This window comes from Lissotriton vulgaris, chromosome 2_1, assembly GCF_964263255.1.
Source record: "Lissotriton vulgaris chromosome 2_1, aLisVul1.2, whole genome shotgun sequence".
NCBI classification, from domain to species: domain Eukaryota; kingdom Metazoa; phylum Chordata; class Amphibia; order Caudata; family Salamandridae; genus Lissotriton; species Lissotriton vulgaris.
Window position 1 is genome coordinate 1,375,057,502 of NC_141687.1, and position 72,089 is coordinate 1,375,129,590.

The window sequence follows — 72,089 nt, forward strand, 5'->3', positions numbered from 1 at the left end:
GATGACTCCCGGCAAGGCCGGGCCTATTACCTTCTTAGGATGACCAGGTTGCTCAGGGCAGCCAGCTGTTTTTTGACCTCCGCCAAACCTCTACCGATCGATTGGACTTGTCCGAGTTTTCGGTCCATGCAAGCCATCCGGTTCGACAATAGGCGTAACACCTTATCCGTCTCGGAACCCTTTCCCGCTTTCTTGCCAGCCATGGTTTCGAGTATTCTGCTCCTAGTCGATCAACGAGGTCCTGGACTCTTCGAACTCCAAATAACTGGAAGAGAAACAACAAGATTACAAGTTCTCAAAATTGCTGCTTGTGCCGTCGAGGGCTCACGAGCAACGAGTGGGTGCAGCCTTCAGAGCACAGGAACAAGAGGACGCTTCTTCGGATTCCCGCTCCATTTATTCTTCTGTGGGAGGGCGTGTACCCTCCTCCGGTACGCCTACTGGGCGTGGTCTTCGGTGTAGGTGTCTAGGACAACCCCTCTTGGGTGGGAAAAGGCGCGCCCCGGCTACGCCGCTTCGGGCATACCAGCCGAGCCACGCCCCCCACCCAAAATGGTTTCCCGGGGGGATCGGGGCACCCAACCATACGTTCGGGGGGACCGAGTGGTCGCCCCTTTCCAATTGCTCTACCCAGTTCTAATCTAGCTGCCCTACACTGTTTATTAAACCACCCAGCCGGTTTGGGTGGGACTTTCCTATTTGCCTTGGACGATCTCATGAAGTGTGGTTTTAAAAGGGAAAAAAAACTGTCATGTATGGCTGTGGTTATACTAGACCCAGGAATTACGGGGCTTGCTATCTCCATGGCGGCGATTGCAGCAGCCACCTCGGAACTTATATAGTCCATAGATGCTACATTCGCCAGCACATTTGGCCATTTGACTCTACGCATGTCATTGGCCATAACAGGTAATACTCCACCACGAGGTTGCGAACTGCCTGGCATGGCCGTCCACCAAGTGTGGGTGACACAAAGGGGATTGTGATCGCTTTCCAATCTTCCCTTTATTTCCATATCGCATATCCCCTGCCATAAAGTGAGGCTACAAATGACATAGTCTATTCTACTTTTGTTGTGGCCATTGTCGAATGTACAAACACCTCCCTGGTCACTCTTTGTCCTTCCATTAAGGGCCCTCAACCCGTATTTCAGGCACATTGCATTTAATAGCAATATATCCTTCGTCCACCGTTTGACCGAAGTTAGGTTTAGAGTCGGGACACCCCATTGGGCATCTTCCTCTTGCCCTAGTGGATTTTCCGTGTTATCCAACGGTTCGAAGGTAATATTAAGATAACCAGCCACTACCACTCTGTTTCCCAGGGACTGTGATTCGAGAAAAGTGGACAGGGCCTCTAGGGTGGGGGAGCTCCTGGTATAAGTACCCCTAGCATAAATGTTGTATATGTCTATCGCACCCCACTTTTCCGATGCCATTCTTAGCAATTGGATATCCTTGCAACCCAGGTCCAGCACTTTCACTTTAATTTGTAAACCTTGCTTAACCCAAACTGTTAAACCTCCCATAGGTCGACCCCTGGCACCTCTAATCGCTGGAATGGAAAAATTTAAATAGCCTGGGAGGAAGATGGGATCGCAAGCCCATGTCTCCTGAAATAGACACACTTCGAACCCACTGACAAAATCTATCCAATTTTGGGACAATAGTCTACTACCTAGCCCCGCAATATTCCATGAGAAAAACTTCCCCGGGCTAGGGCCATCTCTGATTCCCACCTCAATAGCTAGCGTGGATGGAAGGTTGGTCAGACTCTCAGAGTTCCCTTCCTGGTCTAAAAACAATATCCGCAGAATTAGCATCAGTTTCCTGGGTAACAACAGTGCTTGTTATGGACGATTTGTCACCCCCCAAACTTTGCCTACACGCCCCACTGTCTCCCCTCCAATTCACAATCTTCCCACCACCGGTCACTTCTTTTGGATACACTATTGTGTCCAAGGTGGACCCCACAGAATTCCCACATACGTCCCCCCTTACCACACTACCCCCGATATTCAGGAAATCACCAGACTTTCGTCAACAACCCCACCCCGAATTTTTCATCCCATCATAGGAATTGTAGGTTTGACCATTGTAAAAGTTTGGTTGTAACAAAGGCACAGTAAAGGGGGTGATCCCTGACAGTGATAGATAGCTAGAACTGCCTAGATCACTATTCCCACCAAATTGGGTACCAGTTGGTCTTGGGTAGAAAAAGGTGAGATCCACAATACCAATCCCACCACTGCTAGTGCCCCAGCCCGGCCTCGTGATCCAACCTACCACCCTTGGATCTTGAAAATTAATTATAATACATTCTCCTCCAAATTTTTTTGGAGTACAACCTATCCAATTAACCCTTCTCACCCCGATAATCAAACCATCAACTTCACCGGGCAATGGAATGGTCTATTAGCCCTTAACCAGTGCATGACCTTGTTTTTTAACATCTGGAAGGTTTCTCTTTGGCCTACCAATAAAGGTGGAACATTGGTAAGGACAGCTACATAGGGTAAGAATCCGGGGTAAGATTTATGGGGGGTATCCTAGGGGGAGGCTTTGTCACAAGGAGTGTGGGGCGACTTGTATCTGGAACAGCAGGGTGGGGTATTGGGACATTTTGTGAAATCAGGGAAGCCTGAGAGTTATTTGGTACAGCATTACTTTTTCTAAAGCTGTCATTACCACCAGTTACAAGACCAACATTTTTTGGAGCCTGGGGAGCCTGGGACTTATTCAGTACAGCATTGTTTTTTCTAGGATTGCTGTTACCACCAGCTACAGGACCTTGACAGGGTATCAGGGTGCTTGGTAGGTGTTGGATACCATTACTTAGAGGGGTGACATTTTTAGAACACTCTTTACTACCTTTAACCACAATATCGGGGAGCTTAGTTTTCTCCCTATTGTTATTGCTTAAGATAACTGGCAGTTCAGTGGTAGTCTTACGGCTTTGTCCCTTTCCCTGTGTCCCAGTTACAGTGCTAACTAGGGGAGAATGGAATTCCACCGTGGGAACACTTTCATCCCACCCAGCAGGTTGCTGGGAGTTCCTACTCTCACCCGTCCTGAAATAGGACTTAATTAATGATTTTGTGGAGAAAAAATTACCCAGACTGGCCTGCTCCAAATGATCTAATTGGTCTGCTAGCTTTTTAACTCGTTCCTCAATGGGGATCAGAAGAGACCGCATTAGTCTCTCCAACTCCAGGAACAATGGCGGAACGGGCGATACTATCACTATGGGGTCTGGACCTGGTGAAACAACTTCCCCCTCGCCCATTGGTGGCCCACTAGGACTACTCCCAGTAAGATCCTGGGGTCGTGTACATGTTCCTAGTTTTCTAATTTTTTTCGGGGGTTTTGGAACATAACATTTCTTTGGAACTACACTCCTCTTCCTTTTAGAACAGGGTTTAGATTTTACTACATGTGTTAAGACACAAGGTTGAGCCGTGGATAGCTGATCAATAGATGGATCCATAGAGGTACTAGAAGAAATTACAGGCAAAATAGAGGTTTCAGATTCCAAAGGCAAGACTACCGGTGGCTCTGTATTTGGAGGAAAGAGGTAGGGAGTTTCCGATGCAACCAGCAGTGTAATAGATGATAAAGGGGTAACCAGTGCCGGAAAGCTTTGAGGGGGACGTTTATCAACAGAGGTTTTTAAAAGTTCAATAGATAACCTACGTTCTGCACGTCTTTCCGCCAGGGCAATTTCTCTATCAATATCTTGAGGTACTCGTTTAAAATAGGTGTCCAGGGGACCCATAATGGCTGACCCTGTCTCATTTACAGGAGGCAACAAAGTAGGAGTGCTTGAGGAGGAAGCCATACTATGAAACCTCCTACACTTCCTACGCCTTCAAGAAAGATGGGGCAATTTAGATCACAAAAACGACATACAAATCACACTGTTACTTCAGCAGAGTACCAGTCCGGTAGATGTCAGTGGGGGGGCCCAGCCCGGCCTCCTTCGGCCCCGGACGGCCACAGACGGTCCTGCCCTTGTCCTGGGCTTCTCCCGGGCGCGCTCCCGCGCGCTTCCGCGCAGCGGCCTATAGACCTCCTTTTGATGGATTGAGGAAAGATTATGGGCGGGTGGGCGGGGCCAGCAGGGAGAGCAGCCCAGGTGTGGCAAATGAGGCTCACAGGGACTCCTGGTAGCTTGAGTCCCTGCCTCCAATCTCGCAGTCCTGCCGGCAGTTCCACGCGCCCCGAGGTCTTCAGAGCACACAGCTCCTCTCTCAGCACAGCTTCGGGTAAATGTGGGGCGCTGCGGGACCCGCGAAGCGGGTCCGGCGAGGTGTTGATCCCCCACGAAGTCCAAAAGGTCGGTGGCAGCAACAAATCAAGGTGGCCAGCAAACAACAGCAAGTCCGCTTTAGGAGGGTCCCACTAGAACAAGCTCCCAACCCACTTTTCACTCCGTGGGCGGGGGAGCGGGGCCAGCAGGGAGAGCAGCCCAGGTGTGGCAAATGAGGCTCGCAGGGACTCCTGGTAGCTTGAGTCCCTGCCTCCAATCTCGCAGCCCTGCCGGCAGTTCCACGTGCCCCGAGGTCTTCAGAGCACACAGCTCCTCTCCCAGCACAGCTCCGGGTAAATGTGGGGCGCTGCGGGACCCGCGAAGCCGGTCCTGCGAGGTGTTGATCCCCTACGAAGTCCAAAAGGTCGGTGGCAGCAACAAATCAAGGTGGCCAGCAAACAACAGCAAGTCCGCTTTAGGAGGAGATATGACCTACTCTTGTTGCCTACCCTGGGGTACTACCTCAACACAAGTAGTCTCCAGCTGTACTACAGCAAAAAAAGCAGAAAGATCAGCGGTCCTATCAAAGCTTCTATACACAATGTTTGGTGTAGGTTGTCAGCACCGTTCAGGCAGATGGTGCTGATGGGTGCCTTTGTTTACTGCACTGTCTCTGTTGCATGGGACTGGTATTCAAAGTCTGGTGGCAATACGCTGCGAAAGCACTGCTATATCTGCATGGCAGTAGCTCCAAAAGAATTATGCAGTCATAGAACGAGCACAATGTTATTCTTTACTGAAAAGTAAGTGGCACTAGTGATTTAGCCTGTGGGTCAGGGATCCTAGTACAAGCAATAAATCTAGCCCACCCAGTCAGAATCAAAATACTGCTATAAATAAGATGCATTCTGTTCAGCACACCCCTAGACTCCGGTGTCACTGCATCTGCTACACTAATGTAATATACAGGTCTGTAAGTACCAAATTCTACTCGCCTTTCTATCGCTACACTGTTTATCTTTTATCGATTTATTGCTCTCCTCGGTATCCAAGCCCTCAATCTATCTCTTCCCTCTCTTCTGTCCCTAACTCATCCTCCTCTCCTTCCACCCTTCTAATTTCTGGTTTCATTCTCTTCCTATTCCCTTGCCCACTTTGCTCATCCTCATTTAATGTCTGGCTCAATCACATTTCCTTCTCATATTCTGTTACCTTTTCCTGCACGTCCCCTCATTCTTTCACCTAGACCTGGGTGGATAACTACCCTCCGTTCACGGAGGTTGCTGCACTCCGCACTCTGCAGAGGTCAGGGAGTGCCGAAAACTCCACTCTGCGTAGCGCTGAGGCTTTTTTCCCCGCTCGCGCTCGTCAACGGTAAGTTGGCGAGCGTGAGCTGCAGCTTGGGTAGAATTTATTGTTCACTTATAGGGGCTTTATTGTTCACTTATACTCTATTCTCTCTGTACCCATCTCCTGACAAGTAAACACAGCCAAGCCCCTGGCATGCCCTATGTCTAAAACATATCAGAACAGGCGGCCTTGTAAACAATATCCTCTTGTTCAAGTCAGACGGTGGCCCCTCCCATATCTGGGCCCCAGTGCATTGCAATAGCAGCATCAATGGTAGCAATGTTCTTGAGTGGCACATACTGCATAAAGGGAAAGGCGTATGCAGTTGGGCTGGACCTTTGCACTGTAAAATGTTACACACATTTGCTTAATCTAACCAAAATCTAATCATTTTTTCTTTAATGCTTACTGACTTTCTGGTAGGGGCCAAAATGGCTAGGTAGGAACTGCAATGATTAGAAGAGAGTATCATGAATATTCAACAAAAATTAGTCAATGAAAATTTGGATCGATCTGTAAGATCACAGCTGTTATGCGATCTTCAGGGTGTACAGGTGTGAGGAGAAGCAGGCTTCTGTATTGAATTCCAACATGGCCAATGAATTGAGTCAAAACGGTGTATGACTTTCCACACACCACTGCTTTTAGAGGCAGAGCCAAAAGAATCACTCCTCCTCCATATTGTTCAAAACGAGGACCGCAAGGCTTATGTGGAAGAGGAGAAAAATTGTGATGAGAGGAAAGTGGATAGAGCAGTTTGCGGAGGATGGAGGAGAAAGTGAGGACACAACAAGAAGCTCTGCAGAAGCAGTTGGCTTCATGGGAGGTAAAGAAGACTCTGGATAGGAGCCCAAGGATGTGAGTCAGAGGGTGAGGGAGGCAGCCGGCTTTGCTGAAAGTGGGTCAGATGCTGAAGGGAGCAGAGGAATGAGGGAGGCCATCAGCTTCATCATTGAGGGACAGGCAGCATAGAAACCAGGAGTCAGAGAGCTCCGATACACTGCTCACATTCCTGGCAATGTAGGAAGTGGAGAGGACACCCTGGATCACACCACCACAACCCAGGAAACGGACCGGGCCAGAGGTAAGTGCCTCTCATTTCGCACACTCATTTTGGTGGGGTGGGGGTCCGGTTGAAACACACCATAGGGATATGAGATATCTCCTGCCTGCCCCACTGGGAGAGAGAGCACCAGAGCACAATTGGTGAATTGTGAAAATACACACTTTCGGTGGTGGTAGCACCTATTGTTTGTTCAAAGCAACCCAAGTAACGAGCTCACTTTGTCTTACCTTTTGAGGATATTCTGCAGCTGGCTGGCTGCACAGAGACTGGGAGAAGTTTCTGCCTGACAGTTAAGCCCTGGAAGTAAAGAGAGACCAAAAGCACCACCTACAACCCTTATGAGATGGGCTTAGACCTTATTATTCCTTTAACTATCCCCAAGATAGCTGTGCTAGTGTTAATAAAACAGCACCTGAGATATCATCTTTACTGGTCCCTGATTCTTACTCTATAATAACAGGATAATAAAGGAGCTCATGGAAAATGCTGTAAGGAAGATATGAGAGGCTAGCAAGCTTTCCCACTATGAATATGGCGTGAACTGTGGTAAGCTGCTGGCCTGGAAGACAAGGGTAGACCAGAACAGGAACCATATAAAAAGGATTGTAGACACAGTACACAGGTAGCAGTTAGTATTTCCTGTGGGATAGGGAAGTCCTTCTTCACTTTTGGAGATTTATATAGAGAACATACTATGTTAGATATCCCTGAGGTCATGGTTGAATGGGAGGCATCTACCAAAACTGAATCTCGAACAACAAAGAGAATTGGGAGGAGAGATTAGTGAAGCAGAGATCTATGGTATGCTAAATAGTGTAAACATGGAAAATCCCCAGGGCCGGATGGCATCCCAAATGAGGTATATGTAAAACTAGTAGATAGGATAGTATCAGTGATGAAGATGCTGTTTATTAAGATCCTGGAGGGGACTTCCCAGCTACGGGGTTCTTGACAGGAGGCAGTTTTTTCTCTGATTTGAAAACGAAACAAATCTCCATGTAGATGTGAATCTTATAGGCCAATATCATTGCTGTGTTGTGACTTTAAAAATTGTATTGACATTTTGGCAAAGAGGTTATTCCAGCAGAAAACATCTTTAGTTCACAAAGATAAGAAAAGTTTTAAATCCATCAGGTACTTCCACAAGTTGACGCACACCCTAGTTAGTTCTCTTGACCTGTCTACTGAACACTCCTCCGTGTAGCACTGGTGTTGAAAGCCACAGCTAAGGCTTTTGACAAGGTAAATTGGGCTTGCCTGGGAGAAGTTTTGAACCATTTGGGGCTGGGTAGAACCTTGTTCAATATCATTGAGTTCATTTACAGGGTGCCAAGGTCTAGGATATTGGTAAAAGGATCTTCAGCGGTTCAAATGAGCGAAATGAGAGGACAAGGATGACCCCTCTCACCACTTCTTTTTAACTTATACATAGAGCCCTTCACTCAGAGTCTTAGGTTAAATGATTGGCGAGTATCTTTTCTGGGCAAGGGTTTAGAAAAAAAGTTGGTGCTATATGCAGCCAATTTGGTTATTCACATTGCTAATGTTAGCCAAACACTGGTGTATTTTGTGCAGGAGATAGCAGCTTTTGGTCAATTCTCAGGATATCAAGTGGATTCTTACAAGACCAAAATAATGTCCTGGAATTGTAACTGGAAAGGGGGGTTAGAGAAAAAGGCCATTAGATACCTAGAAATAACGGTGGTTAATGATGTAGGGAAAATAACGGAAATTAATCTTGACAGGATGGCAAGGAAAATTAAGCTACTTCTAAGTAAATGAAATAGGCTCCCTTTGACGATATGTGTGGTCAGGCTAATTTGGTCAAAGTGATGGTGTTTCCAAAGTTAATCTTTTTGGTTGACAACATTCCCCTGACTTTTGAAAAAAAAGGTGGTAAAGGAAATACACGGAGAGATAAGCAGTTTTATTTGGGCGTCCAAGGGAGTCAGAGTAGCCTGGAAGAAGCTAAGGATAAAATTTACCAAGGTGGTGTTAGAAAGTGGGGGTCTTTAATTGGCAGATGTATGTGCCTTTGTCCAAGTAAGGATCCTTGCAAGTTGTCAGAGGAAGGGGGATACACACTTTAGAAAACCCCTTCTACCCTCTTAGTAGCTTTACAAGAGCAGACCGCCTTATCCCAAAGCCAATGTGTACAGTATTTGTACTCAAAACACACAGTAACACAGTAAAATCACCACAAATGGACACCACACCACTTTAGAAAAATAAAGTATCTTTCGCTAAAACAAACAAGACCATGACAACAAAAATCAAACACACATATTTTGTAAAAACAAATAGCTCCACCTGGGGCTATTACGACAATGGGACAAGCATAAATCCAAAGTACAGAGCTGAAAGCGAGATGCAAAGCGTCAGACAGGTAGTCACGGGGACCCCCAAACAACAGTACCTTGGAAAACAAAGTCTATTATTGATGCATGGCGTCGTAGAGGTTGGGCATCGGTGCTGAGGTCGAAGCCAGTTCCCTGGTTGCTACGGGGGAAGCAAGGCATCGTGTCCACAAGGAAGCGATGTGTTGAGTCCAGACAGGGGAAGACGGCGGCATTAGCGGTGAGGCGTCAGCTCTGGTAAGGGGATGCAAAATCGAAGAGTTTTTGATGTCACCCTCGTCGGTTATTGGCTTCACGATAACGGGATGCAGGTGCTGGTGGTGACGGCGTTGGTGCAAGCAATGGTGTTGGGAAGGCTGATAACTGTAGGCCTCAGAGGGCTGAGGTGCTGGTTGGGTAGTGCATCGTGCCCTTCTTGAGCAGTGTCCATGGCCTCAATGCAGGTCGCAGCATCACTGGCTGCAGCACTGATGGCACCTGCATTGTTTTTCTTGCTTTCCTTAAGTTTCCTCCAGCTCCCAACAGCAGAAACAACCTCCAGAGTCCCCAAACTGGGAGAGGCAACTCCTGGCAGATCGTAACTTCCAGCAGTGGAGGTTAGCGGAGCTGATGGTGAAGTATTTGTATCCCAGAGTCTTCAGAACAGGCGGCAAGCAAAAACAAGCCCTTGGACATTCTTCTTCAAGCAGGTTCACAGCAAAGTTCCAGTCTTTTTCCTCTTCCTTGACAGAAGCAGCAACTGCAGGCCAACCCAGCCATGCACACAGCCAAGGGACAGTACTCCTCCTTACAGCTCTCCAGCTCCTCTACTTGGCAAAAGGTCTTGAGTCCAGAAGTGATCTGATTCTCTAGGGTTTAAGGTCCAATACTTATACCCCATTCCAGTCCAAACCAGTTCTGTTCTCTCTGGTGCAGCATGACCACAGGAGGTGGAGACACGATTGAGCAAAGAAGACACTGCCTATTCAGGTACCAAGGATGCTTGTTTCCTGTCCAGGGAAGACATGGCCTGGCAGTTCAGGCTGGACTGTTCCCACGAGGCACGGGATAAAGGCTGATTTGCATATAGCTGTGTCTGGACTAAGGTAGCGAAGTGAGCTAAAGAACAATGATGGATTCAACCCAGATCTGTGGCTGGGGGTGAATGTTTGAAAAGTTGCAGTGCTCCGTCCATTGTCTACTTGTGTTTGCTTTGTTTGCCCTTAGTTGGAAGGGTATGCCCAGATGTGGGTTCCATGCTCACTTTACCACTGGATTCAAGCTAGCCTGGCTGATGAAGGCTGTGAGCCCAAAACCGGTCCCAGGAGGCTTGTTTCTGGTCCAGGGAAGATATGGCTTGGCAGCTTGGGCTGGACTGTTCCAATGAGGTACAGGGTTAAGACTGATTTGCCTATAGCTGTGTCTGAACTGGGGTGGCGAAGTGAGCTAAAGAACGGTGATGGATTTAACCCAGATTTGTGCCTGGGGGTAAGTGTTTGAAAAGTTCCAGTGCTCCATCCATCATCTCCTTGTGTTTGCAAGTGAAACTGGTCGCAGCTCTCAAAATGCAGAAAATGTCTATTCAGCTCAGCTATGAGTCAACCAGGAGAGGCAGGACACAGCTCAACCCCCCTTGTAGCTGTCTAAAGTGAATGCACATCCCCAGCCTCTCTGACTCCAGAACCGGACAGTCGATACACAAAATAACAGAGGAACACAGAATGGCTAAGTAAGAAAATGCCTACTTTCTAAAAGTGGTACTGAAAATCTTACAGGGAGTAAGAATGACCTGCAGTACTCTTGTGCATCAAAATGCTAAATGTTTATGTGCCAAGGTAATTGAAGCAGTACGAAATATATTTTACTCCATGATGTTTGCACAGGTTTCAATTATTTATTCATTTATCTTCATATTTCTTTCATATGATAGGATAATCACGAAGTATTTTCCAAAATTAGTCATCAATAACCAACATGTTGACAGATCACATGGTTTAAAGTCCCCAATGCATTTCGCACAACAGTGCGCTTCCTCAGGGGGTCTGTAAAATCAATAGAAATAAGACTGCAATGTAATCATAGTTTACAGTGGAGCACGGCAATACAGGTTAAAAACTAATATGCCTTTAAACAAATACAGTGTCTCACGTGTGGTGGTGGATAACAGGTGAAAAAATATATATGAAAGTGAGTATATAGTGAGGAATGTAAATCCGAAAAGCGGGAAGTACCAGCCTAAAAAAGTGCAGTGGTTGAAATTATATACTCATCGGGGATACTATGAGTCAATCACGTATTAAAAGAACCCGTGAAATATGGAGTGAAAAGAACGTGCACCAATGTTAAAAGGCAAAAGGATCCCAAAACATATAATCTAAGGAATAAAGTATAAGATAAAAAAAAAGCGCGACGTGGTCTCTGAAAAATGTGACAAGTTCGAAAATTCGAAATAAGAAAAAGGTGTAAAAAACGTATATGTAATATGGCTGTCGAACCATTAAAGGAAAGTGTGAACATCAGGCACTAGGTCATATATGGAAAATACTTCGTGATTATCCTATCATATGAAAGAAATATGAAGATAAATGAATAAATAATTGAAACCTGTGCAAACATCATGGAGTAAAATATATTTCGTACTGCTTCAATTACCTTGGCACATAAACATTTAGCATTTTGATGCACAAGAGTACTGCAGGTCATTCTTACTCCCTGTAAGATTTTCAGTACCATTGATTTCTAGCACCTCGGGATCCAGGAGGTGAACACCTGCAGTACCTACAAGATTTGTAAATCCACCTTAACTTTTGATTACTATAACTAAACAGGGAGTGCAGCGGTCTTCTCTTCTTTGTACTTTCTAAAAGTGGCATTTTCAAACACACAATATGAAAACCTTCTCCCTAAAAAGATTTGTTATTAATTTGGAGTTAAGAGAGCCTAAACTCCACTTCTTCATTGTGTCCCAATGGAAAATTATACTTGTAAGATGTTACAAATAACTCCCATGTTAGTCTATGGAACAAATAGCCTTTCAATTGTGAAAAACCAAATTGGCAGTATTTCACTATTAGTTATTGCAACTAACACTAGTACATGTCCTACCTTACAAATACACTTCATCCTGCACAGGGGGTACATTGGGCCTACCTTAGGGGTGCCTTACATGTAAGGCAAGGGAAAGGCTTGGGCTGGGCAAGTGGGTGCACTTGCCAGGTCGACATGGCAGTTTAAAACTCTGCATGCAGATATTTCAGTGGCAGGTCTGAGATACACTTACAGGCTACTTGAGTGGGTGGCACAATCAGTGCTGCAGGCCCACTAGTAGCACTTGATTTACGGGCTCTGGCACACATAGTGCACTTTACTAGAGGCTTATCAGTAAATAAAATATGCTAATCATAGATAATCAATCAGAATCACAATTTACAAAAAGAGCATTTGCATTTTAGCACTGATTAACAGTGGTGAAGTGCAGAGTCCTATAGCCAACAAGTCAGGAAAAACAGGAGGAAAAAGCAAAAAAAACTTGGGAATAACCCTGCAAAAAGGCCATTTCCAATGGCGGCCCTCACTGTACCAGATATCCAGCTCAACTGCCTTACAGCTGTAAAATTGCTGAGGGCTAATTGGGTCATCGAATTCTGGTGGGATTGCCAAAATGTTGCAATGTATGACAGGTGACTTTTCCAGTTCTCATTTCCTGTATGAGTTTGGTTCATCAAAATTCTTCAAAAAAGTGAGATTGAATGTTTTACATATGGCATTGAGACTATGGATTGAGGTTTGGAACATTCTCGGTATTCCATATTTTAGTGTGTTAACACCCATGTAGGATTCTCTTGGGGCTCTGAGTGCTTTAGGGAAAAACTTTGTCACCAAATCATGAAGGATCAGTTCACAAAATGGAGTGACTTGTTACATAAAGATAAACCACTCACATGGGAGCAATGAACAGAATGAACAGAGGGAAATTAAATTTAAATTTTTATATATCTGCAAATAAACTCCTGGATGAAAATTCAAAATTGAAAATGGAATATTTCAGATGGAAAGAGACCTGCAAGATGTTGCTAATAGGAAGAGACAGGTGTAAGTCTGGTGCTGGCACATAGTTTCTTCCTTGAAAGGCAAGTTGAAACCTCTACATGCAATCTGGGCAAAGAATGTACCAGATGCGGAGGTTGAGCAGCTGTGGCAAGCATAATTAAAATTGCTATTCAGCATAGGTAAGTCTACCACTCTCAGGATAAGTCATTCATTTGCCATTCACAGTTGTTACTGGACCCCTGTGAAAATGGCCAGGATTTCTGGGAATGTTCATTGTTACTGAAAGAGATGTGGGCAATAGGAAGCAAAGTACATACACATGTTCTTGGATTGTCCTGCCTTGGGATTCTTTTGGCGAGGAGTGGGGAAGGTTCTGTCATGTGTATTCAATGTTGACATTAATGTAAGTCACATTTTGGTCTTTTTTGGTATAGTAATGGAAGGCACAGAGGGCAATAGGGCCAATGTGGATTTTAGGAGGTTTCTATTTGTTAATGGTAAGGAGGGAGCTGTACAAGAAGTGGTTGTAAATTTACCCCCCAACTACAGAGAAGTGGTTTGGACGGTTATACAAGTGTATGTTGTGGAAACATCAGGGGGAAGGGGTGCTCTGACAGGTTATGGGCTCCTCTTAAAAGATGGATATCTGTAAGGGCACTGGATATCATGTTCCTATGATTATACCTGAGCTCTTAAGAATTGGGGTCCATTTGGAAATAGAACATCCATGTTAGTATCAGAGTTGGTGACGGAGCTTTCGGGCATGAAAGTGGGATGCTGCCTGTGTTCTTAGTGTCAGTGGCGTTTTCTGGGGTAAAAGGAGGGCTGAAAAAAGGAAACGGAATGGGATCAAGCATTTGGTCACCTTTCAAATGCCATTTGAACTTTTCTCCCATTTATATGGTACCCATATTTAAACCATGGCTATCCCAATTGAAATCTATTAACTAGTCATTCATGCATGGGGAGAAATTCCCAGTGTGTGAAGCAGGTTTTGTGTTAGGACCCTGGAACTGAACCTTCACTTTCAGAGTCGATTTTTTCGACCTCTTATTAATTATACCAACTCTGGAAAGCTGCAGAGGCCTGGAAGACCCGCCACACAAATAGCACCTGTGTGCAACTTTTACCAACCACGTTGGAAAAGCACCTGCTGCACTGGTGACCATCTCTAATTTTGGCAACTCATCTGCCAGATAGCTGGCAGAAGTGGGGCCTCAGATACACCGGTGGATGGCTTGGCAAACTATAGATGGTACTTGTAGTTTTTTGGTACATTAGGCCTAAGGATCCTCATGAGCGGATGTCGGTGTATGTCATGCCCCTTTCTCAGACATTAGCTCCACTGAATTACTGTCCCATTCGCGGTGCTAAAGAATATAATGTAATCAATTAGCAAATAGTTCAAAACACTCATTACATGAGTACCTACCAATGACAACTTCACACTAAGTAAAGTAAATGCACAGAACGTCTGCTTTGCCAGGGATTAAACAGTACTCGTCCACTCCCGGAGACCCATGCACGAGCAACTGAGATAAATGGTGCATAGGTTAGGGATATCCCTTAACTGAGTGGAAATGGTCCGGCATGCAAGACAGTGTTGCTTCCATCAGGTGTTAAACACCACTTGTAAAACACCTCATCCCAGAAATGCAGCCACTACTCTTAATCTTCACCTGCACTAACACACCTCCAGGGATAAACAATGAACGGGAGCAGAGCAGTTAAGTGAAAGAGAGATAGGGAGAGAGATTGGAAGAGAGAGACACACACATAAAGCATGTGGATGAAGAGGGAGCCATGAATGTACATGTGTGTGTTTGTGTGTGTGTCAGAATGCAGAGAATTTCAACTAATATGTACAAATGGATTGAGATTACTAGTGCTAGGAGAATTTGCACAAGTTCCTGTGAAAATATATATTTATGGCCACCAGATTAACATATTTTAAATAATGTAATTCTTGCAAAATTTTGCAAAGCTGAAGAGGTGTGGCGCCGCGGCTAGGGCGACTGACTCCGGAATCTGGGGATCACGGTTCGATCACCGGCGGCAGATTAGCCCAGCACCATGTGACTCTGGGCAATAGCTTGCTTATTATTCCCGACGGCCCCCACCGCCTAGAGAGCAAATACAAGGAGATGATAGACGGAGCGCTAAAACTTTTCAGACAGTCACCCCCCGTCACAGATCTGGGTTGAATCCATCATCATTCTTTAGCTCACTTCACCGCCTAAGTTCAGACCCAGCTAAATGCAAATCAGTCTTGAACCTGTGCCTACAGGGAACAGTCCAGCATGAACTGCCAAGCCAGGTCTCCCCTAAACCGGAAACAAGCATCCTGAGACCAGTTTCAGGGTAACAACACAACAATAGTCCTGAGCTAATACGAAAGTTCACTTTTCAGCCAATAGACAAATCACAAATCACTGTTTGTTTTCTTCTCTTCTTTCTTTTATTTCATTCGTTGATCGTTCATAAAACCTCCTAGCCGACACGTGTTTCGTCTGATATGGCGTTAATCCACAGACTTCTTCAAGGCTTAAAATGAATAAATTCGGCCTCTAATCTCCTGTTTAACACCCCTGCCACATCGTCAATGGGGTTTAGTTGTCCTCTTAATCTATTTTCCGTAGTTTTAGCCCGTGGGTAATAGGTAAAATCAATCTCTCTCCAAGCAGTATTAGTCGGGTATTTTCCTCCTGTGACGATATCTCGTCTTCTCCAGAGTCGGGTTCCTGGCGTTCAGGAACCCGACTCTGGAGAAGACGAGATATCCACGGGCTAAAACTACGGAAAATAGATTAAGAGGACAACTAAATTATTGCAAATCAGTCTTGACCCTGGGCCTCATGAGAACAGTAAATCCCGGATTCCAAGCAATCTCTTCACTGGACCAGAAATAAGCATCCTGGGCAACTGAATAGGCAGTGTCTCCTTTGCTCAATCCTGTCTCCACCTCCTGTGGTCACGCTGCACCATAGAGGACAGAACTGGTTTGGACTGGGCTCAGAGACCCTTTAAAGAAAGAGATCAAAGACAAAATGGGGTTTAAGTATTAGTCCTTAAACCCTAGAGAATAAGATCACTTCTGGACCTGCAGCCATAGTATTTTGCATAACATTTGCCATGAGAGAGCGGTTTGTGCAGAAAATGAACCGTGCATGTTGTTTTATCCTCAAACCGGTCTCCTGGCAGCATTTCATATGAAATTTGAATTGACAAATGGCTGTGCCTTCAGGTTTCATACCGGATAACAGCAAGGTTAATCCATTAAATTTTGTGAACATATTTTGTGGGATTTTTTGCACCTCTAAATATTATCCAATAAGGGTTCAATATTGCACATATCTATATGCAAAAGGACAGTTTCGAATCACATGGAAAGGTCTGGAATTACCTGGAAATTCATGTGTTTATATGTTCACAGCCCTGTTTCAAAACGTTTTCATCTTAGAAATTACCTGATATTTACTATCTGAAAGGCTTGGAAGACTCTCAACATTGGTGGAAGTGGAGGGGTAGGAGTTTTTCTATATGGAAAAATATTTTGCCCATGGAAAAAAAGAAAAGGGAAAATGTGCATTTGGACTCCAATGAAAGGATTTTATGACATGTAATGAAGTTCTAATGATAGAGCAGAGACATTATCTTTCATCTATCTCTTTGAATTCACCCAGGAAAAATGATTTGTGACATTAATTTACAGAAATGACAGATGCATGTTAAGTTGCCAAGTTTAGGGAAAATGCACAAATGAAGTTTGATGTAGATACTGCATCTGAAAAGCATGCAGAATGTTTGAAGTAGGTTTTCGAGGACACTTAACTGCTAATAAGCTAAGGTAAAGTTTAACAAATATATTGATTTATGTTTTCTTTATGCATAGATGAACGTAGTAAACATATGATAACATAGAAATTTCTGTACAGGAATAAAACTGTTAATGTGTTAGAAAAAAACAGTTAATAACACAAGAAAGTGTAATGTGAGCATTGACATTGAGGAGAAAATAAATGCCATAATAATTTATGCTTTGTAAAGGTTTATTTTAAACGTGTTTGTCAAATCCTGAAGGATGTATTCACTTATAATGTGCAGAGAGACTTGCAAATTCTAAGCGAAATAATAATGAACTGTTAAAAATGTTTTTTTCTTTAGGGATACCTTATACTAACATGATGTAATTGCAAATCATTAATCTGCCTAATTGAAAAACGTATGCATTGTATTCAATAATGTGAGATTCATATTTAAGAACAGATTCATTGTGCACAAGCTGTGTTTAATGACGTCATTAAAGCTTGTCTTTATTTCCTAGTGTGAACTTGTGAACTGAATGGTCTGAAGCCTATGGGAAACTCTCGTAAAGTTTCTATTTGTGCTCTAACACTCAATAATTCCTTTCACGTTTGTAGCTTACTATACTAGACTTAGAACAAAATTGTTACTTCCTAGAGCACATGCTTGGGAGAGGACTGACAAAGGATGAGAACATGAACTTGCCTACTTCCTAAATGTCACAACAAGTCATATGACTAAAATACAGTGGTTCTAAGGAAAATGCAAAGTAAAGTATTATTATTTATTTCTTCCGGATTTGTATACTTTTACCCACTACTTCATCCCATCCTACTGAAACTGACCAATGGGGCAGAGTAGTCGGACTAATTTGGTGATGTCAAGGGGTGTAAACCAGAAATCGATTGAGTATAATTGGCTAAACTCTTAACGGGGGCAGTACCTATCTTGTCCATCTCTTCTCTACCCATCTTGCGGTACAGACTGATGATCTGGACTCCCAGAAACAACGCAAACTGTGATGAAATACTGCATTTGCTGTCGGCTGGTATGATTTTTTAGTGGAATCTTTCCGGCTGGAAGGTTTCTGACAAACAGCTGTGGCATTGAGGCTGCAGTACAGGCAGGGGCAGACAATCTTGTCCATGAACTGTTACTGGTCATTTGGTGATTGACTGAACTTTCATCAACAGGGTTTGTATGAGAGATAATTGATTTCCTATAAACTCACATCCTTAAGATAGATCTGTCCTCAACTGAGGAACATAGCTGCCTTCAGATTGAAATTCACTCGTTGTTAATGCGTATTAAGTCTGTCCATAGAAGGACCTAAGAGATTTAGCATGGCAGCTGAGGTTATGTAGAGGCTAAGAGTAACAAGATCAATTTAAATAATGTATAAGGCCCAACATGTTTAAAGTGCATTTAGACTCCAATGAAAGGATTTTATGATATGTAAAGAAGCTTTTAAATGTTCGTAGGTAGCAATTCTCAAGTTTCCAGAGTGCTTGTGAAACATTTGAAAATTCCTGCAATTTATGAATCTGGCCGTATACTGGAAACAAATATTTTGATTGAAGATTTCCACATTTCTCTGCCAATGAGACCCTGAGTGTAAGGGCTGTAGTCAGGTCTGTTAAGCGGAATGGGCATGCCAGATCATTGGTGGCGTTAGGAAACCAGGTGCAAATCACCTAATTGACTGTAAAATGGAGAACAGGGATATATTGTTGTGGCATTTCCCTAAAAAGAGGAATCGTGAGCATATCAAGGCATTAACTGACAAACATGAAATATGAGTGTATCATGAGATTGGTGGTGAACCAATCACACTGTGGAACTGTCAGGTACACTGGAAAGCATGGTTACATTGCAGCATTAACTAGCAAAGTATGAATACTAACATCAAGGCATAAACTGGCAAATGAGAAATAGAGTAACATTATGACATCTGCTGGCAAACGAAAAATGGGAATGTACTCTGGCCTTCCCTGGAATGGGGGAAAGAAGGCATATCATGACCTTTACTGGCTAAGTGCAAACAGGGAAGCATCATGATTTCAGTGTGGAAATGAGCACATAATGCCATTCACAGCTTGATAAGGGACATATTGTGGTACTAGCGTGTGAAGAGGAAATTGACATATCACAAAATTAGTAGCCAAAGGAAAAACTGGAAGGTCAATGCATTAGCTGGTAAATGGGAAATGTGCAAAATAATTGGCTGGAAATGGAGGGAAAGGTCAATTGTGACACTGACTGCCTAAGCAGCAGTAGGCCCGATCTTGGCTTTGATATGGAAAATCAGCATAGGTACAAGAACTGGCAAGGGCATAGATTGTAAAAGGGGAAACAGGCACTTAATTTCAAAGAGAACACACAGACTCATCATGTCATTGTATGGCAAAGAGGGACGGACACATCATTTCCTTTGAAAACATAAAGAGAAGTTGAGAGAGAAACAGTCAAAATATGACATCCCCAAACATATAGGAAAAGCAAATGTGCATCAAGGGTACATTAAGGCATTGGCTATCAAAGAGCAAATGGGCACACCTGTAGTGCTAGAGGCACTGCCATGTTTTGAAACCACGTGATGACCTTTGACAACCATTATTTTAATTGACTTTTGGTGTTTTTCTTTACTCTGGCCTGAATGTATGACATAATTTCCCTGCATCTGCGCGTTTCCCTTGAAGATTTCATTCATGTTTTCTTGTAGCTGTGGAGGGGAAGAGCTTTCACAGAGTAGGACAGCCTTGCCAGGAACAGAAAGTGTGGGATGTGCATTTGAAAGCATGAGAGAGAGAGAGAGAGAGAGAGATGTAAATGTACTATTTGGTCTAGATTTGCAGTATTTTGAGAGGTGGTGCTAAAATGTGCATTATGTTGTACATTGGGAGATCAAGTGTGCAGTGCTGTAGGCAGAGATGCACAAATGTGCATTTTGTTGTACATTGGGAAGTATTATGAAGTTCTTACTATTGGCTTTCACATGCCCCGATGCCATCTTGAATTCAGTCAGCTAGTTTGAGCTTTTGAGAACACAGGCAGGCCCCCAGATTACTCAAGTCGTTTAGGCTATTCACATTGAAGGTTGTTTTGTTTTCTGTTCTGGTGGAAACTTTCATAAGCTTTGTTAAGTTAAAGGCTAGAACACATGAGAGTGCAGCAGGAATGTGAGAATACTTTTTCCTTTGGAATGCTTGCATGGAAAGAGGCCAATCCTAGTAAGTTTCCTTGACGCAGAGGAGGGCCTCTCGGAAGCTTGTACTGTGCTTTGAGATTATAAAGCTGGAGTTCGTTGACTTCGAAACTTGGATTTAGACCTGAACGACAGATGCATCTTCAGTGCAGGAACCTGGTTTGCTGAGTCTCTTGCCCATGGCCATGAATCCCCCTGTCTGGAGTGGTCCAAGATGAAGTTTGCAGCAGGGGATGTGTTTTCTTTTTGATTATTGACATTGTGATGTGAGAGTGTCTTTATGCACATTCGAGAGTGCCTGTGTGAACATTCAGGTCTCAAGTGGTTATAATCATCTTAGGTGCTTTGATTGTGATATGTGAGTGTCTGTGTGCACTTCCAAGTCTTCAGTGGTTGTAATCATCTGATGTATTTAGTGTATATATCTTTCAGATTTCTTGCAGCGGACGTCCAGTATTATCTGCTTGTGTTTCATTTGATATTGTTATCTGCTTGTAATTCATTTCAGGCACTTTATCCACACATTTAACAGCAGCATTTGCCTACTGATAAGTGTGTATTAGTATTGTTGTAGGGGTAGAGGAGGGTGTGGGCGCTACCACTGCAGTGCTGCTGCCAGGGGTACTGTGTGTACCAGAAAAAATGTCTCTCAGTTGTTCACCTCCCCCTGCACGATCAGCTCCTCCTCGCCATCCGATGCAATATCAATGTCTACATTTGGATTTGTACTTTTAGCTTTCCGGATGTTACTTAGGTGCACCATCCACTGGATAATGTGGTGTTTTTTAGATGACCTCTCTGGCCTCCGGTACCATAGTTGGTACCAAGCTTACCCCGACTAACTACTTGTTTATAAATCGAACAAATGACTAGGTTTTCTGCCTTTTTGCTAATACTAAAGAAGTCCCAAACAGGTGACTGGAGATTTCTGGTGGTGGTGGAGGTGCTACTTTCAATGCCAGATGAAGTGGAGGATGGGCGTGGCTAAATTTGACTCTGTTGTGCACTTACAGCACTACTACTTGAGGTAATATAGGTCGAGCTGGATGGAGGTCCCTGCCGGCCCTTCTGACGAGAAAATATGGAAGCTGTATGTCGTGTTGGTGTAGTAGTTACCTGTGTTAGTGGTGGTACCACTAGTGGTGCCACGCCACACATTCTGCACAGCAGAATCTATAGATAGGGTAAAAATGTCTGTCTGCTGCATGCCCGCTAGGGCTTGAGTGACAACTGTGATGACTGGGTCGTCATCGTCAGACTCTTAACCAGCAGCAGAATGCACCACTTCTACTGCTTCTTCACCATCACCCATAAGTGGAAGCCTTGCGGGAACCTTCCTTTTACTTAGCTTTGTCGGCTCATGGCGTGCCTCCCTCTCAGACTGAATTGGTGTCTGCCAATCAAGATCTAGATCATCAGAAGGAAGGGGGCTTGAAGAAGAACGTGTACTAGCCCTCCTTTTCCTTGCTGGGGATCTGGAAGACAATGGATCATCAGGACTCAAGAGAGGCTTGCTCGGCTGATACCTCTGCATGAATCTCGATTTCCTCATGTGCCGCTACTTCTGGAGGAACAAGCATTGTGGGCATTTGTGCCTCTCCATGCGCCTCTCCATGCACCTCTACTTGCGCCACTACTTGCGGCTTTTGCGCTTCTACTTCCGCCTCTACTTGCGCCTCTACTTGCGCCTCTACTTGCGCCTCTCCATGCGCCTCTCCTTGCACTTCTCCTTGCGCCTCTCCTTGTTGCACCTGTGGTTGTCGTTGCAGCTGTGGTTGAACACTCGTCAGATGAGTTACACCCTGCCTTGATTGGATGCTACTTTGCGGTGAGTCAACGCCAACATCACTGGTCAATGGTGAAAGAGCAATTAAAGAGGCTGCCTCTGCGGCACTCATGGACTTGGACCTAACTAAGGGGGTCATTATGATAACGGATTTTCCGCATCCTCGGGGCCGGCGGAAGCCACCGCCGGCCCCGAGGATGCGGAAAATCCGCAGCGGACTGACCAAAGACCCACCGCCAGATTAGGATGGCTGGTGGGTCCTGGTTTCCGTCCGCAGCTTTTCCGCCGCGGTCGGATTACAACCGCGGCGGAAAAGCTCTAATATGGTGACGGTGTCTTCCAGACACCGTCCTCCATATTAGGATGGCCAGTAAAGTATGCTTTTCCACGGCGGGTTTTCCGCCGCGGAAAAGCATACGGAACTTTACTGCGGGGGCCCGTTGCGGGTCCCCTAGGTGAAGGGGGTGTGCACATGGGGGGTACCTATGGTACCCCCCTGCATTTGCATGCAGAAAGCGGCAGGCACCACGCGGTGCATGCCTCTTTCTGCATGCAAATGCAATGCGTGCATTTTTAACATTGCCGCGGGTGCAGCTTGAAGCTGCACCCGCGGCAATGTTAAAAATAGAGGATGTGACCGCCACGGTGGCGGTCACATCCTAATTGCACAGGAGGGAACTCCGCATGCCATGCGGAGGTTCCCTCCTGCTCTAGGGTCGCGGACGGACGCATGTCCATCCGCAATCCTAATCGACCCCTTAGCGTGGTGGCACTGACACCAATGAAGCGGAGGCGCTGCTCCCCGCTTGGTCCCCGGCGGACACCGCTGCTACAGGCGTAGTTTTTTTTCCCTAAAAAAGTGTCTGTCGCCACACCAGTCTACTTGGTAAGTGGCGCCACTAGCTTCTTCTTCTCCTTCTTACTGGCAGTGGCACTGGCAACTTTCTTGGTAGAGGAGCTACGGCCACCTTTTTTTGGGCCCATCTTCTTCAGATGTCAGAACAGCAGGACGCTGTTGCACGAGTTGCAGAGTTGTCTGTGGCCACCACACGTGATGTCACGTGACGTTGTGCACACACCGCAGCAGTACTTCTTCCTGGCACTACAGCAAGTGATGAAGATGAGGATGAGTTTGTCAGTCTTTGAGCACCAAAAGCAAAGGAAGCCAGAGGAACATCAGTTAAATAAACGTTGCATATGTCGTGCTTCAATTAGAATTTGCAACTAGGCATTTATAATTATTAACACAACACACCCAAAAACGGAAAGACCCAAAATAAAAATTGCAATTCTAATCCAAAATGGATGGTAAAATTAATAGAAGACAGAGAGACCACACAGAGGAAGTTGTTTCATGCACCACTGAGTGAGTACCCCTGGGCATAATGGATAAAAGCAAGGCAGACTAGGTGCAGTCCTATGGCACAACAAAGCACACTGCCTGGCTTCAAAATGGCCCCCACCCACATGGCCAGGCCCTGGACCAGGCCCCAACAAAAGCTAAAAAATCAAAATACACACAAAAATCACCCCAATCCAATGGCATCCATGCCCTAAATGATGTTTAAAATCAAGAGAACACACTGAACAACTTGGCACATGCACCACTGGCTGCCCCCGGGCATAATGGATGAAAGCAAGGCAGACTGGGTGTAGGCCTATGGCACAACAAAGCAAACTGCCTGGCTTCAAAGTGGCCCCCCTAGACCCCCACCCACATGGCCAGGCCCTGGACCAGGCCTCAAAATGGCCCACAGCCACATGGCCAGGCCCCGGACCAGGCCCCAACAACAGCCAAAAAATCGAAATAACCCACAAAAATCACCCCAATCCATTTGGCATCCATGCCCTAAATTATGTTTAAAATCAAGAGAACACACAGAAAGACTCAGCACATGCACCACTGGCTGCCCCTGGGCATAATGGATATAAAGCAAGGCAGACTGGGTGCAGGCCTATGGCACAACAAAGCACACTGCCTGGCTTCCAAATGCCCCCCCCAGACCCTCACCCACATGGCCAGGCCCTGGACCAGGCCTCAAAATGGCCCCCACCAACATGGCCAGGCCCTGGACCAGGCCCCAACAACAGCCAAAAAAATAAAAAAACACACAAAAATCACCCCAATCCAATCCCAATCCATGCCCTAAATGATGTTTAAATTCAAGAGACGCCACAGACAGACTTGGTCCATACACCACTGAGTATCCCAAGGCATAATGGATGAAAGCAAGACAGACTGGGTGCAGGCCTATGGCACAAAGCACACTGCCTGGCTTCAAAATGGCCCCTAGACCCCCACCCACATGGCCAGGCCCTGGACCAGGCCTCAAAATGGGCCCCACCCACATGGCCAGTTCTGGACCAGGCCCCAACAACAGCCAAAAAATCGAAATACACACAAAAATCACCCCAATCCAATCCCAATTCATGCCCTAAATGATGTTTAAATTCAAGAGACCCCACAAAAATACATGGCCCATGCACCACTGACTACCCCTGGGCCTACTGGCTGGTGTGGCTTGAACACGCACCCCAAAATAAAAAATAAAAATCCACATATAACAGTGAGTTACTCAATTACATGCCATAAATGATATTTAAGTTCAACAAAACTCACAGAAACAGTTTATCATGCACCCATGACTAACCATGGGCCTACTGGATACTGTGGGTACCCACAATATATATTTTTTAAAGTTGTGAAAAAGTTTATAAATTGTAGTTGCAGCAACTGCAATGCCCCAAACAAACAACACCAACGGACTTGTAAAATCTCAAATCCAAAAGTGATCCCCCCAAAAAGTCTTCAAATACAAATATCCAGCAGCAGCCACAAAGAGTAATCCTTCCAGCTGAGGTTCCGTGACAATTGTAAGTGGTGTTTTCGACTCGCACGAATATGGTCGAGTCTGGTATCTATGAACCGCAAATGACGAGTTTAGTAAGTGTGCGCAGTTTCGCTGTGCTAACTTAAACCGTTCGTTTGTTACGTGGGTTTTTCATCTGTACCCACGGGTTCCATCTTAGATACGGCATCCATTTTGTCTCTTGCCCTCAAGTAGTCAGTGAACGGACGCTGTCCGCTTCGCGACCCTGGGACTCCCAAGATATTTGCGGAAGACACATGTCCTTTGAAAGTGTCTTTATGACGAGGGGGTTGCTACTGTAAGGCAGATGGCGCCGCTCGAGGCTCATCATGCCGCACGGACTTATTGTCTCAGCCGTGCATCTCATTAGGCACGTCCCTTTGATGCCTGTATCTCGTGCTTCTCGTTACCTCCCCTTTTACACCCTTTCCGATCTCCCCACTGTCTCCGTCTTCCTCTGCACCTGTCTTCGTTCCTATTTCGATCTACTTTACTGCTGATTGGAATTTGCTAATGGTGGGAAGATGGGTTTTTACAGTTGGGAACCGCCAAATGTTTCCGTACTTATGTTCCGGACCTTATGTGTTTCAAAGTGACCAAAGCGACCCCTCTGAGAGCTAAATGTGGGAACCGGGTTGTAAACTATTGTGTCTCATGTTATCTAATGGGTAAAAACTGTATAAAAGGAGCGATCCACAAAACCAATTTGAAGCAGTCTCCCCGAACTACACTCGATGTACTTCCTGTGACTTCTGTGTTCCCTGCAGTAAATAAACCTTGACTCTTTGACGCCGAAGGAAGTGTCCCGTGTCTCTGTAACTTGTACGCCGGAGCAGGTTACCCACGAAGGTTTCAGGTGTTGTGCCCTGGCACCGCTGGGTCCAAAAGAGCCCAGTCCTTCAGTTGGCGCCCAACTCGTGGGGCTGCATCAGTGGTACCGGTCCAAGCCCGACGATCGTGAGGAACTTCGTGTGAAATCTCCGTACACGCTGTGTGAGTGTTTTTGTCGGTGACACTTTGCTAGCGTACTTTGTTGTTGTATTTGTTTGACGACTGCAGCCGCCAAAGACCGAGGGTTTTGTTCTTGCTGGGACTTGGTAAATCCCGTAACCCTTGAAGTTTGTGAAACTCGGCTAGCGTGCAAGATGCCTGGTCGCAGTACTTTGTTCAGTTGCTTTAGACCTTGTGGTGCGGATTCCCTGCTGGAGGACTCGTGTCCGATACCTCCGGTTGGAACTCCTACTTATGACCTATATAGCAAACATGGGCTAGGCCCGATTGCTTTTAACGATTACTGGATAAAATATACAAAGAAAGACGGCGATCTTCGTTGGCCACCTCACGGTAGCTTCGAAGCGTCGATCTTAGATAATTTGGAAATAAAGTTGTTCGAACGTAAATCTAGGCCGGCCATGTTTGATGCCTTTCGGTTGTGGCGCAAAGAAGCCCGACAGAAAGAGATCAGACAGAATAAACGTAGTGAGCGAGATAATGTTGCTACCATAGTGAAGAAAGCTGAGCAGTTTCAGCGTGATAAGGAGAATAAGGATAAGGAAGTGTTTGAGAGGCTACAGCGTATGTCCATAGATAAATGCTATCCTGCTTTGCCTACGGAGTCGGATAAGAAGGAAGAGGCAGTTGAGGATCCTTTAATGTCCTATCTTATGAAGTCGCCACCTCCGTACGTACAGGGTATCGCAGCTCCTGTGGTCCCTGCCGTACCTGTTCTTCCACCTGTTATTCCCCCACCAGTTCCTCAACCTGCTCCCGCTCTTCCGACTGTTCCTGCTCCTTTGCCTGTTTCTATTCCTACTGCTCCTCCGCTTCCACATACTCCTGCTCACACTACTGCTCCTGTGTTGTTAACCCCTGTTGTTGCTAATGTCTCTACTCCTTCTCTTGTTAGTCCTGTGTCTTATTCTTGTCCCTCTACTCGTAATCGTAATTCTCCTAGTGTGCCAAACTTCTTTCAGTCGCTTGGACCTGTTTTTGGGTCTGCTGGTTCTGATGGTCCTCAGAGGCGTAGCCAGCTTCCTGCTAATAGAGAACGTGTTACGCTATGCAATATGGCGATGGGTTGGATACTAAACCCTGTTAGAAATCCACCTCGTGTTGTCCTCGAAACGTTTGATCAATTCAACATACCTACTCAGAGATATGTGTTTGATGAAATGTGCAAGTTCTTACATGATCAGATAGTGGCCTTTGCGCCTGACGAGGTGCTGTACGCCCTGTCTGAACTTCGGCTTCAGTTCGCAACTGGACTGATAGTCGACACTAATGTCCGACGCGCTGTTGAGCGGTTACTATCTCTTCGTCCCGCTCCTATTCCTCATGCATTGTTCGTTGAGGACATTGAGAAAGGAGATGAGTCTGGCCAATATCCTATGCGTGAAGTTCCGCCGGTTTGGGTACCAGCTGATAATACTGGTGCCCAGCCAGTTCCGGCACATTTCCAGAGAGTGTGGATACACCTCCCATGGAAACGATCGGAAGTGCTTCAGGTGAAACAAACTTTGCCCGATCCTCGCAAAAATCCTGCAGGGTATTATAAGGAATTATCGCAGCTCGTAGACGCTACGATAATGAATCTTGCCGATATCGACATGTTGTTTGGCAATGTCGTACCGCAACCGGTATGGGCCAAGATTCGTCACCAAGATCACACAAATGAATTAGGTGGTGATTGGGCTGCTATTACAGCGGCAGACGCTGGACAAGTGGCTGCTACTAAACCCGATCAGTTGATTGAACTTCTTCCCCAGCGAATCATTACATTAATGAAAACGCTTATGCCAGCTATGAGGGTGAATTGGGACAAGTTGTCAGCCTGTAAGCAGAAGAAAGATGAGAGTGTTTCAGACTTCTTTACGAGGTTTGAGGAAACATTCGTTGATCATAGTGGACAGGATATGGGTACTGAGGGTGGACAACGGCTGTTTGTGGATAAGTTTGTATCGAACTTATTGCCCGACTTGTGCAATAAATTGAAGAATTCAGAAAGTGCGTGGGCCGTTTCTACCTCAGCTCAGATATTGGCTACGGCACAATATTACGAAAATAGAGAAAAAGAGGAAACTGACCGTGCTGATAAAAAAACGAAAGAGCTGAAAACTAAAGTGTTGTTGCAACAAGCATATCCGCCGCGTTCTAATCAGAATGCGTCTCAACAGAATAGACCACAGTCGCAATCGAATCGATCGCAGTCGCGTAATGATTCCTCTTTCCAAAGATCTTCGTTAGGGTACAATCAATGTGCTTATTGTAGACAGGAGGGACACATTAAATTTGATTGTCCTGCTTTAAATGACCGTAATAGTGGTAATTCGTCTAGAGGAGGCCGTGGTGGTTCACAGAATACATCACGTGGTAGAGGTCGTGGTGCTCAGAACGACCGTTCTGACAATTCATCTAATTCTAATAACTGTTTCGATCAACGTGGATCATCACAAGGACGATCTGCGCAGTACAATGTAGACGATTATTACGTCGATCAGGGAACTGACGATAGTAATTACTAGGACAGCCATAGACAAGGAGAGGGAGTGGTATCAGTTCCGGTTGATCAGAGAGGGCCTTACGTCGCAGTTGCTACATCGGGCGTCGTTGAGCCTTTTCTGTTGGACACTGGTGCAGCGAAAAGTTCTATCATGCATTCGAAACTCCCTGGCGCACCTTTGTCTGGCTTAACAAATGTATCCGTTGGATTCTCTGGCGCCCCCGTTAGCAATCCAGTTTCATGCCCTTTGCCCCTTAAAATTGGGCCTCGTGAGCTCGACGCTCCGTTGATTTTAACCACTGGTTGTGGTGAAAATCTTTTGGGTCTGGATTTGCTTAAACGTTTGTATGCAACTTTGTATTGTTCTCCTGCGGGTGTAAAGCTTACGTTCGGAGAGAGAGTAGTCTCTCCCATGTATTTGTCTCTCGATAAGCTTCCACCGGAATTGGATTCTCTTCCTGCGTCTTTGTGGGCGACGGGTCCAAATGATGTGGGCCTACTTGATATCTCCCCTTATGTTGTTCAGTTGAAATCGAATGTGCGATTGCCACGTATTCCCCAATACCGTATCTCCCTTGATGGTGAACGAGCTTTGTTAGCGATCATCTATGATTTGATCGAGAAAGATGTTATTGAGGAGACTCGGGGAAACGTGTGCAACAGCCCTGTACTGCCCATTCTTAAACGTACTGATCCTACCAAACCGCCTGTTTATCGTTTTGTTATCGATTTACGGGAGGTAAATAAAATTGTGGTTCCTCAATTCCCTGTTGTGCCTGACATCACGGCGCTACTGACTCTGATTCCAGCTACTGCTTCGTGGTTTTCGGTGATTGATTTGAAAAATGCGTTTTTCAGCATCCCGATTGCCGAAGAGAGCAGGGACCTTTTCGGTTTCTCTCTTGGTGGACGTAGCTTCCGGTTCAAACGCGCTCCTCAGGGCTACTGTGAAAGTCCATCGATTTACAGTCAAGCTTTGAAGGGTCAACTGGATGCGTTTAGGTTGCCGGTTGGTGCGGCTTTAATCCAATACGTCGACGACTTATTGGTGGCTGCTGATACTCAGGACATTTGCAAAATTGCTACGGTATCGTTGCTGCAACATCTCTGTGAGTTAAATCACAAGGTGTCACCTTCTAAACTCCAATATTGTTGTCAAGAAGTAACCTACCTAGGTCACTTATTGTCAAAGGAGGGAAGGAGATTGACCCCAGAGAGAATTGCAGCGATTGCGCGAATGGCTGTGCCACAAACCCAGAGAGATGTGCGTGCCTTTCTAGGTATCACGTCGTACTGCAGGCAGTGGATTCCTAATTTTTCATTGCTAGCGAAACCATTGGTGGCTCTTACGTGCAAGGATGTTTCAACTCCTTTACCATGGACGGAAGAATGTCAGAAACGTTTTTCTGAATTACGTGACTCATTGTGTTCGGCTCCTGTGTTAGGTACCCCTGATTACAGCAAGCCGTTCACGTTATATGTTCACGAGAGGGAAGGTTGTGCTTTGAGTGTCTTAACACAACCGTTTGGTGGTAAGCAACGTCCATGTGCATATTTTTCCTCGACCTTAGACCCAGTAGCTAGAGCATTGCCGAGTTGTTTGAGAGCAACTGCGGCAGCTGCGGTCTCTATCCGACAATCAGCAGGATTGGTCATGGATAATATGCTTACGGTGATGGTTCCGCATGCAGTCGATACTCTTTTGAATCGAACGAAAACTCAGCACTTGACGAGTGCGAGGTTATCTGGGTACGAATTGACGCTCTTGGCAAGCCATATTCAGATAAAACGTTGTAATGTCCTAAATCCGGCAACTTTGTTACCAATTAGTGCAGAGTCAGATGAAGTAACAGAACATGACTGTTACTTGCGGACAGAGGAGGAAACGAAAGGTCGAGTGGACCTTAAAAACACCCCATTGGAAGACCCGGAGGGCACTCTGTATGTGGATGGGTCATGTTTTAAATTGCCGAATGGTGATGTGACTACTGCTTATGCTGTTGTGACGTTGAATACGGTTGTTGAGACTGCGAGATTGAATCAGAATTCTGCCCAAGCTGCAGAGCTGATTGCTCTTACTAGAGCATGTGTATTAGCAAAAGGTAAACGTGTGAATGTGTACACCGATAGTCAGTACGCTTTCGGTGTAGCGCATAGCTTTGGACGGTTGTGGCGAGAGCGTGGTTTCTTCACGTCGCATGGCACGAAAATACAGCATGGCCAGCTCGTGAACGATCTTTTGGATGCATTGACTTTACCTGCTCAAGTTGCAATTGTTAAGTGTAGTGCGCATCGTAAAGTGACGGATGATGTTGGTCGTGGTAATGCGTTTGCAGATGAGATTGCTAAGGAGACTGCCCGGAACCTTAGCACTCGAATGTATGTGACGAGTTCGGTTAGGTGGCCTACAGAATCGAGTATGTGTGAAGATACTATAGAGAGTGTGAAAGCAATACAGAATGAGGCCACCGACACTGAAAAGATGAAGTGGAAAGAAAGTACGGGAAGGTTGGATGTGAATGGTTGCTGGATTGATTTGTCAGATCAGAAAAGATGGATGTTGCCTGATGCGTATGTGCTGGCCGTTGTGACAATGGCACATGGGTTAGCACATATTAGCGCGAAAGGTATTTGCAAGTTGTTGGCTGATGTGTGGAAGAATGATGGCATTACGAAATGTGCTGAACGTCTGGTGAAGAATTGTATGGTGTGTATAATGTACAATCCTGGCAAAGGAACCCCAACTCCCCCTGGCAGTTTTGCTCCTCCTTCGTATCCCTTTGAGGTGATCCAATTGGACTTCATCCATATGGAGCGATGCAATAACCTGAAATATGTTTTGGTTGTGGTTTGCGCATTCTCCCGATGGATCGAGGCCTATCCCCTCAAAGATAATACTGCTTTGTCTACTGCGAAAATCCTACTGAAGGAATACTTTCCTCGGTATGGAATGCCTAGAGTCGTGTGGTCAGATAACGGAAGTGAGTTTGTTGGAAGTGTGATGAAGAGTGTGTGTAAGGGCCTTGGAATTAATCAAAAATTCCATAGCGCCAATCATCCCCAGTCAGCTGGATTGGTTGAAGGGTACAATGGCACCCTTAAACTAAAACTAGCGAAGATTCAGGCTACGACTGGACTTTCGTGGCCTGACGCTTTGCCTCTAGCATTACTGTCAACTAGGGCGACTGTACACTCCCGAATAGGGCTTAGTCCCTATGAAATAGTGTTCGGCCGTCCTGCGAATGTGTGGGGGGTTCCTAGGCCAGGAATATTCGTTGATCTTGAGTATCCGATGTTGATTGATTACTTACATGACTTGACTGCTAAACTGAGGTTAATTCATCAACAGGTTTACGACGCTTTGCCGACGCAGACGGAGGGTCCAGGCCACCAGCTCCAGCCCGGTGATTGGGTAGTTACCCGTAACTTCTCGCGCAAGAAGAATCTGGACCCCCGCTTTGTTGGACCTTACCAGGTGCTCCTGGCCACGAGGACTGCCGTTCGTCTTGAGGGGCGGAAGAATTGGGTACATGCTACCCATTGTAAACGAGTCCCTATTCCTTTGCCGGCAGACCCGTGGGTGAGGAAAGGCATTGCGTCAACAGAAGCAGAGACATTGCCGGCGTTTGTACCTTTTAGCGACGCACAGCTTGTTGGTGAACACTCAGCGCAGCAGAAAGCCGCTGTTGAACATTTGTCAGCAAAAGACTCAAGATCAAATCAACCAATTGATCAACAGGACGCTGTCTCTTCAACGGATCCTTTGTTCGACGAGCAGACACGTCCCGGGAAACATCGATATTCTTTGCGTTCTCATACTAAGGACAAATAAAATTTTCTTGCTTTGCTGAAACTGATAACTGCAATATCCTCGTTTCCCCTGATCAAACTTTGAACAATTCGTATCGTTGAAAACTGTCTAGTACATATATTAAGATTTTCCCTGTATCTTTTTCCTTCCACAGCTGAAATATTGTGCTAAATAAAATACATATTGTGTATTGAGGGCCGTAGGGCCGCGCGCGTACTTCCTTCTGGACAGTAGGTCTTGACGCTAGGTTAAAGGCCGTCGGTTCCTAGGAACTCCTGGGAATTGACTATTGCTGCACAGAACGAAGTGCGTCAAGAAACGTTGCGGACGGTCGTAGGGAAATGGCATTTTCGAAGCTGAACGATTTGGAAGGAGCTCAGGCGTACAGAGTCAAACTGCAGAAACTCGGTCGTACTAAATGTGTTGTATTCCAATTGTTTGTATTGTTTTTGACTGCTTCTGCATTCTTGGCGGGTGGGGTGTATTACACTATGTCTTACTTTTTACTTCCTACCCCTACTCCTACTCCTTACCCTAATCTTACTTCTACTGCTTCCCCTCATTCCTTTCATATGTTACCGGAACACGAACAGGCTAGACGTGTAGAATTCCGCAACAATTCCTTTATCCAGCTCCTCCATCAGCATCAGTTAGTGGTTAACACTACTAATTGTTGGGTGTGTGGGTTGATGCCACATACTACGGGTAAGGGAATTCCATATCTGGTGTTACCGTATAGTTCCCAAGGGTCAGCTCGAGCATTCCAAACAATGCTTCGAAGCGCACTGGGTTTCCACCCCACTCCAGAACAACGTTCCCCCATCCCTGGTCCTACCTCGTATCAGTGGGTGCTATCGATGGCAATAGCGGATATGGAAGATGAAATCCATGATGCTTTTCTCATCCCTAAAGAAGAGGTACAAGCCTATAGGGTTCTAAGTAGAGGGGAATATAGTATGTTCACTAATGAAAAGCAGCTTAAAAGCTCGTCTCCAATATGGGTCGTGCCCCACACTGGTAATCTTTGTCTTGTGGGTCGTGGTTCGCAAGCCTCACTTGGAGTAAGTGCTTGCACTGAAAGTTACCTTCTGCCAATGTCCCCGACCCCTGTGTTTCTGGCTGCCAAGGGTACATACTTTATCTGTCATGATCGTGCATACACATGGTTGCCCACCGACTTCATGGGCTCATGTTTCGTTGCAAATCTGTTGCCTCCGACGTTCACTGTAGATGCCGATTATCATAAGACTAGAGTTGTACGAGGCGTAATTAGCGAAGAGGATACTGCCGGTCAAGAGGCAGGAGACTTTTTCAAGGGTTTCCTCCCGTTTTGGGGACCTATGGTTAATAGTAGGAACCTGAGACATTTGACTCGAGTGGTAGAATCGACAGCTAATATTACTGCCAGTGCCCTTGGTAATATCACCTCAGAACTTCAGGCGGAGAGACTTATGACGTTGCAAAACCGTATGGTTTTAGATGTCGTCTTGGCAGATCGCGGTGGGGTATGTAAAGTGATCCATTCGAGCTGTTGCATTTTCATACCTGATAATGCTCCTACTGTTTATCAAGCCATCTCGAAGTTGCATAAGATCTCCGAATCCATACACGTGGATGTAGGGGATTGGACGTTACTTGGATGGTTTTGGGGCCTGGTATCGACTTGGGGTTGGAAGATTCTGATGATCATCGGGGTTGTGGTAGTGTTCCTGTTCACGTGTTGCCTTTGTGTGCAGTGTGGTCCTGCCTTATGTGGCCTCTGTGCTACAACGTGTATGAGACAACCATCTGTTACCAAGGGGACTCGGTTGGACAGAGCTATGCTACAACGACATCTTGATGGTCTGATGAATATCGAATATGATTCCGACTAGTGCTTGCCTACATGAGGGCAAAAGGAGCGTCTGAGGTTCCGTGACAATTGTAAGTGGTGTTTTCGACTCGCACGAATATGGTCGAGTCTGGTATCTATGAACCGCAAATGACGAGTTTAGTAAGTGTGCGCAGTTTCGCTGTGCTAACTTAAACCGTTCGTTTGTTACGTGGGTTTTTCATCTGTACCCACGGGTTCCATCTTAGATACGGCATCCATTTTGTCTCTTGCCCTCAAGTAGTCAGTGAACGGACGCTGTCCGCTTCGCGACCCTGGGACTCCCAAGATATTTGCGGAAGACACATGTCCTTTGAAAGTGTCTTTATGACGAGGGGGTTGCTACTGTAAGGCAGATGGCGCCGCTCGAGGCTCATCATGCCGCACGGACTTATTGTCTCAGCCGTGCATCTCATTAGGCACGTCCCTTTGATGCCTGTATCTCGTGCTTCTCGTTACCTCCCCTTTTACACCCTTTCCGATCTCCCCACTGTCTCCGTCTTCCTCTGCACCTGTCTTCGTTCCTATTTCGATCTACTTTACTGCTGATTGGAATTTGCTAATGGTGGGAAGATGGGTTTTTACAGTTGGGAACCGCCAAATGTTTCCGTACTTATGTTCCGGACCTTATGTGTTTCAAAGTGACCAAAGCGACCCCTCTGAGAGCTAAATGTGGGAACCGGGTTGTAAACTATTGTGTCTCATGTTATCTAATGGGTAAAAACTGTATAAAAGGAGCGATCCACAAAACCAATTTGAAGCAGTCTCCCCGAACTACACTCGATGTACTTCCTGTGACTTCTGTGTTCCCTGCAGTAAATAAACCTTGACTCTTTGACGCCGAAGGAAGTGTCCCGTGTCTCTGTAACTTGTACGCCGGAGCAGGTTACCCACGAAGGTTTCAGGTGTTGTGCCCTGGCACCGCTGGGTCCAAAAGAGCCCAGTCCTTCACAGCTCCGGATCCAAATGAAAAGTGACCAGGACACGGACAAAGCACTGGGAGGAGCCTGCTGGACAGGAACAGGAAGTTGGAGACTGTGGGACACTTCCTACGTCCCACCCCCCCAAAAATGGACTTCTTGCACAAAAAATGCAGCCAAATGTCAATCTGAGGAGTTATTCTGATCCAAATCATCAATTTCATAAGGTTTATGCTGCCAGCGATAGATTTCTTGTGCAGAATTGCAATTTTTGCTATTTCGGGAAAGCAAGCTGTTCTAATCTCCCGCCATATGTCAGCTGCGCGGCGCATCTACGTGATCGCGGGCCCTTATGACGTGTTCGCGTTCTGAAAGTCTCCCAGTGCAAGATGGCGGGACAGTTTGACTTATTCGCAGTCGAAAAGTCTTGCGCGAACACGCAATGACGTACTCGCGGTCGAAAAGTCTCGCACGATCACGCAGCAAGATCGAAAATGGCGCAGCGCACGCAAACCTGGAGGAAATCAACTCGGCGAACTCAGAATCACGAAAAGTCAACGCCGCACGCCAGATTGTATTTTTGAAGCGCGGGCAAGCAAAAGATTTCCGCCAACTCGCGAATTCTTTGACAATTTTGCGCGATTTGCAGACCGCAAAATTGTCAAAAATTCGCAAATTCCGCGAGCGGAACAGATTTTCGACCCATACTTATTGACTATCCAAGTGTCCTAGTCCAAAGTGGTTTTGTTGTAGTCCATCCGGAACTGCCCTAAATTGTTAACTTTGTAACTTTTACTTTCCCATTATAAGTGAATGGTAACTCGCGACTGTGTTGAGACACTGCACGCGTCTCCCGTGGGTCTCCTACTTCCTAACCTTTGGTTGTCTAGTGTAGCCCCAGTGATTCCCTAGGCCCTAGGCCTATTCACTATTTCTGAAGTGGTTCTTATACCACTTACTTAGTGTATGGTTTGTGAGGCCCCAGGGCAAAACTGTATTTGTGCAACTCATCGTATGCTATTTAAGTAACTTGTGATGTACTTCGATCTCTGACTTCATAAAGAGTTCAGAGGGGTTGTGTTAGAAATAAATACATATATATTTGATATATACCTTGTGTAGTGTCCTTTCATTTGGTATTCAAGAGATTATAATTGGTAAAACAAACAGCTTCACATGCTCTTTGGAGATTAGCCTAAGACTGCTGGTCCATGTTACCACTAGGATAGCTTGTCTATAAGGTTGACTTTACAACCACAGTCAATAAGGGTTGTTTAGACTGGTGCAAGGTGCCCACTAGAATAGTTGACCTCATATGCCAGGTTAACTTCTCACACTAAACATGTCATCATTGATGTAATATGTGAGGGTACAAGCAGTGCATGGCTATGGTAGTGCATGACTGAAAATATCAACAAGAGAGAGAGGGCAAGAGTAAGCACTCCTGTACCCCAATCAATATATCATAAACAACTAAGGAGTGACTCAGTGAAAAAGGATAAAAAAACAAAATATTTTAGTTTATATGTGGTTGATGATACCCCCCAAAAACAAAGATGAATCCAATGAAGGAAACAACCACTAGAGGCAACCTATGCACCTATGTGTTTATAATAAAGGGTAAGGCAAGTCTTTCTCTTTATAAAAGGACCCTCGCTCACCACTAGTTGGTGACATGCTTCATCATTGGGTACCCGCTGGGGTGGCCGAGTGCCTCCCCAGCGTGCTACAACGACTGAATTACAGCGGAGCCGGATGGTGTTGAGTGCAACAGTGCTCTAACTGAAATGTGAAGATAACTGTGAGTGCCAAGTTAAAAAATACTAGGTTGAAACCTATACAAAAACTTTTAATAAAGGTCAACTCGTATTGGATAAAAACAGTGTGAGTGGACAGTCTAGGTTCTATATTAGGAAACCTGTGTCCTTAATAAAAATAGATGGTCAACATGTTTCTGCTGCTAGATATGCAATTTCGCTCAGCATTCGTCAGGACCTAAATATGATAAGAAAGATGGTCCTCCGGTGATGTGCGCGCGGTAAGGCGCACCCGCCCGTGAGGCTCTTAATGTGAAAAATAGGATATAACTCACGGTTGTTGCCTGTGGCAGCTCACTGAGTTTCACAGGAGCAAAAAAACCTGTGGAGATAGGAGGAAAAAAGACAAAACACAATAAACATATAATGACACATGTAGACATATAGTTAGTTTTCTGATAATTGCCAGTTATTCTATAGTCCCATGTTATGCTCGTTGTCAAATAGTATATATAAGTCATTGTAATGTCTTAATAGCCTTTGGCAAAATCTCCAATTTGATTAAAATGGAGCAGTGGGTCTCCCCCTTTATTTGGTTATCAAAAAAATGTATTCTCCAAAAGAGGGGTAAGAGACCAATATTGCTTAATTCCAACAACGTTATATTAACATAGGCAAAGTGTCATAGGCAAGCTGCCTTCCGTAAAAAATGAAAACCAGTGTAGCAAGAGTATGAAGTCTCTAAAACAGTCGGGCCATCCCTACAAAGTTAAATAAACAAGGGTGTCTCTTAATGGAAGGTACAAAATCATTGTGAGCACATAAATAGACGAACTCACATAGCGAGAGGGAAATACTTTCTCCTTGGGTTCTGACGACGCGGGAAACCTTCACGCGGTGTCAGTTCTAACCAGAGAAAGAAAACCATGTTAACCTCCTGGTAGCATCCCCACCTCATTAATATAGCATGAAACCGCTCAGTCGTATAAGCAGTAACTCGTTACTTACTTGAACACACGCGACTCCGCGCCTGGTACCTACACTCTGGGTTGTTGTCAGCCCGGAAGTGTAAGCCACCAGCCAGGGTCGCATATTTCAATTGGCAGCCATCCCGATTACGTGCACAGCATGAACCTACGTCTTTACGTTGGGATTCTGTTTCTTAAAGGGGTAAGATCTATTTACCACTCCGGACCGGGGTTCGAATCCCCGAAGAGAAGTCAGATGTGATAGATCGTAAAATAGGGGAGTAATGAAAAAAATATTTTATATACAGTGGTGGTATACTAAACACAACTACTCATGGCGAGCATGTTATCAGACCAAGCTCTCAAGACCCCAATTTTGTTGCTATGCTCAGATATTTATATAGCAGTAGTATCCACCTGAGGTAATAATTTAAGCCGTGTAAGAAATAAAATATTTAATGTGAAAAGGTAAACACAAATATGCTACGTATCTATACAAGTGTTCTAACCTCTTCCTGTAGATCAAAAGAGCCAGGAAGGCAGATATCTACAGAACTTGTATAAAAAACCTGTATAGGAAACAAAAATACAGGGAACACCTCTCTTGCAAATAAACATAATCAAGAAACACAGCAATCAGAATGCAAAACCTCCAAAGTCTGTCATTGATGGACAAGGAGAGTGTCTTCCATTCTGTGTGATAGGCTATGTATGTCCAGGACACGGACATTATTAACGCTGCATGACTGAACCCCATGGGATTTCATCATTCAGCCCATTTACATTAGTGGCTAAATGATAAACCCAGCGTTGCTCTTTCTCAAACAACGCTGCCTCAGAACCTGCTTCCAAATGTTCGAGAATTGTCCAATGCAGATCATTGGGGGTATGTTTTTTCTCAAGAAAGTGTGCAGACATCTTAGTTGTTTCTCTATGACAAAGGATATTACTGCGATGTTCACATATCCTTGTCTTGATGCGTCTGGTTGTCATGCCTACATATTGTAAGCTACATGGACATGTTATTAAGTAAAAAACATTACTGGTGTTACAATTTGTGTTCCCATTGCCTACCATCGGTCATATCTATTAATTTAGTGTGGGATGTGAGGTGGCAAACATTACAATTCCCGCAGGGAAAATGCCCAGTCACTGCAGGTAGGCCCCACGCATTCAGGACAGTCGCTTCCCGTTTTCCTGTTGTCATTTATCCCTAGGACGTGCATGAACCAATGAATCTTTTAAGCTCGTGGCTCTTTTGTAAGAGAAAAGAGGCTTGTCCCATTTGTATTTATGACTGGTAAGTATTTTCCAGTTTTTTAAATGCATTTGCTAACAGCATTTGATAAGGGATTATATGTGGTCACACATGTCAAGGGGATCTCATTGTTGATAGTCTTGGATGGTCATCCAAGACAGTGTCTCTTGGATGACCAGGATAACAGTTATCTTCACATTTCAGTTAGAGCACTGTTGCACTCAACACCATCCTGCTCCGCTGTAATTCAGGCATTGTAGCACGCTGGGGAGGCACTCGGCCACTCCAGCGGGGACCCAATGATGAAGCATGTCACCAACTAGTGGTGAGTGAGGGTCCTTTTATAAAGAGAAAGACTTGTCTTTCCCTTTTTTATAAACACATAGGGGCATAGGTTGCCTCTAGTGGTTGTTTCCTTCATTGGATTCACCTTTGTTTTTGGGGGGTATCATCAACCTCATATAAACTAAAATATTTTTGTTTCTTTATCCTTTTTCACAGAGTCACTCCATAGTTGTTTATGATATGGTAGTGCATGGCCTTCGGACTTACCTGGTGTGGGGTTGAACACCGAGCATGTCCCTCTGCCTTAACCCTGCCAATGCCAAACCCTGCTGCGCATGGCTGAAGGTCATGTGCCCAACCCTGTGTGGGCGCCCAACCCTCCTGCGACTAAGCCCTGTGCCCAACCCTCCTTTATTTTGTTGCACAACAGATCTGTTGCTCTGCTGCAATACTCCAGAGGGCCGCGCTGGGGGTTGCAGTAGATCTGTGGATCCTCATTAAAAACCGTTTTCTTTAATTTGGTCACACCCATACCCTGCCATCTTGTATGTTAATTTATTTGTAGGACTCGGGAGCTGAGTCGTCAAGTCCCAATGTGATGGACACAACTGTTCCTTCACCTTACTGCCGGCCAATCCCAACATACACTTGAGCTTTAGGATCATCAGATTGACAGAGGCAGATCTACAGTGGAACTGCAGCATGAAATATACTGAGAAGTTGAACTTTAGTTTCTCAAAAATTGTGTAAAGGATTTACACCAAATCTCAAAAAGCATGCCTTCTGGATCAAGATCTAGCTTTCTGCCAAAATTTTGTGGAATTCTGTTCCGACGTTTATGCAACAGCGCTGTTCAATATTCCCAAATTACATGGGAAAAATTGATTTTAGGACCCCCTTTGTGTCAGTCCTTATTTGAGGAATCACTACAAAACAATCAAGGAATAAGCTGAGGAGGATGAGACTATTTTGTAAAGTTTTGTGCAGGGTTGTCAAAATTAGCTCACCAAAAAATCAATTTCCTTTGGAAACGTGGTCCTAGCTATAATTGTCGAGTGATGATCGCAGTGGTGTGAACTTGCACTTTAGCCATTCACAGTGTTGTCATCAATTATGCCTTTTTACAGTGATGTTATTAATGATGTTATAGAATATGTCATGAATGATGTAAGGTGGAAGGTAATTAGCTGTGCATGGTGAGGGTGCAAGCAATAGTTACTTTAGGGCACAACTTATAGCTACTTGAGATAACTCTAACTGGTAAGTTTCAATGGTTTTGTTTGTTTAAATTGTATGTTTTAACTAATATTTTCACCTAACTATAAGGTACCAATAATAATTTGTATTTTTTTCAGTGAATATTTAAGGTCTGTTTTTAGTTAAAGTAAGATATATTTGCAATTCCTAATTATAATGTCACTTTAATAATTGTTTCTATGAATTTTCAAGTCAAGTCAAGTCAAGTCAAATGGGCTTTATTTCGACATAAAAAGTATCTTAAAAAGCATACATACATAGTAAATTCAGTATTTAACATTGCTAGATAAAAAGCATAAAAACCCCTACGCGCTAGGAATCAGCTGTTTTTTCCCTGCCAATTCTGATGGGGGGATTAAATAAATTACCTAAAAGAGATAGGCCAATAACGGACCGTAAATTTAAAATCAAGATTAAACAATTTGCCTAAGTCTTTTTGACCGGATCCGCCATGCCCACCCAAGATATTTCGAGGTGGCGCATGCAAAAAATGTACGAGTCTCTGTAAGTAGTATTCTTAGTGCCACATTGCATTGTCTGGTGCCCAAGGTGAGACACATCGGTTTCATCCATTTCGTACGAGGAACCTTGTAGGCAGGGCACTCGAATAACAAATGGGGGACAGATTCACGCCGCTGAGGACAAAAGGGGCACCATGGAGCAGTCTGGTAAGGAATTTTCCAATGGCATGTGAGCTCCATTACAGGGAGGAGACCTAATCTGAATTTAAAGTACAGTGATCTTTCCCATGGGGCAGTGATAGTATCCAAATACAATTCTCTGATAGGGACATCTTTGATCTCCAAGAAGTTTCTAGTCGATTTGCAGGTTGTTGTCGAATAATTTCTTCTGTTTACCACCCACTGCCAATAGAGTTTTTTTATCGTGGATTTGGGCGGGGCTGACTGTTGGAGCCACGCTTCTTCCAGCCCCAGGTTGGCAAGTAGGGCCTTGATGTCCCTTAGCCATTTTATTTTTGCCCAACCCGGGGATTTAATTATTTCCCGAAGGCCATCCGCATAGCTTGAGAGCTCTGGTACTCTCCAGATGCGGGCCCACAGTAACAGGGGGCGTAACTTTGCTTGGTCTTCGATCGCCCGACATCCCATATCCAGTTGCAATGGTAAGATGGGGACAGATGGGCCGAGAGACATTAAACTTCTCAGGAAGGTATTCTCTGCTCGGATTAGCTCTTTCATATTTGACATCCCCCAGAGCTCTGCCCCGTAAAGTGCTGCGCTTACTCCTCTAGCCGAATAAATGTCCATTACTGCCGCTATTGGTTTTGTAGAAGCTGCTCTCTGCTCTTTCAACAAGACCCCGGTCACTCTTTTCAAACTCAATAACATTTTGGTCAAGTGACAGTCCCATTTCATGGAGTCCACCAGCCGGATGCCCAGGTAGTCGAACGTCTTAGTCCTTTCCAATGCAACGGACCCCAGTGTAGGAGGGGGTCCGAGTTTTTGCGGGGGGTTCAAAATGAGATATTTTGTTTTATCTGTATTGATACAGAGGCCTCTTTGCTTGCAAAAATCGTCAAATCCAGAAAGAAGTTGCTGGAGGCCCATTGTGGATTTTGACAATAGTAAGGTGTCGTCAGCAAAGAGCAGGGTAGGGATTAGACGGCCTGCCAGACGGGGGGCATCTGCTGGTAACTTGGTTAGGAAGTCCACCACCCCATTGACATAGAGGGAGAATAGGGTCGGGGCCAGTACGCAGCCTTGCCGCACTCCTGTATTCACCTCTATTTTTGGGGTCTTTTGACCATTTGGCCCCCAGCGTATTTGAGCATAGTTCTTTTCATGAAACCTCATGATCAAATGAAGCAGATAGGGTGGCATGCCAAGGTCACTCAGTACCTTCCAAAGGTTGTTTCTGGGTACCAAGTCAAAAGCCGTTCGGAGATCGATGAAGGCCAGGTAGAAGGTACCCTTCCCAATCGTGACGGTCTTCCAGTGAATCATGAGCAGCCTAAGCGATTGTTCTATTGTTCCTGTGCCAGCTCTGAACCCAGCCTGGAAGTACGAGAGTATCATGTTTTCCTCTGCCCATTGCTGAACTCTGGATAAGAGGACCTTGCCCGCGACTTTTTGAGAGCAATCTATCAGGCTAATCAGCCTGTAATTGGCTGGATCGTCTCTTGAGCCTTTTTTGTGCAGGGGTACCACCTCAGCGGCCTTCCATGAAGTAGGGAGGGGGGCCCCTGCCATGGCAGCATTTAGTACAGATGCGATTAGTATACTCCAGTCATCTGGGTCTGCGCGGAGAAGGTCGCCAGGAAGGCCATCAGGACCAGCTGCTTTACGAGGAACCAAGGATTTTATAGCAATTTCAGCTTCTTTCCTGCTAAACAGACTTTCCTCATAACTCCCATCACCTCGAAGGATCTGTGGTAGCGAGAAGTCCGTTACTTCTACTTCAGATGATGTGTACAGTTTTGAGAAATGTGCAAGCCACTGTTCTTCGGTTATATTGCATGTGATGACAGTATCTAGGGGTCTGTTTTTCTTTCGCAATAAGTCCCAGAAGCCTTTAGCATTTTTTTCCACACTGGCGGCACGGAGTTCCTGCCAGAAGGCATCTTCCCAGTCTCTCCTTGCTGCCCTTAGCGCAGTTTTATAGCTCTTGCGTTTGTTAGCTATTAATGTTGGATCACCGCTCTTTACTGCCAGTATTAGGGCTTTCTTTCCAGCACGGCACTCCGACGAATACCAGCCTGATTTGCCTTGTCGTTTGTCAAGGTTTTAGCTCCCCTTTTTTGACTTGACCATGAACAAATCCCCAATCGACTTTGAAACCTCGCTAAACATGGCTGCAATCCTGTGCGGACTGGGAGGCTGCCTTTCCAGGAGTTCACAGGCTGCAGCAGTGACGGCTTTAATGCATGATAATTTTTCTTCGTCGATAGTCACTTTGTCCCATCTTAGGCGTCTGAGGCAATTTGAGGGGACCACCCCCCCCGATGACCTTTGCTCTGGAACATCACGATCTCCATAAAATGGGCCACTGTCCCTCCACCAGTATGTTAGGGATAATGAGAGCGCATTATGATCACTATCCAGGGAAGGTAAAACTGTCATGTCCTTCGTGTGGGCCCACAAAGGAAAGTTTAGAAGAATGTAATCTATCCTGGATGAGTGACCCGCCCTATTATACGTGTGAGCCCCTGCTGGGTCAGAGCGTGTTCTCCCGTTGGCTGCTCTCAAGCCATACTCAAGTGTGAGGGAGTTTAGTTGAACAACTCTAGGGGTCCATCTTTTGACAATAGGTAAATCAAGAGACGGAACACCTCTCCTTGAATCTTCGTCGTACAGGTCCAGCGATTCATCGGTTAACAGGGGCTCAAATGTGCAGTTGAAATCTCCCATAACCAGGATTAGGGAGTCTCTATGGCACTCCCCTAAGGCTGCCTCCAAAGCGGTAAGGGTTGGTGACAAAGCCCTCCCTGAATCCCCACGTGTGTAGATGTTAAAAATCTCCAGTTTTACGGCTTTCCTTGGGCATTTTACAGTGAGCCGCATAAGGTCTGGAGATTTTTGGGGGTGATGATGTACCCTCCAACCTAAAGATATATCTACCCAGACTAGGAGGCCTCCAAACGGGCGCCCTCTTCCCGAAGCTGGAATACCTGCCGGGACAAAGAAGGTAGCATAGCCTACTCTATGCCTTGGTTCCACACACCACGTCTCTTGGAATGCACAGACTGCGTGGGGCTCGGTGAGCGCCACCCAGTCCGGGGCATCCAACTTGTTGTTTAAGCCTGCCACATTCCAACTAATGGTTTTCAGGGTAGGGCAATTTGGAGACTCAACACATCCAACTTCCTCACCCTGTGCAGCCGTAGATTGTACTCCATCCACGGACTCAGTGGACCCGGTCCGATAGCCTGGAGAAGAAGGGATGGGGGGGGTTGGGCGTGGGTTGGGGCACAGAAATATTGGCTGGTGACGGGGGGACCCTCTCGGCTATGCGTGATGTAATAACCCTTGGTGAGGGGGCGTTTGTTACCACTTTATCACCGAGTCACCAACCCCAACCCTGCGGGGGGGGCGCTTGGGTCGGTGTCCATTCCCTTGCTCTAGCGTCTAACGTTGGGTGGTGCGGGAACCATGCACCTCTACCCTCATCCGGCAAGAACTTCTTATGCCTCGATGAAGGAGGGGGGCGGTAAAAATACCCCAAATCCCTAGTTTGAATGTCGCAGAAGTTATAATGCGACTGCTGGCTGCATATCATGCCTGCTGCTCTGGGATCGTTAAAATTGATCAGTACGCAGTCCCCAGTTAGGTCCTTACGTCTGTTACCGATCCACCCCACACGGCGAACATAGGCTATTCTGCCGTCAATGTGCCCTGGGAGGGGTCTATTTACTTTAAGCCAGGAGAGTGTCTTATGTTTAAGATCAGAATATAGCTCAACAGAACCCTCTTCAAGCTCCAGGACTCCCGTTAAGATTACCACATACGGTTTGCAACCAGGGGGGAGGCTAGCATTGGGTGTGTGCCTTTTTACTCTATCTACTGGTGTTGTGCCCGGAGGTTTAGCTAAGGGTTTGGCTAGGGGTTTAGGCGTAGCCTGATTGCCAGGAGTGGGAAGGGATGGAGTTGTGTTTCCCTTCGACGTGGTAGGCAAGTTTCCTACTGTATTAGGGTTGAAGGCTATAGGCTTGGGATTGGGAGCAAAGTTAACCTTCGGGGCCTTGGGCGCTTGGGTAGTGGGTTTTTTCTTTTGGCGGCCCAAGCTGGGCTCAAGAGCGGGAGTTTTTGGAACAGGACTGGTTCCAGTATTGGGTTGGAGTGACTGAGGGATCTCCCCAGGTGCAGGCGGTTTTTGGCGAGGCACTAAATCAGAGGGGACTAAAGTGACAGCTCCACTCCTTGACCCACCATTTTCTTCTCCCTGCACCTTAGCATGGAATTTGACCAGTGATTTCACAGCGTAAAAGTTGTCCAGCATTGACTGCTCTAGGGCAGCTAATTTACGTGTGAGACTGTCAATCTTATCTACGAGCGGCATTACCACAGACCTGATTAAGTTCTCGACATCTAAGTCGGTGTGCACAGCCTGGGGGAGTATGGTGGAACCTAGAGGAGCCAACGGGCCTGGTATGCCCTCAGGTGCAGTATCTCTAGTGTGGATGGTAGAAGTGTTTGAGTATGGGGCATGGTTTGTAGTAGAACCCCCTTTGGGCGCATTTTGCCTACTCACTTTACTGTGTGGCTTATGAGACCCCCCCTTCCGAGGACTGGCAGGACGCTTTCGCTTTTTTTGTGCAACTTGTCCTAAGGCTGGTTTCCCAGGTAGAGGTAGTTTCTTGAACTACTGCTGAGGGGGTGCTAGCTTCGATGGATTCAACTGTGGGGGAAGGTTGTGTGGCTTTGTTAGGCAACGCTGTGGGGCTACGGGCATTATTGATCTCTGAGTAAAGATCATAATTTTGGGCCCCCTGCGAAGGGTCAGTTTGATCAAGAGGATTTAGATGTGTTGGGTCTTGAGCAATGACTGGTGCAGTGGTGGTTACCCTTTCTAAGCTTGCCCTAATCCAACTTACTCTCTCGTCAATGTCCGGAGAGTCGATTACGACCAATGGTGTAGTAGGCACGTTTGCGGGGCTGGGGGCTAGGGCAAGGGCGCCCAAGGATGAGCGCTTTTGAGATAGACCCCTGGAGTCCCTGGATAATCTTCGTTCAGCGAGGATTATCTCCTTTTCTACGATGGAAACAGCCCGGGTAATAAATTGGTCCATTGTGCCTATAACAACGTCTCCCGCAGCTTTCCTTGATTTACTTGATCTTGTGCCTGTGGCCATGTTCTTACAATTCGCCCTCCCTCTTAGGAGAGCCAAGAGATGTGGCCCGGCCCATCCTCTTCTGGCCCCTGATGGCCCCAGATGGTCCCGCCCTTGTCCCGGGCTTCTCCCGCGATGCTCCCGCGTGCTCCCGCACGGTGGGATGAAGGCGTTCCTTTGTGGGGGCGTGAAGCGAGGGGGTGGGAGGGGCAAGAGGTCTGCAGGTGTGCCGGGACGCAGGGACTCCTGGTTCTTTGAGTCCCTGCAGCGGCAGCGCTGGTGAATAGAGCGTGGGCCTGCTCCCTCGAGTGCTTGTTAAGGGCTGTGAGCAAACGTGCTCCCAACAGCCTCACGGACCAGAGCTGCGACGCGGCACCCGCGGAGCGGGTGCGGCTAGTTGTAGCGAAAGGCAGCAAAGGCAAAGGCAGCAACAGCTACAGTGGTGTCCACAGCTATCACAGGATAACGCCGGTAAGCCCTCGGCGTGCGAGTGAATTTTCATATTTTTTAATGTAATCTAATATGTCCATTGCTGTGCATGGTGTGGGGTTGGGTGCAGGGTCTGTGGTCAGGCCATGCACCCAATCCCACATGGGTGCCCATGGCTGACTATGTGGGGTAACAATATAAAGAGTGTCATTTCAAGTAAGGTAGATCTACTGGCTTTGTGAAGGGTCAAAATACAAAATGGGGTGAGCCTATCATCTTTATTAAAAGGTAAGCACATAACCCTAAATAAAGCTAATCTATTGGCTTTTTCAAAAAGTCACCAATTCCTATAATCAAATTTAGGTGTAAAAAATTCACACATTGTAATGTTTGATAATAGTATTTGCCTCAAAATATGTTTTAGAAACATTTTTAACATGTATTTGAGCCTTTTCTAAGCATTTTTCAAACCATAGAGAAAACCACAAGAAGGCCCCGCACTCTAGCTGAAGAACATACAGCTCCAGCTCTGAGTGCCTTCAAGGCAAGTTCTCCTGGAGTCATAAATTCAATGAACCAGGAGACTTACTGTATTTTTTTGATGTTGCTGGGGTGCTCCTGCCCACCAAAACATAAAAAAGGTTGATGGTACCCCTACCCCTTCTAGGAGCCCCATTAGGAATAGAAAATAATATTGAAAAATGACCTAGGGCATTATGTGGCACTCCTTCAATGGAGGAGTAAATAATGCATAAGAAGCTTCTCTCACTATTTATATATTTTTTTATTTCCTTTTCAATGGTACGTAGGTGCCCCGGTGCCCACCTGGGGCACCAACATCAACAACATTGTTAATGCCCCTGCAAGCTCCCAACCAGAATCCATATTGGATCCTGGTGGGAGTCGACATGTATTTTCAAAGTGGGTTTCAGGTGTCTACTTGGGCCACCCACATTATCTAAAGTGTTGAGGGGTGTTGGACGTGCCCCAAGGCTCTCACCACCACTACTGGTTCTGCACCAGTGCCCAAACTGGGAGCCAGTGGCAGTCGACACTTTAACAGTGGGTGCCCACATATGGCACCCTCATTACCAAATTTGTTGGGGGCTACAGAGTGAGCTCCAAGGCCCCCAAGACCCATGCCAGCTCTTCAGCCAGCACCCATTGTAGGGATGGTGGGAGCTAGTTCACTCAATTTGCTCCCACCTGAGCGGAGCAGCTTTTTCAACTGCTCTCAGACAGTTGGAAGCAGCATTTTTCAGTGCTCCCACCTGGCCAGGAGCAAAGATGTATTTCCTATCCAGGAGAGTACCAGGTGGGTATTCCTGCACTCTCCGGGCACGAAAGAGCAGTGTCCGAGGGAATGGGCACCTGGGACCAATCCAGGCTCAAGATGCTCCATCCCCTGTAAAAATGTTGGCCCCGGTTTATGGGGGGACCCACTGTAACTTGGGGACAGAGGCTACATGCCCCCACCTACACATTGTGAACAGCCCAGGAGATGAGGTCCTCTTGGCCTCATGCAGGTTCCAGGAGGAGGCTATGGTCCCCCTTCACTAAATAATATAAACAACCCCAGGAGATGTGGTCTCTGGGCCTCGTACAGGCTCAGGCAGGTGGACCTCACACATACATTTCATGTTATGATGAATTTGTGAATGTTATGTGAATAAACAAGTTATAGGGATTAGTGAATATGCACGTCTAGGAATGATTTAATGCTGCAAAACCATATGTTACACAAAGGGTTTCAGTAATGACAATTTTATCCCACTGAGTAATTCTACTTACGTTGCCACGTTTAAGGCATTTGTATTAAAGAACATATCATCATCAATTGGCCTCAGTTCCCATCTAGTAGTTCAAAACTGACCCATATTAGTTAGCGTCCAGGCAGATTTAGGCAGTTCAAAACACATATATTTCTTCATCTATATTGTGAAAACTAGGCTCTTTGGTCTTGAGCTCTTATTTTGACTCCAGTTGTCTTAGTAGCATTTCCTGCTTCCTCCTCTCTTGTTTTTCTGAATCCTGTAAATGCCAAACAATTGTAGGTGTTCAGTAGCCTGATTATGTTGGCACTGAAAGTATCTGGCTATCGGGTAAGAGGTGACTATATTTCTAATTGCCTTCAGATGTTCTAAAATACTTTTATGACCTGAAAGAATTGTGCTTCCTATGTTTACCATGCTACATGGGCATTTCAAAACATAAACATATTTGTCTGAAGAGCACATGAGATGTTGGTAATGTATTTATATTGGTAACTTATATTTATCAATAGTGAGCCTTGGGAATACTCCATTTAAACAAAGGTTTCTTCAGAGTTAGGTAACTGGTTTCTGGCATTTTCCTAAAGTAACTACTGACTAAGATATCCTAAGAAGTCTTTGATTTACTAAAGGTTACAGCAGGGTGTGTTTATTGCTAGTCACATAACAAGATCAGATCTGAGAATGTGGCAATGTTTCAAATGAATTTTACTTACATGTCTACTGGCTCTGTTGCATGTGCAGATGAATTTCGTTTGACTTGTGAAATATTTTCTAGTGTTCATCTTTTTGAACAAACATTGCTCTCTTAATGTTGAAGATACATTAATGGCAGCCTTTCTTAAAACATTATTTGAGTTCAATCTTATACAAAACCTTTTCTGTATCGGGAAAGCTTCTTTTCTATAGTATTCATCAGTGTTACAATTACGCTTCACTCTGAGGATTACACTATAGGGGTACTCTGTTTAAGTTTTTACGGGTGAAGACTTTCTCATTTAGTATGTTCTTCCCTATAGTTTGTTTTTCACAAAAAACTGGAGGTGATTTTTATATTGGCTATCACAACACTAATATCATGTTAGATGTGAATGTCAGTTTATGGTTGTTCATTTGTAGTTTCGTATTGAATTTCTTGGCATCGCTTTTACTACCACCCCAAATAATGAAGAGGTCATCTAAATAACAAATCCATAAAGCAATGTGGTTGATTCATTTTCCAAACTCACTGGCATATCTCTACTGCTCCTCCTAACAGCCCATAAAGATATTCTTGCACTTGGGGGTGAAGAAGGTGCTCATAGATGTCCTGGTAAGGTTTTTATACAGTTCACCCATAAAAAGAATAAATAGGTGTTCAAACGAAGTTCTGTCATTGTGATTAACATTTCTGTGTGGTAGTTAAGATAAATGGATCTAGTTTAGAAAAAATGCTTATAGGCATGTCGTTCTTGTTCATATTGAATGCATGTGTCTACATATTTTACCTACTAGTGGTCGCCAGTAGGTTTTTATAGTTAGGACGTAGTTTCCAGAGGAAGAGTGTTTGAAATGGGGGGTCTCTAGTTGGCAGAGGTAGGTACCTTTGTCCAAATAGGGACCATTGTTTCTAGTTAGGAGAAGGGGGGTACACGCCTGGATAACCCCTGCTCACTCCCTTGGTAGCTTGGAACAAGCAGACAGTCTTATCTCAGAGGCAGTGAGTAAAGCATTTTTTAACACATACAGTAATACAGTGAAAACACTACAATTGGACACCACACCAGTTTAGAATATTAAGTTATCTCTACTAGATTTAACACAAGACCAAACTACAAAAATCAACAATACTGTAATCAAAAATATGACTTTAAAGTGGTAGAAATTGTTTAGTTCAATGTAGATGGTAAATGCAACACTTTACTCTCAAAGTACCTTAGAAGCGTCACGCAAAACAAACAAAAGGGTCACAGGAAAGTTGATGCCGCTCTTACACTCAGGGGAGTGAATGCGTTGGTTTCTTACTGCTGCACCGGGAAGGGGATGCGTCGCTTCCATACTGTGTGAGGAGTTGATGGGTTGTTTCTTCCTGCAGCCCAGTGATGATAAGACAAGATGGCGCCGTGATGCAACGATCTGGTGCGATGCAAGAAAAAATGGCGTCTTTGATGCGATGCGACAACATTGGATCCAATGCGTGCACACCTGAAGGCCGTGCGGCGTACTCGGTAACTTCTGAGCTATGACACGGCCTGCAACACGCTTCTTGGGTGATGTGATGGCGACCTCTGTGATGGCGACACGCTTCTACAGTGATGCAACACGGTTTGTCGGTGATGCGATGGTGAACAGCTGCGGCAGAGCCACACTTCTTCGGCGATGCGATGGCAACTGCTGCAGCGGCACAACGGTTCTCCTTGTTGCATAGTGCTTCCAGCTCCTAGCGACACACAGTTTTCTCAGAGGGCCAAACAACAGTAGGCACATCTCAGCAGGTAGAATTCCCAGCAGGGGAATTCAGGGGAGCTGGTGGTGAAGTCTTGCATCCCTGAGACTTCAGGCAGAGGGCAAGCACACTTCAAGCCCTTGGTGATTATTCTTTAAGATTATAAAATGTTCACAATAGTCCTTTTCCGCTTTACCTGGCAAATAAAGTAACCACTGCAGGTCAACCCCAGAAATAGCAGCCAGCACAGGGTCAGTCTCCTCCTTCAGCTTCCTTGGTTCCTCTCCTTGGCAAAGGTTCTTCTTAATTCCCAGAAGTGATATAAAGTTCAGGGGTCTGGGCCCCATTATTTATACCAGTAAATCCTTTGTCCTCTGAAGGCAGAGGGTGCCTGTGCCCAGCCAAAACCAGTTATGTGCAGCTTCCTGGCAGGAGGTGGAGAAAGCATTGTTGAAAGCAGACCTGGCCAGGTAGCTGAAAGGAAATATCCTCCACCTACTCTCTGTTCTGTGAGGGCTCAGGTCAGTGAAAGGAAATCTCCGCCCCCACTCTCTATTTAATGCAGGTCCTACTCATCCCAGCCCTGACCCATCAGACTGCTGGAGCCAAGACCCTCTCCAACCCCCTGTCACTCACAAACCAGACATGGAATACACAAACCTAGAAAAAGCATGCTGTATAGTTAGGCAAGAAAATACCTACTTTTTAAAAGTGGTATTTTCAAACACAGAATGTAAAATTCACCCTCACTAAAAGATGTATTTTAACACTCTGAGTTCAGGCATACTAAACTTGAATTTCTACCTAGTTACCTGGGTCAGTTAGGATTATAAGATGTTATACTCAAACTGCCCATTCTGGTCCATGGGAACAGGTAGCCTCGCAATTGTGAAATACGAAATAGGCTGTAATTCACTATCACGACATGCCACACACTTCAGGGCATGTCCTACCTTTCACATATAATGCACCCTGCCCATGGGGTACCTTTTGCCTACCTTAGGGGTGACTAACATGTAGAAAAGGGACATTTTAGGGACTGGCAAGTAGGTGCACTTGCCAAGTCGACATTGCAGCCCCAGGCTGCACCCACGCTCTGCAAAGGCAGGCCTGAGACACATTTTACAAGCTTCTTCTGTGAGTGTCACAACCAGTGCTGCAAACCCACCAGCAGCATTTTATTTACAGGTCCAGGGAACACATGGAGCACTGTACTAAGGTCTGACAAGTAAAGCAAATAAGCCAATCATGGAGTCACTAATCCATTACAACAATTTACATTAGGGAGCACTTGCACTTTGGCACTGAATAGCAGTGTCAAAGTGCCCAAAGCATCTAGACAAGCAAAAACATAGCAAAAACACAGGAGGCAACAGCAAAAAAAAATGGACAGGAGATCCACGCCAATGGTGCCAGGTCTATCAAAGAACATTTTTTGTTTTGCTAATAACTTTTTTAAAGCTGGTATGACGCTAACTTCAGCTGCTGTCTTGAAAATTTTGGGGTGATCTGTCAAGTGGGGGCCAACAAAAAGGGGAGTAAAAAATGCATTTCCCCCGTGTTAATTTGCATAGGTACTTTAGGCGAGGCCAAACCCAAACTGCTGAATGGAATGACACCAAAGACATTTGGCAGAAAGGTAGCTGTTGGTCCAGAAAGTGACCTTTTTGTTAAATGTTGTAAATCTGTTGAGGATTTTCAGGGTTATTCAAAGGTTTTTCAGATATACAACTAGGGACGTGATGGATCCAAGACCCCACCCGAGATCTCGTGATGAGACCTGTTAGGCTGTTCACACTTCAAACCAGGAAATGTTGGCAGCGATCTTGTGACTCTGTTGAACCAGGTTGCATGAAAAATGTAAAAAAAAAAGGTAAAGGGTGCAGGGTAGAAACCCTCTAACTCCTGAACCTCTTTGAGGGAAATTTAAAAAGCATTTACTTAAAAAAGAAAGCACAGGCTCCTGAGCTTTGTTTCTTATCAGTCCCTGGGTGCTCCAGGGAGCATTTGTAATTATAGGAGGGGGCTCATATGCCTTCACTCCTGGGGCGTACTATTGGCCCGGGGACCACCATCTCCCCGGGGCGTCTGTTTTTTTCTAAATGTGGGGGAGGCATGTACAGTTTACCCTGCTGCCCCTAGGATCACTACCTCCCTAGAGCTTTACATTTTATAAATAGGGTGGGCTCTTAGCACCACCTGCCCGGGGACCGCCACCCCCCAGGGCTTTCTGTTTAACTAATGTGGGGCTTGTGTGGACCACCCCGCAGCCCTGGGGGTCACCACCTCCCCAGGAATTTAATTTTAAATAATGTGGGGGGAGCTCTTCAGACCCCCGTAAAACCACGGGAACTGCAACCTTCCTTCAGCTTTTATAAATTTTAATTGTGGGTCTGCATGGCCCCCACAGCACCAGGGACCACCACCTTGCTTGGGCTAGATCAAACAATAGAGGGGGCCACATGGCCCCCCTCCCGGAGCCATAGATGGCCCTGGGGACTGCCACCCCCGAGGCTGGCTCCAGCTATGTCTCAAGGTGCCCACCCCCGGGACATAGCTGTAGTGCCCATCCCGGGACATAGCTGTTTGCTGTGGCTTGGTGGGAGTGGAACCAATCCCACAAAGCTAACTGTGATCCATTTCAAGCAAGCAAGAGCATTTTGTTCTCGCTTGCTCAAATCAGAGCACAATTGCTTTTACACAAAGGGAGATGCATATCAGCAGCTCCCTATGTGTAAACACAATGCTGGCTCCCCCAGCGGGCAGTGTTTTGTGGGGGTCTGCAGCCTCGCCCGGGGTCCCCATCTTTTGGGTGTCCTGGGTGATAGGGTACTCGGGACCGAAATCAGCCCGGGAGGGGGCCGCACAGCCTCCTCCCATTATTTAATTGTTTTTCAAAATAAAACAAAGGAGGCTGGGGTCCCTGTACCTAAATCGGGTTGGGAAGGGGGGTGGGTGGCCCTCCTACCCCATTCTAAATTGGCAATGCCTGGTGAATGGGGTCCCTGTGGCAAAAATTGGCCCAGGGAAAGGGGCCATGCGCCCTTTCTCCACCACTCTGCAAACGCGCCTCGTGGTGCACTGCTTATTGTGGGATGAAGTCTCCTTGGATGCTGAGGGTATTATCGGGGCAGCAAGCCCTCCTGTTACCTCCAGTAAATCTCACACAACCTAATTGCTTAAAGGACTTCTGGGGCCAAAACACCTTTCTCCACCACTCTGCAAGCATGCATCCTGGTGTCCTGCTGATTGTGAGATGAAATCCCCTTATCTCCACTGAGTCCTTAGAGGCTTTCCTTGATTTACTTGATCTTGTGCCTGTGGCCATGTTCTTACAATTCGCCCTCCCTCTTAGGAGAGCCAAGAGATGTGGCCCGGCCCATCCTCTTCTGGCCCCTGATGGCCCCAGATGGTCCCGCCCTTGTCCCGGGCTTCTCCCGCGATGCTCCCGCGTGCTCCCGCACGGTGGGATGAAGGCGTTCCTTTGTGGGGGCGTGAAGCGAGGGGGTGGGAGGGGCAAGAGGTCTGCAGGTGTGCCGGGACGCAGGGACTCCTGGTTCTTTGAGTCCCTGCAGCGGCAGCGCTGGTGAATAGAGCGTGGGCCTGCTCCCTCGAGTGCTTGTTAAGGGCTGTGAGCAAACGTGCTCCCAACAGCCTCACGGACCAGAGCTGCGACGCGGCACCCGCGGAGCGGGTGCGGCTAGTTGTAGCGAAAGGCAGCAAAGGCAAAGGCAGCAACAGCTACAGTGGTGTCCACAGCTATCACAGGATAACGCCGGTAAGCCCTCGGCGTGCGAGTGAATTTTCATATTTTTTAATGTAATCTAATATGTCCATTGCTGTGCATGGTGTGGGGTTGGGTGCAGGGTCTGTGGTCAGGCCATGCACCCAATCCCACATGGGTGCCCATGGCTGACTATGTGGGGTAACAATATAAAGAGTGTCATTTCAAGTAAGGTAGATCTACTGGCTTTGTGAAGGGTCAAAATACAAAATGGGGTGAGCCTATCATCTTTATTAAAAGGTAAGCACATAACCCTAAATAAAGCTAATCTATTGGCTTTTTCAAAAAGTCACCAATTCCTATAATCAAATTTAGGTGTAAAAAATTCACACATTGTAATGTTTGATAATAGTATTTGCATCAAAATATGTTTTAGAAACATTTTTAACATGTATTTGAGCCTTTTCTAAGCATTTTTCAAACCATAGAGAAAACCACAAGAAGGCCCCGCACTCTAGCTGAAGAACATACAGCTCCAGCTCTGAGTGCCTTCAAGGCAAGTTCTCCTGGAGTCATAAATTCAATGAACCAGGAGACTTACTGTATTTTTTTGATGTTGCTGGGGTGCTCCTGCCCACCAAAACGTAAAAAAGGTTGATGGTACCCCTACCCCTTCTAGGAGCCCCATTAGGAATAGAAAATAATATTGAAAAATGACCTAGGGCATTATGTGGCACTCCTTCAATGGAGGAGTAAATAATGCATAAGAAGCTTCTCTCACTATTTATATATTTTTTTATTTCCTTTTCAATGGTACGTAGGTGCCCCGGTGCCCACCTGGGGCACCAACATCAACAACATTGTTAATGCCCCTGCAAGCTCCCAACCAGAATCCATATTGGATCCTGGTGGGAGTCGACATGTATTTTCAAAGTGGGTTTCAGGTGTCTACTTGGGCCACCCACATTATCTAAAGTGTTGAGGGGTGTTGGACGTGCCCCAAGGCTCTCACCACCACTACTGGTTCTGCACCAGTGCCCAAACTGGGAGCCAGTGGCAGTCGACACTTTAACAGTGGGTGCCCACATATGGCACCCTCATTACCAAATTTGTTGGGGGCTACAGAGTGAGCTCCAAGGCCCCCAAGACCCATGCCAGCTCTTCAGCCAGCACCCATTGTAGGGATGGTGGGAGCTAGTTCACTCAATTTGCTCCCACCTGAGCGGAGCAGCTTTTTCAACTGCTCTCAGACAGTTGGAAGCAGCATTTTTCAGTGCTCCCACCTGGCCAGGAGCAAAGATGTATTTCCTATCCAGGAGAGTACCAGGTGGGTATTCCTGCACTCTCCGGGCACGAAAGAGCAGTGTCCGAGGGAATGGGCACCTGGGACCAATCCAGGCTCAAGATGCTCCATCCCCTGTAAAAATGTTGGCCCCGGTTTATGGGGGGACCCACTGTAGCTTGGGGACAGAGGCTACATGCCCCCACCTACACATTGTGAACAGCCCAGGAGATGAGGTCCTCTTGGCCTCATGCAGGTTCCAGGAGGAGGCTATGGTCCCCCTTCACTAAATAATATAAACAACCCCAGGAGATGTGGTCTCTGGGCCTCGTACAGGCTCAGGCAGGTGGACCTCACACATACATTTCATGTTATGATGAATTTGTGAATGTTATGTGAATAAACAAGTTATAGGGATTAGTGAATATGCACGTCTAGGAATGATTTAATGCTGCAAAACCATATGTTACACAAAGGGTTTCAGTAATGACAATTTTATCCCACTGAGTAATTCTACTTACGTTGCCACGTTTAAGGCATTTGTATTAAAGAACATATCATCATCAATTGGCCTCAGTTCCCATCTAGTAGTTCAAAACTGACCCATATTAGTTAGCGTCCAGGCAGATTTAGGCAGTTCAAAACACATATATTTCTTCATCTATATTGTGAAAACTAGGCTCTTTGGTCTTGAGCTCTTATTTTGACTCCAGTTGTCTTAGTAGCATTTCCTGCTTCCTCCTCTCTTGTTTTTCTGAATCCTGTAAATGCCAAACAATTGTAGGTGTTCAGTAGCCTGATTATGTTGGCACTGAAAGTATCTGGCTATCGGGTAAGAGGTGACTATATTTCTAATTGCCTTCATATGTTCTAAAATACTTTTATGACCTGAAAGAATTGTGCTTCCTATGTTTACCATGCTACATGGGCATTTCAAAACATAAACATATTTGTCTGAAGAGCACATGAGATGTTGGTAATGTATTTATATTGGTAACTTATATTTATCAATAGTGAGCCTTGGGAATACTCCATTTAAACAAAGGTTTCTTCAGAGTTAGGTAACTGGTTTCTGGCATTTTCCTAAAGTAACTACTGACTAAGATATCCTAAGAAGTCTTTGATTTACTAAAGGTTACAGCAGGGTGTGTTTATTGCTAGTCACATAACAAGGTCAGATCTGAGAATGTGGCAATGTTTCAAATGAATTTTACTTACATGTCTACTGGCTCTGTTGCATGTGCAGATGAATTTCGTTTGACTTGTGAAATATTTTCTAGTGTTCATCTTTTTGAACAAACATTGCTCTCTTAATGTTGAAGATACATTAATGGCAGCCTTTCTTAAAACATTATTTGAGTTCAATCTTATACAAAACCTTTTCTGTATCGGGAAAGCTTCTTTTCTATAGTATTCATCAGTGTTACAATTACGCTTCACTCTGAGGATTACACTATAGGGGTACTCTGTTTAAGTTTTTACGGGTGAAGACTTTCTCATTTAGTATGTTCTTCCCTATAGTTTGTTTTTCACAAAAAACTGGAGGTGATTTTTATATTGGCTATCACAACACTAATATCATGTTAGATGTGAATGTCAGTTTATGGTTGTTCATTTGTAGTTTCGTATTGAATTTCTTGGCATCGCTTTTACTACCACCCCAAATAATGAAGAGGTCATCTAAATAACAAATCCATAAAGCAATGTGGTTGATTCATTTTCCAAACTCACTGGCATATCTCTACTGCTCCTCCTAACAGCCCATAAAGATATTCTTGCACTTGGGGGTGAAGAAGGTGCTCATAGATGTCCTGGTAAGGTTTTTATACAGTTCACCCATAAAAAGAATAAATAGGTGTTCAAACGAAGTTCTGTCATTGTGATTAACATTTCTGTGTGGTAGTTAAGATAAATGGATCTAGTTTAGAAAAAATGCTTATAGGCATGTCGTTCTTGTTCATATTGAATGCATGTGTCTACATATTTTACCTACTAGTGGTCGCCAGTAGGTTTTTATAGTTAGGACGTAGTTTCCAGAGGAAGAGTGTTTGAAATGGGGGGTCTCTAGTTGGCAGAGGTAGGTACCTTTGTCCAAATAGGGACCATTGTTTCTAGTTAGGAGAAGGGGGGTACACGCCTGGATAACCCCTGCTCACTCCCTTGGTAGCTTGGAACAAGCAGACAGTCTTATCTCAGAGGCAGTGAGTAAAGCATTTTTTAACACATACAGTAATACAGTGAAAACACTACAATTGGACACCACACCAGTTTAGAATATTAAGTTATCTCTACTAGATTTAACACAAGACCAAACTACAAAAATCAACAATACTGTAATCAAAAATATGACTTTAAAGTGGTAGAAATTGTTTAGTTCAATGTAGATGGTAAATGCAACACTTTACTCTCAAAGTACCTTAGAAGCGTCACGCAAAACAAACAAAAGGGTCACAGGAAAGTTGATGCCGCTCTTACACTCAGGGGAGTGAATGCGTTGGTTTCTTACTGCTGCACCGGGAAGGGGATGCGTCGCTTCCATACTGTGTGAGGAGTTGATGGGTTGTTTCTTCCTGCAGCCCAGTGATGATAAGACAAGATGGCGCCGTGATGCAACGATCTGGTGCGATGCAAGAAAAAATGGCGTCTTTGATGCGATGCGACAACATTGGATCCAATGCGTGCACACCTGAAGGCCGTGCGGCGTACTCGGTAACTTCTGAGCTATGACACGGCCTGCAACACGCTTCTTGGGTGATGTGATGGCGACCTCTGTGATGGCGACACGCTTCTACAGTGATGCAACACGGTTTGTCGGTGATGCGATGGTGAACAGCTGCGGCAGAGCCACACTTCTTCGGCGATGCGATGGCAACTGCTGCAGCGGCACAACGGTTCTCCTTGTTGCATAGTGCTTCCAGCTCCTAGCGACACACAGTTTTCTCAGAGGGCCAAACAACAGTAGGCACATCTCAGCAGGTAGAATTCCCAGCAGGGGAATTCAGGGGAGCTGGTGGTGAAGTCTTGCATCCCTGAGACTTCAGGCAGAGGGCAAGCACACTTCAAGCCCTTGGTGATTATTCTTTAAGATTATAAAATGTTCACAATAGTCCTTTTCCGCTTTACCTGGCAAATAAAGTAACCACTGCAGGTCAACCCCAGAAATAGCAGCCAGCACAGGGTCAGTCTCCTCCTTCAGCTTCCTTGGTTCCTCTCCTTGGCAAAGGTTCTTCTTAATTCCCAGAAGTGATATAAAGTTCAGGGGTCTGGGCCCCATTATTTATACCAGTAAATCCTTTGTCCTCTGAAGGCAGAGGGTGCCTGTGCCCAGCCAAAACCAGTTATGTGCAGCTTCCTGGCAGGAGGTGGAGAAAGCATTGTTGAAAGCAGACCTGGCCAGGTAGCTGAAAGGAAATATCCTCCACCTACTCTCTGTTCTGTGAGGGCTCAGGTCAGTGAAAGGAAATCTCCGCCCCCACTCTCTATTTAATGCAGGTCCTACTCATCCCAGCCCTGACCCATCAGACTGCTGGAGCCAAGACCCTCTCCAACCCCCTGTCACTCACAAACCAGACATGGAATACACAAACCTAGAAAAAGCATGCTGTATAGTTAGGCAAGAAAATACCTACTTTTTAAAAGTGGTATTTTCAAACACAGAATGTAAAATTCACCCTCACTAAAAGATGTATTTTAACACTCTGAGTTCAGGCATACTAAACTTGAATTTCTACCTAGTTACCTGGGTCAGTTAGGATTATAAGATGTTATACTCAAACTGCCCATTCTGGTCCATGGGAACAGGTAGCCTCGCAATTGTGAAATACGAAATAGGCTGTAATTCACTATCACGACATGCCACACACTTCAGGGCATGTCCTACCTTTCACATATAATGCACCCTGCCCATGGGGTACCTTTTGCCTACCTTAGGGGTGACTAACATGTAGAAAAGGGACATTTTAGGGACTGGCAAGTAGGTGCACTTGCCAAGTCGACATTGCAGCCCCAGGCTGCACCCACGCTCTGCAAAGGCAGGCCTGAGACACATTTTACAAGCTTCTTCTGTGAGTGTCACAACCAGTGCTGCAAACCCACCAGCAGCATTTTATTTACAGGTCCAGGGAACACATGGAGCACTGTACTAAGGTCTGACAAGTAAAGCAAATAAGCCAATCATGGAGTCACTAATCCATTACAACAATTTACATTAGGGAGCACTTGCACTTTGGCACTGAATAGCAGTGTCAAAGTGCCCAAAGCATCTAGACAAGCAAAAACATAGCAAAAACACAGGAGGCAACAGCAAAAAAAAATGGACAGGAGATCCACGCCAATGGTGCCAGGTCTATCAAAGAACATTTTTTGTTTTGCTAATAACTTTTTTAAAGCTGGTATGACGCTAACTTCAGCTGCTGTCTTGAAAATTTTGGGGTGATCTGTCAAGTGGGGGCCAACAAAAAGGGGAGTAAAAAATGCATTTCCCCCGTGTTAATTTGCATAGGTACTTTAGGCGAGGCCAAACCCAAACTGCTGAATGGAATGACACCAAAGAAATTTGGCAGAAAGGTAGCTGTTGGTCCAGAAAGTGACCTTTTTGTTAAATGTTGTAAATCTGTTGAGGATTTTCAGGGTTATTCAAAGGTTTTTCAGATATACAACTAGGGACGTGATGGATCCAAGACCCCACCCGAGATCTCGTGATGAGACCTGTTAGGCTGTTCACACTTCAAACCAGGAAATGTTGGCAGCGATCTTGTGACTCTGTTGAACCAGGTTGCATGAAAAATGTAAAAAAAAAAGGTAAAGGGTGCAGGGTAGAAACCCTCTAACTCCTGAACCTCTTTGAGGGAAATTTAAAAAGCATTTACTTAAAAAAGAAAGCACAGGCTCCTGAGCTTTGTTTCTTATCAGTCCCTGGGTGCTCCAGGGAGCATTTGTAATTATAGGAGGGGGCTCATATGCCTTCACTCCTGGGGCGTACTATTGGCCCGGGGACCACCATCTCCCCGGGGCGTCTGTTTTTTTCTAAATGTGGGGGAGGCATGTACAGTTTACCCTGCTGCCCCTAGGATCACTACCTCCCTAGAGCTTTACATTTTATAAATAGGGTGGGCTCTTAGCACCACCTGCCCGGGGACCGCCACCCCCCAGGGCTTTCTGTTTAACTAATGTGGGGCTTGTGTGGACCACCCCGCAGCCCTGGGGGTCACCACCTCCCCAGGAATTTAATTTTAAATAATGTGGGGGGAGCTCTTCAGACCCCCGTAAAACCACGGGAACTGCAACCTTCCTTCAGCTTTTATAAATTTTAATTGTGGGTCTGCATGGCCCCCACAGCACCAGGGACCACCACCTTGCTTGGGCTAGATCAAACAATAGAGGGGGCCACATGGCCCCCCTCCCGGAGCCATAGATGGCCCTGGGGACTGCCACCCCCGAGGCTGGCTCCAGCTATGTCTCAAGGTGCCCACCCCCGGGACATAGCTGTAGTGCCCATCCCGGGACATAGCTGTTTGCTGTGGCTTGGTGGGAGTGGAACCAATCCCACAAAGCTAACTGTGATCCATTTCAAGCAAGCAAGAGCATTTTGTTCTCGCTTGCTCAAATCAGAGCACAATTGCTTTTACACAAAGGGAGATGCATATCAGCAGCTCCCTATGTGTAAACACAATGCTGGCTCCCCCAGCGGGCAGTGTTTTGTGGGGGTCTGCAGCCTGCCCGGGGTCCCCATCTTTTGGGTGTCCTGGGTGATAGGGTACTCGGGACCGAAATCAGCCCGGGAGGGGGCCGCACAGCCTCCTCCCATTATTTAATTGTTTTTCAAAATAAAACAAAGGAGGCTGGGGTCCCTGTACCTAAATCGGGTTGGGAAGGGGGGTGGGTGGCCCTCCTACCCCATTCTAAATTGGCAATGCCTGGTGAATGGGGTCCCTGTGGCAAAACTTGGCCCAGGGAAAGGGGCCATGCGCCCTTTCTCCACCACTCTGCAAACGCGCCTCGTGGTGCACTGCTTATTGTGGGATGAAGTCTCCTTGGATGCTGAGGGTATTATCGGGGCAGCAAGCCCTCCTGTTACCTCCAGTAAATCTCACACAACCTAATTGCTTAAAGGACTTCTGGGGCCAAAACACCTTTCTCCACCACTCTGCAAGCATGCATCCTGGTGTCCTGCTGATTGTGAGATGAAATCCCCTTATCTCCACTGAGTCCTTAGAGGCTTTCCTTGATTTACTTGATCTTGTGCCTGTGGCCATGTTCTTACAATTCGCCCTCCCTCTTAGGAGAGCCAAGAGATGTGGCCCGGCCCATCCTCTTCTGGCCCCTGATGGCCCCAGATGGTCCCGCCCTTGTCCCGGGCTTCTCCCGCGATGCTCCCGCGTGCTCCCGCACGGTGGGATGAAGGCGTTCCTTTGTGGGGGCGTGAAGCGAGGGGGTGGGAGGGGCAAGAGGTCTGCAGGTGTGCCGGGACGCAGGGACTCCTGGTTCTTTGAGTCCCTGCAGCGGCAGCGCTGGTGAATAGAGCGTGGGCCTGCTCCCTCGAGTGCTTGTTAAGGGCTGTGAGCAAACGTGCTCCCAACAGCCTCACGGACCAGAGCTGCGACGCGGCACCCGCGGAGCGGGTGCGGCTAGTTGTAGCGAAAGGCAGCAAAGGCAAAGGCAGCAACAGCTACAGTGGTGTCCACAGCTATCACAGGATAACGCCGGTAAGCCCTCGGCGTGCGAGTGAATTTTCATATTTTTTAATGTAATCTAATATGTCCATTGCTGTGCATGGTGTGGGGTTGGGTGCAGGGTCTGTGGTCAGGCCATGCACCCAATCCCACATGGGTGCCCATGGCTGACTATGTGGGGTAACAATATAAAGAGTGTCATTTCAAGTAAGGTAGATCTACTGGCTTTGTGAAGGGTCAAAATACAAAATGGGGTGAGCCTATCATCTTTATTAAAAGGTAAGCACATAACCCTAAATAAAGCTAATCTATTGGCTTTTTCAAAAAGTCACCAATTCCTATAATCAAATTTAGGTGTAAAAAATTCACACATTGTAATGTTTGATAATAGTATTTGCATCAAAATATGTTTTAGAAACATTTTTAACATGTATTTGAGCCTTTTCTAAGCATTTTTCAAACCATAGAGAAAACCACAAGAAGGCCCCGCACTCTAGCTGAAGAACATACAGCTCCAGCTCTGAGTGCCTTCAAGGCAAGTTCTCCTGGAGTCATAAATTCAATGAACCAGGAGACTTACTGTATTTTTTTGATGTTGCTGGGGTGCTCCTGCCCACCAAAACGTAAAAAAGGTTGATGGTACCCCTACCCCTTCTAGGAGCCCCATTAGGAATAGAAAATAATATTGAAAAATGACCTAGGGCATTATGTGGCACTCCTTCAATGGAGGAGTAAATAATGCATAAGAAGCTTCTCTCACTATTTATATATTTTTTTATTTCCTTTTCAATGGTACGTAGGTGCCCCGGTGCCCACCTGGGGCACCAACATCAACAACATTGTTAATGCCCCTGCAAGCTCCCAACCAGAATCCATATTGGATCCTGGTGGGAGTCGACATGTATTTTCAAAGTGGGTTTCAGGTGTCTACTTGGGCCACCCACATTATCTAAAGTGTTGAGGGGTGTTGGACGTGCCCCAAGGCTCTCACCACCACTACTGGTTCTGCACCAGTGCCCAAACTGGGAGCCAGTGGCAGTCGACACTTTAACAGTGGGTGCCCACATATGGCACCCTCATTACCAAATTTGTTGGGGGCTACAGAGTGAGCTCCAAGGCCCCCAAGACCCATGCCAGCTCTTCAGCCAGCACCCATTGTAGGGATGGTGGGAGCTAGTTCACTCAATTTGCTCCCACCTGAGCGGAGCAGCTTTTTCAACTGCTCTCAGACAGTTGGAAGCAGCATTTTTCAGTGCTCCCACCTGGCCAGGAGCAAAGATGTATTTCCTATCCAGGAGAGTACCAGGTGGGTATTCCTGCACTCTCCGGGCACGAAAGAGCAGTGTCCGAGGGAATGGGCACCTGGGACCAATCCAGGCTCAAGATGCTCCATCCCCTGTAAAAATGTTGGCCCCGGTTTATGGGGGGACCCACTGTAGCTTGGGGACAGAGGCTACATGCCCCCACCTACACATTGTGAACAGCCCAGGAGATGAGGTCCTCTTGGCCTCATGCAGGTTCCAGGAGGAGGCTATGGTCCCCCTTCACTAAATAATATAAACAACCCCAGGAGATGTGGTCTCTGGGCCTCGTACAGGCTCAGGCAGGTGGACCTCACACATACATTTCATGTTATGATGAATTTGTGAATGTTATGTGAATAAACAAGTTATAGGGATTAGTGAATATGCACGTCTAGGAATGATTTAATGCTGCAAAACCATATGTTACACAAAGGGTTTCAGTAATGACAATTTTATCCCACTGAGTAATTCTACTTACGTTGCCACGTTTAAGGCATTTGTATTAAAGAACATATCATCATCAATTGGCCTCAGTTCCCATCTAGTAGTTCAAAACTGACCCATATTAGTTAGCGTCCAGGCAGATTTAGGCAGTTCAAAACACATATATTTCTTCATCTATATTGTGAAAACTAGGCTCTTTGGTCTTGAGCTCTTATTTTGACTCCAGTTGTCTTAGTAGCATTTCCTGCTTCCTCCTCTCTTGTTTTTCTGAATCCTGTAAATGCCAAACAATTGTAGGTGTTCAGTAGCCTGATTATGTTGGCACTGAAAGTATCTGGCTATCGGGTAAGAGGTGACTATATTTCTAATTGCCTTCATATGTTCTAAAATACTTTTATGACCTGAAAGAATTGTGCTTCCTATGTTTACCATGCTACATGGGCATTTCAAAACATAAACATATTTGTCTGAAGAGCACATGAGATGTTGGTAATGTATTTATATTGGTAACTTATATTTATCAATAGTGAGCCTTGGGAATACTCCATTTAAACAAAGGTTTCTTCAGAGTTAGGTAACTGGTTTCTGGCATTTTCCTAAAGTAACTACTGACTAAGATATCCTAAGAAGTCTTTGATTTACTAAAGGTTACAGCAGGGTGTGTTTATTGCTAGTCACATAACAAGGTCAGATCTGAGAATGTGGCAATGTTTCAAATGAATTTTACTTACATGTCTACTGGCTCTGTTGCATGTGCAGATGAATTTCGTTTGACTTGTGAAATATTTTCTAGTGTTCATCTTTTTGAACAAACATTGCTCTCTTAATGTTGAAGATACATTAATGGCAGCCTTTCTTAAAACATTATTTGAGTTCAATCTTATACAAAACCTTTTCTGTATCGGGAAAGCTTCTTTTCTATAGTATTCATCAGTGTTACAATTACGCTTCACTCTGAGGATTACACTATAGGGGTACTCTGTTTAAGTTTTTACGGGTGAAGACTTTCTCATTTAGTATGTTCTTCCCTATAGTTTGTTTTTCACAAAAAACTGGAGGTGATTTTTATATTGGCTATCACAACACTAATATCATGTTAGATGTGAATGTCAGTTTATGGTTGTTCATTTGTAGTTTCGTATTGAATTTCTTGGCATCGCTTTTACTACCACCCCAAATAATGAAGAGGTCATCTAAATAACAAATCCATAAAGCAATGTGGTTGATTCATTTTCCAAACTCACTGGCATATCTCTACTGCTCCTCCTAACAGCCCATAAAGATATTCTTGCACTTGGGGGTGAAGAAGGTGCTCATAGATGTCCTGGTAAGGTTTTTATACAGTTCACCCATAAAAAGAATAAATAGGTGTTCAAACGAAGTTCTGTCATTGTGATTAACATTTCTGTGTGGTAGTTAAGATAAATGGATCTAGTTTAGAAAAAATGCTTATAGGCATGTCGTTCTTGTTCATATTGAATGCATGTGTCTACATATTTTACCTACTAGTGGTCGCCAGTAGGTTTTTATAGTTAGGACGTAGTTTCCAGAGGAAGAGTGTTTGAAATGGGGGGTCTCTAGTTGGCAGAGGTAGGTACCTTTGTCCAAATAGGGACCATTGTTTCTAGTTAGGAGAAGGGGGGTACACGCCTGGATAACCCCTGCTCACTCCCTTGGTAGCTTGGAACAAGCAGACAGTCTTATCTCAGAGGCAGTGAGTAAAGCATTTTTTAACACATACAGTAATACAGTGAAAACACTACAATTGGACACCACACCAGTTTAGAATATTAAGTTATCTCTACTAGATTTAACACAAGACCAAACTACAAAAATCAACAATACTGTAATCAAAAATATGACTTTAAAGTGGTAGAAATTGTTTAGTTCAATGTAGATGGTAAATGCAACACTTTACTCTCAAAGTACCTTAGAAGCGTCACGCAAAACAAACAAAAGGGTCACAGGAAAGTTGATGCCGCTCTTACACTCAGGGGAGTGAATGCGTTGGTTTCTTACTGCTGCACCGGGAAGGGGATGCGTCGCTTCCATACTGTGTGAGGAGTTGATGGGTTGTTTCTTCCTGCAGCCCAGTGATGATAAGACAAGATGGCGCCGTGATGCAACGATCTGGTGCGATGCAAGAAAAAATGGCGTCTTTGATGCGATGCGACAACATTGGATCCAATGCGTGCACACCTGAAGGCCGTGCGGCGTACTCGGTAACTTCTGAGCTATGACACGGCCTGCAACACGCTTCTTGGGTGATGTGATGGCGACCTCTGTGATGGCGACACGCTTCTACAGTGATGCAACACGGTTTGTCGGTGATGCGATGGTGAACAGCTGCGGCAGAGCCACACTTCTTCGGCGATGCGATGGCAACTGCTGCAGCGGCACAACGGTTCTCCTTGTTGCATAGTGCTTCCAGCTCCTAGCGACACACAGTTTTCTCAGAGGGCCAAACAACAGTAGGCACATCTCAGCAGGTAGAATTCCCAGCAGGGGAATTCAGGGGAGCTGGTGGTGAAGTCTTGCATCCCTGAGACTTCAGGCAGAGGGCAAGCACACTTCAAGCCCTTGGTGATTATTCTTTAAGATTATAAAATGTTCACAATAGTCCTTTTCCGCTTTACCTGGCAAATAAAGTAACCACTGCAGGTCAACCCCAGAAATAGCAGCCAGCACAGGGTCAGTCTCCTCCTTCAGCTTCCTTGGTTCCTCTCCTTGGCAAAGGTTCTTCTTAATTCCCAGAAGTGATATAAAGTTCAGGGGTCTGGGCCCCATTATTTATACCAGTAAATCCTTTGTCCTCTGAAGGCAGAGGGTGCCTGTGCCCAGCCAAAACCAGTTATGTGCAGCTTCCTGGCAGGAGGTGGAGAAAGCATTGTTGAAAGCAGACCTGGCCAGGTAGCTGAAAGGAAATATCCTCCACCTACTCTCTGTTCTGTGAGGGCTCAGGTCAGTGAAAGGAAATCTCCGCCCCCACTCTCTATTTAATGCAGGTCCTACTCATCCCAGCCCTGACCCATCAGACTGCTGGAGCCAAGACCCTCTCCAACCCCCTGTCACTCACAAACCAGACATGGAATACACAAACCTAGAAAAAGCATGCTGTATAGTTAGGCAAGAAAATACCTACTTTTTAAAAGTGGTATTTTCAAACACAGAATGTAAAATTCACCCTCACTAAAAGATGTATTTTAACACTCTGAGTTCAGGCATACTAAACTTGAATTTCTACCTAGTTACCTGGGTCAGTTAGGATTATAAGATGTTATACTCAAACTGCCCATTCTGGTCCATGGGAACAGGTAGCCTCGCAATTGTGAAATACGAAATAGGCTGTAATTCACTATCACGACATGCCACACACTTCAGGGCATGTCCTACCTTTCACATATAATGCACCCTGCCCATGGGGTACCTTTTGCCTACCTTAGGGGTGACTAACATGTAGAAAAGGGACATTTTAGGGACTGGCAAGTAGGTGCACTTGCCAAGTCGACATTGCAGCCCCAGGCTGCACCCGCGCTCTGCAAAGGCAGGCCTGAGACACATTTTACAAGCTTCTTCTGTGAGTGTCACAACCAGTGCTGCAAACCCACCAGCAGCATTTTATTTACAGGTCCAGGGAACACATGGAGCACTGTACTAAGGTCTGACAAGTAAAGCAAATAAGCCAATCATGGAGTCACTAATCCATTACAACAATTTACATTAGGGAGCACTTGCACTTTGGCACTGAATAGCAGTGTCAAAGTGCCCAAAGCATCTAGACAAGCAAAAACATAGCAAAAACACAGGAGGCAACAGCAAAAAAAAATGGACAGGAGATCCACGCCAATGGTGCCAGGTCTATCAAAGAACATTTTTTGTTTTGCTAATAACTTTTTTAAAGCTGGTATGACGCTAACTTCAGCTGCTGTCTTGAAAATTTTGGGGTGATCTGTCAAGTGGGGGCCAACAAAAAGGGGAGTAAAAAATGCATTTCCCCCGTGTTAATTTGCATAGGTACTTTAGGCGAGGCCAAACCCAAACTGCTGAATGGAATGACACCAAAGAAATTTGGCAGAAAGGTAGCTGTTGGTCCAGAAAGTGACCTTTTTGTTAAATGTTGTAAATCTGTTGAGGATTTTCAGGGTTATTCAAAGGTTTTTCAGATATACAACTAGGGACGTGATGGATCCAAGACCCCACCCGAGATCTCGTGATGAGACCTGTTAGGCTGTTCACACTTCAAACCAGGAAATGTTGGCAGCGATCTTGTGACTCTGTTGAACCAGGTTGCATGAAAAATGTAAAAAAAAAAGGTAAAGGGTGCAGGGTAGAAACCCTCTAACTCCTGAACCTCTTTGAGGGAAATTTAAAAAGCATTTACTTAAAAAAGAAAGCACAGGCTCCTGAGCTTTGTTTCTTATCAGTCCCTGGGTGCTCCAGGGAGCATTTGTAATTATAGGAGGGGGCTCATATGCCTTCACTCCTGGGGCGTACTATTGGCCCGGGGACCACCATCTCCCCGGGGCGTCTGTTTTTTTCTAAATGTGGGGGAGGCATGTACAGTTTACCCTGCTGCCCCTAGGATCACTACCTCCCTAGAGCTTTACATTTTATAAATAGGGTGGGCTCTTAGCACCACCTGCCCGGGGACCGCCACCCCCCAGGGCTTTCTGTTTAACTAATGTGGGGCTTGTGTGGACCACCCCGCAGCCCTGGGGGTCACCACCTCCCCAGGAATTTAATTTTAAATAATGTGGGGGGAGCTCTTCAGACCCCCGTAAAACCACGGGAACTGCAACCTTCCTTCAGCTTTTATAAATTTTAATTGTGGGTCTGCATGGCCCCCACAGCACCAGGGACCACCACCTTGCTTGGGCTAGATCAAACAATAGAGGGGGCCACATGGCCCCCCTCCCGGAGCCATAGATGGCCCTGGGGACTGCCACCCCCGAGGCTGGCTCCAGCTATGTCTCAAGGTGCCCACCCCCGGGACATAGCTGTAGTGCCCATCCCGGGACATAGCTGTTTGCTGTGGCTTGGTGGGAGTGGAACCAATCCCACAAAGCTAACTGTGATCCATTTCAAGCAAGCAAGAGCATTTTGTTCTCGCTTGCTCAAATCAGAGCACAATTGCTTTTACACAAAGGGAGATGCATATCAGCAGCTCCCTATGTGTAAACACAATGCTGGCTCCCCCAGCGGGCAGTGTTTTGTGGGGGTCTGCAGCCTCGCCCGGGGTCCCCATCTTTTGGGTGTCCTGGGTGATAGGGTACTCGGGACCGAAATCAGCCCGGGAGGGGGCCGCACAGCCTCCTCCCATTATTTAATTGTTTTTCAAAATAAAACAAAGGAGGCTGGGGTCCCTGTACCTAAATCGGGTTGGGAAGGGGGGTGGGTGGCCCTCCTACCCCATTCTAAATTGGCAATGCCTGGTGAATGGGGTCCCTGTGGCAAAAATTGGCCCAGGGAAAGGGGCCATGCGCCCTTTCTCCACCACTCTGCAAACGCGCCTCGTGGTGCACTGCTTATTGTGGGATGAAGTCTCCTTGGATGCTGAGGGTATTATCGGGGCAGCAAGCCCTCCTGTTACCTCCAGTAAATCTCACACAACCTAATTGCTTAAAGGACTTCTGGGGCCAAAACACCTTTCTCCACCACTCTGCAAGCATGCATCCTGGTGTCCTGCTGATTGTGAGATGAAATCCCCTTATCTCCACTGAGTCCTTAGAGGCTTTCCTTGATTTACTTGATCTTGTGCCTGTGGCCATGTTCTTACAATTCGCCCTCCCTCTTAGGAGAGCCAAGAGATGTGGCCCGGCCCATCCTCTTCTGGCCCCTGATGGCCCCAGATGGTCCCGCCCTTGTCCCGGGCTTCTCCCGCGATGCTCCCGCGTGCTCCCGCACGGTGGGATGAAGGCGTTCCTTTGTGGGGGCGTGAAGCGAGGGGGTGGGAGGGGCAAGAGGTCTGCAGGTGTGCCGGGACGCAGGGACTCCTGGTTCTTTGAGTCCCTGCAGCGGCAGCGCTGGTGAATAGAGCGTGGGCCTGCTCCCTCGAGTGCTTGTTAAGGGCTGTGAGCAAACGTGCTCCCAACAGCCTCACGGACCAGAGCTGCGACGCGGCACCCGCGGAGCGGGTGCGGCTAGTTGTAGCGAAAGGCAGCAAAGGCAAAGGCAGCAACAGCTACAGTGGTGTCCACAGCTATCACAGGATAACGCCGGTAAGCCCTCGGCGTGCGAGTGAATTTTCATATTTTTTAATGTAATCTAATATGTCCATTGCTGTGCATGGTGTGGGGTTGGGTGCAGGGTCTGTGGTCAGGCCATGCACCCAATCCCACATGGGTGCCCATGGCTGACTATGTGGGGTAACAATATAAAGAGTGTCATTTCAAGTAAGGTAGATCTACTGGCTTTGTGAAGGGTCAAAATACAAAATGGGGTGAGCCTATCATCTTTATTAAAAGGTAAGCACATAACCCTAAATAAAGCTAATCTATTGGCTTTTTCAAAAAGTCACCAATTCCTATAATCAAATTTAGGTGTAAAAAATTCACACATTGTAATGTTTGATAATAGTATTTGCCTCAAAATATGTTTTAGAAACATTTTTAACATGTATTTGAGCCTTTTCTAAGCATTTTTCAAACCATAGAGAAAACCACAAGAAGGCCCCGCACTCTAGCTGAAGAACATACAGCTCCAGCTCTGAGTGCCTTCAAGGCAAGTTCTCCTGGAGTCATAAATTCAATGAACCAGGAGACTTACTGTATTTTTTTGATGTTGCTGGGGTGCTCCTGCCCACCAAAACGTAAAAAAGGTTGATGGTACCCCTACCCCTTCTAGGAGCCCCATTAGGAATAGAAAATAATATTGAAAAATGACCTAGGGCATTATGTGGCACTCCTTCAATGGAGGAGTAAATAATGCATAAGAAGCTTCTCTCACTATTTATATATTTTTTTATTTCCTTTTCAATGGTACGTAGGTGCCCCGGTGCCCACCTGGGGCACCAACATCAACAACATTGTTAATGCCCCTGCAAGCTCCCAACCAGAATCCATATTGGATCCTGGTGGGAGTCGACATGTATTTTCAAAGTGGGTTTCAGGTGTCTACTTGGGCCACCCACATTATCTAAAGTGTTGAGGGGTGTTGGACGTGCCCCAAGGCTCTCACCACCACTACTGGTTCTGCACCAGTGCCCAAACTGGGAGCCAGTGGCAGTCGACACTTTAACAGTGGGTGCCCACATATGGCACCCTCATTACCAAATTTGTTGGGGGCTACAGAGTGAGCTCCAAGGCCCCCAAGACCCATGCCAGCTCTTCAGCCAGCACCCATTGTAGGGATGGTGGGAGCTAGTTCACTCAATTTGCTCCCACCTGAGCGGAGCAGCTTTTTCAACTGCTCTCAGACAGTTGGAAGCAGCATTTTTCAGTGCTCCCACCTGGCCAGGAGCAAAGATGTATTTCCTATCCAGGAGAGTACCAGGTGGGTATTCCTGCACTCTCCGGGCACGAAAGAGCAGTGTCCGAGGGAATGGGCACCTGGGACCAATCCAGGCTCAAGATGCTCCATCCCCTGTAAAAATGTTGGCCCCGGTTTATGGGGGGACCCACTGTAGCTTGGGGACAGAGGCTACATGCCCCCACCTACACATTGTGAACAGCCCAGGAGATGAGGTCCTCTTGGCCTCATGCAGGTTCCAGGAGGAGGCTATGGTCCCCCTTCACTAAATAATATAAACAACCCCAGGAGATGTGGTCTCTGGGCCTCGTACAGGCTCAGGCAGGTGGACCTCACACATACATTTCATGTTATGATGAATTTGTGAATGTTATGTGAATAAACAAGTTATAGGGATTAGTGAATATGCACGTCTAGGAATGATTCAATGCTGCAAAACCATA